Source organism: Salminus brasiliensis, chromosome 21 (genome assembly GCF_030463535.1).
Source record: "Salminus brasiliensis chromosome 21, fSalBra1.hap2, whole genome shotgun sequence".
NCBI lineage: Eukaryota > Metazoa > Chordata > Actinopteri > Characiformes > Bryconidae > Salminus > Salminus brasiliensis.
Window position 1 is genome coordinate 24,606,957 of NC_132898.1, and position 72,089 is coordinate 24,679,045.

Below are 72,089 nucleotides of genomic sequence, written 5' to 3' on the forward strand. Positions count from 1 at the left end.
TCTGTAAGGCTGGCCCTGTAGTGAATGTACAGCGCTTTACAGCTGAGGTCCACAGCGTTACACATATCACTAGCTCTCTTTTGCAGTCCTTTATGTCTTAGATCTACAAATCATCTTAAATGCCTGGTTGTGTGGTTCCTTCATATGAAGGAGAACCTCTTGTATCAGGTTCTTTAAACTAAATTGAGAAAAAATGTAATTATTAAAATGCCAAAAATGGTTCTACTACTGTTGTGAGAACCCTTTTAGCACTTACAATGAGTACAATATACAATTACAATTGCAATTGAGTACAATTGCCTACAGTCACACACTTCACTTATTCTTCAATAGATACAGAGAGAGAGAGAGAGGAAAATAGAGAGAGAGAGAGAGAGAGAGAGTAAACAGATCTCATGGGTAGAAAAGAGTCATGAAAATAAAGGGGGGGGGGGTGAGGGCTGATGAATTTCAAAGCCTCCCCCCTCCCTCCTCATCGTCATTGCCAAGATGAAGAGTGATTAGTGCTTAAGCCCAGATCACACACTCTGCCGGGATGGCAAATCTGTTTCCAATATCAGCACTTCCTGTGGAGGCAGGAAATCGGCCGGCACCCTGAGAATCTCAGCCAAGCTTGAGCACAGAAAAAAACCACATTACCATTTAACCATAAAAAAACACTATATGTCCAAATGTTTGTGGACATCCCTTCTAATTAATGCATTCAGCTACTTTAAGTTGACACAGATGTGAAAATGCACACACACACACACACACACACACACACACACACAAACACACACAAGCACATCTTGCCAACAGAATAAATAGGACTCTCTGGAGCAGACAAACATGAACCTATAGATACCATGCCTTACTATTGCCAGGAGTGGGCTAGAGGTGTATAAAGACCCCCATCATTGAGCTGTGGAGCAGTGGAACTGTGTTCTCTGGAATGATTGTGGTGCTTCATCCCGTACTTTTGGGATGAGTTAGGAGGTTGGGGATGAGGTGAGCTGTGACTTTGCTAATGCTCTTGTTGTTGAAAACAATCAAATCCTCACAGCAATGGTCCAAAATCAAACAGAAAGCCTTCTTCCCTGGACAGTAGAGACAGTTACTTCAACTAAAGCAGGATAAACTCTTTTTAATATCCTTGCTGTCAGAAGAAAACAACGAATGAGCTGGTGTCCCAATACTTTTGTCCGTACAGTGTATACTACATCAGCAGCAACAAGCAGCAAAAAAAAAAAAGACAAAAAAAAGACAAAAGCAAGATGCAGAGCTCCTTATATTTAGAAGCACTGTATTTAGACAGCTCTAGAGCCATGTGGGTTTTCTCAGCAACGTCCACATTCAGTCTGCAAGTCTGCAACTCTGCCAGAGATCTATACTGACCACTTGTGATAGCAGCAGTAGCCTCACATGAATCGCAGTTTGTACAGAAGTTCCTGTAGTTACTGAGTAATACACCTTAGTGTGCGATAAGCCTTGGAGTGTAAAGGGGTTAATTAACCTAATCTGAACAGGAAGTTAATGACCAGCTCATAACATCCGCTTATTAGGAAGTAGTGGCTCTTCTGGACAGTGCAGTGCATAGGCCAAGACTTTCTCTTCCTTTCTTTTCCTTCCTTTTATTTCGTTCATTTTCCTTCCTTTTATTTCCTTCATTTTCCTTCCTTTCATTTCATTTTCCTTTCTCTATTTTTCTTTATTTTCCTTTAATTTCCTTCCTCGCCTCCTTGTTTTCTTTCTTTTTCCTTCCTTCCTCTCCTCTTCCTTCCTTTCCCTTGTTCTTCCTCGTCCTTTCTTACTTTTCCCCCCTTTTCCCTTCCTTTTCCTTTTTCCCCCTTCCTCCCCCTCCCTCCCTTTTTATTCCTTTTGCTTCCTTTCTTTTCCTTCTTTTCTATTTCTTCCTTTTCCTTCCTTTTCCTTCATTTCCCTCCTTTCTTTTCCATCCTTCCTTCTTTCCTTTTCCTTCCATTTCCTTCTTTGGCTTAGAGCTGGTCAGTTTAGTTGGTCCGTCCGCCTGTCTGTCCGTACATTTACATTTAAGGCATTTAGCAGACACTCTTATCCAGAGCGACTTACAAAAGTGATTTTCTATTTACCCAAGAAAAACCTCAGCTAGTCTTTCCCTCCCTCCTTCCTTCCTTTTCGTTAGCTTGATGATGCAACCCATAGGCCAATGCCCAGAGCAGTTCATTTAGCTGCTTTATTCATTTTGCTGTTTATGAATTTAGCTGTTCTGTTTATTCCTTTTTTTATTTTGATCTTATTTTTGGTCAAGCCAGTTGAATAGTGTGTTTTCTGTTTATTTTTCTTTAGGGATCGTGAACTGTATTCTGAGCATGCTACCCTTTCCCCAAACCCCAGAGCGGATCCTTTATCTGTCAAGGCAACACAGTCGGCTGTGAACTGAGGATAATCTGTCCTTAAAGTGGTGTGATAGAGATGTTTGTGCAGCGTGTGCTCTTGTTGTTTTTGACCCACGTCCAGCGGAGCAGCCTGATTCTGTAAATTAAAACACTGGAGCTTTAGGTTTCGTGTGTGTATGTCTGTGAGTGAGTGTGTGTGTGTGTGTGAGGGATTCTGCTCAAGGCTACAGACCAGGCTCTATGCAGACCATGCATGCTGGAGCGATAAGCATGCATACACTCATGTACTCAGAATACACTCGCTTTATAAAATGTGCAAGCCCTCAAGGTGCTGTGGATGAGGAACAGATCAGTTTCTCCAAACCTTCTGTTGCAAACCAGTAATACACAACTCAGAGCCAAAACATTATGACCATGATGTCATGATGATCTCCTAACAGTGAAATATATGAAGATCTGGCCTGTTATTGAAGTGTGAGAGTCTGAGGAACTACCCGTGATGGCTAGACGATGGCTGGGTCAGAACATTTCCATAACATCTGGCAGGTATCTACTGTACCTACCAATGGAACATGTCTACATATCAGTTTCATTGCCTCTGATAGGACCATAAATGATTCTCTCTCTCTCTCTCTTTCTCTGTAGGTAGTTAACCTCAGGGTCGAGTCCCTGAGAAGCAGTAGAGATTTAAACCCCTCCCTCTTTAATCACTTAACTGCAGCATGTGTGTGTGTGTATGAGTGTGTGTGTGTGTGTGTGTGTGTGTGTGTGTGTGTGTGTGTGGTGTGCTGCTGTTTTCTCTGATTGTTCTGATTGTTTTCTCTCTTGCCTCTCTAGACTTTAGCTCCTGCTAAACTCATCAGTGCTTCCGTAGAAGCTGCTAATCACCCACACATCCGTCATCTATCACACACACACACACACACACACACACACACACACACACACACACACACAGACAGTAGTTTAGCTCTGCTGGAAGAGCTGAACTACTGTCTGTGTGTGTGTGTGTGTGTGTGTGTGTGTGTGTGTGATAGATGACGGATGTGTGGGTGATTAGCAGCTTCTACAGAAACACCAATGCGTTTACTCTGTAGGCAACACATTCCCTTACACTGAGAGGAATTCTTTAAAAGATTTCATTATTAATCATAGATTACATGTCTATGCCCCGCCCACTAATGTGTTCTTATATAGAAACCGTCGCCAGATTGTACAAGCTCTACAGAACACTAAACAAAGAGTGTGAAACAATATTCAGTAGTATTTTAACTTGCCATCCTTAAAGCAACATTATGCAGCATTTGTACCTTAAAACCGCAGCTTCCGAATAATGCTGATGCTCCTCAGCCTGTATCAGTGAGAGCGGCGCCTCTGTTATTCCCGCTCCGGGCCGGAATGCTGCTACTGCACTGTGGAACTCTCTCCAGACCTCTCTCCAGAACTGCGTAACGCTGCATATTTGTGTAAAATCCTGTAACATGACTCTACAGTCCACATACTTCTGTCACTTACAGTAACAGTTCTGGATCTCCCAGCTTGTCAGCGAATGCATGTGTACAGCTGTCCATGAGGGGCGCTCAAAGTCTGATTTGCATTTACTGCAGTGGAGTAAAAGTGAAGTACACTCCACAACTGTAGGGGGAGCCCTAATAAGAAAAAAATAAAGAACAATAAGAACAATATTTATTCTGCATTTGCGTGAAATGTCAGTCTGTAAGCTAGCTAACATTAGCATATTAGGACTGTATCTGGTCAGAAAAAGACGTCCACTTTGGGCTAAACTTGGACCAAATGAGACGGACTAAGCACAGGCCAATTTTCAATGTCTCTTTCTGGGCTAAATAAAGTCCATAGCAGACCAACCAGATTTAGCCCAAAAACCCACGGACATGTGACATCTGGTGCTGGGTCAGTAAGCATGTGAGTATGTGAGTATATGTGTGTGTGTGTGTATGCATGTGAGAGAGTGTGTGTGTGTGTATGCATGTGAGAGTATGTGTGTTTGCGTATGCATGCTAGACAGAGAGAGAGAAAGAGTGTGTGTGTGTGTATATATGCATGTGAGAGAGAGTGTGTATGCACATGAGTTTGTGTGTGTAACCAGAGCACACACACTGAGACTAAACATCAAAGGGTTAAAATGAGATCATCTGATATTAGTGTGTTTCAGCAGCGTGTATGCATGTGAGTGTGTGTGTGTGTGTGTGTGAGAGAGAGAGAGAGAGAGAGAGAGAGAGAAAGAGAGAGAGAGCATGCAAGGCTCAACTGGACAGGAGCTGACCCCTATGTCTGGGCAGCCGGCTGGTCTAGACTGTCACGGATGTTCAGCCAAGCTGTGCAACCTCTGTCCACCACACACACACTCACTGGCTCATACCCTACACACTCACACACACTCAAATACTTATTTAAGGAGTGAGAGAGAGAACTGAGTGTGTCTGATATTCGATCTGGCATCAGACCCAGTCTTTGTGTGTGTGTGTGTGTGTGTGTGTGTGTGTGTGTGTGTGTGTGTGTGTTTTCTTGGTTTTTACATTCTTTATGGAGGCCAAATGTTCAAATATAAAATTAATAATAAAAGTGTAGAATCTGATATTTAGCCATGGAAATGCAAAGGCTACCTCAGAATGGGATGTTTACCTAAAAACCTAACCCCCAAAATACAAAGTTAATCAACAGAATTAGACTTATACTTATAGAAAAAATGGAATATAGCTATATAATGTAATATTAGCCATAAACTACAAAGATAATCTACAAAATAGTATTTTTACCTACAGAAATGTTAAACTACAATATATACTATTTATCTACAGAACCAAGTCAGCTACACGATACAACATTTAGCCACTCAAACTCAAAAAGGGTGTAGCTGCAGAGTACTATTTCAGCTGTACAAATAGTCAAATGACGTCATATTGTGTTTTTAGAAACACAAAGTTCAACTACAGAATAAAATATGTAATCAGAAATATGTGTACTACATACTACATATAAATACCAAGTTTATCTATTCTAAAAAAAAAATTGAAAAAAGATTTGTTTAAGATTTGGACTCTTGCTTCTGAAATTCATCTCCAGAAATAGATATTTCATGGCAGCCCAGTTTTAGCTAAGTAACATTTACCTAAGACAAGAGTTATCTCACTATTTAAGAGAAAGTGGGTTTAGAAGAAAGGCTTAGGAAATCTGACCCCTTACTCTTTTTTGTGTTGGGGGGGTCCCGTAAACCACTGCTGCATTGTGTGGGAGCTGCTTTATAGTGTGTTTAAGAGTGTGTGAGCTGTGGACCATGTTCGTGTGTGTATGTTGGTCACTGGTCCAGACCAGGTCATTTGAGAGCTTAATTAAAGCTCTTCCGTGCCAAACGGTGTTTTCCCTGCCTCATTAAGCCACTGCACACTACTCCGGCCATTCGGAAAAAAACACACACAAACACACACACACACATTGAGCAGTGTTGGAGTCAGAGCTGTGTTTTGGTTCAGTAAGCTGACCATGAACCCAGAGAACAAGAGACAGTTAGATGGTTAATTCAGAAGCTAGATCAAAATGACAAGAATGTGATGCTGAAGTTTTACACACCTTCAGAGACAAACCGTTATTATACAGCTTTTATTTCCCTGTGCATATCAGTATTTAGCTACAGAATGCACCATAAAGTGCAAACGCTCAAAATGTACACAGAATAAACTATTTCACTACAGAAATATTTAGTTACTGAAATACTGAAGTTTAGCTACTAAATATCATATTTAGCTACTGGAAAACAGTTTGGCTATAGAAAATAATATTTAACTACAGAAACACAAATTGTTACATTTACAGCATTTAGCTGATGCTCTTATCCAGAGTGACTTACAGGGTTACTAATATTACAGAGGAGGGCCAATGTAGTGTTAGGAGTCTTGCCCAAGGACTCTTATTTGTGTAGCACAGCATAGTCCCCCAGACCGGGAATCGAACCACATGGTGTGGTAGCTCAGTGGCTGTTATCTGAGTTATCTGTTGCGTCAAACCAATAAGAGCAAATACTTGCTACAGAATAAAATATTTAACTACAAAAACATACAATACTTACAATATTTAATTACTAAAACAACATTTAGCTACAGAACTATAAAGTGTAACTACCGCATACAAAATGCAGCAACAGTAAAACAAAGTTTGCCTATAGAAAAGAATATTTAACTGCAGAAAAGTACTTTTGATTATATCTTATAAATACTTTGCTATAGTTTAGTTATAGAATACAAAATATAACTATGGAAATACAATCTGTTTCATAGAATGCAATATGCAGCTGTAGAAATACAAAATGTTTAAATACAAAATATTTGAGTTAATGAAAATGAAGATGAAAATAATATTTATTGATCAATTAATATATTTTTGTCACAGTGAATGCAAATAGTATTAGACAAATAATTTCAACACAAAACAATTTTTTATTAGACATTATTATTTATTTCATTTAAAAAGAGAACCTGCAACATGCAACTACCTGTGGGAAAAAGTTATTGCCCCTAGAGTCCGCTCGTCTTTGCACAACTGCTTTAATTCAGATAAACTGGTAGGATTGTAATCCTCGCTGCCAAATCACAGACTGACCCTCTCTGCTGTGACACTCAGCTCTAATTACGTGACACATAAATCCTGTATTGAAGTGTTCCTCTTTCTCCAGTGACGGTGTTGCTTTAGGGGATGTTGAGAAATGAATGTTACTTAAACTTGAGGCCAGTATTAACAGTAAACACACACCAGGAGGGGCAGCTGTGTGACTCCAGTGCAGAGCTGACTCTTCATGACTGTGTTTATATGTGGACAAACAAGGCAATAGACAAAAAGATGGATTACAGCTTTGCAGGTGCCCAGTTACTGAATAAGGACAAACGCCATATAAATTCCCCCCTTATTAATGCTGGAGAAGCAGGTGTCCACAAACTTTTGGACAGATAGTGTGTTGTGAAAAATGCTTTGGTTTTATCAGTTTGTTCTCACTTCGGACAAAGAGAACATGTCGGGGCCCCAAGTTGTCCAGCAGAATAAGACGCTGCCACTATGACCAGAGGGTCGCTAGTTTGAATCCCGGTCATGCTGCTAGCCATTGGCAGCCGTGGGCCCTAAACAAGTACAACTGGCCTTGCTCTCTCCAGGGTGGGTGGATGGCACTTTCTCCTCACATCACTACACGACTCTGCTGGCTGATGCAGCAGAGCTAGGTACACATGGCTTTCCTCCAAGCATGTTGGTTGCCTGGTGACGTTGCATCGGCGGCAGTTCAGAAAAAGAGGCGCTGGCTAGCTGCACATGTGCCCGGAGGAGGCGTGTGTGTCGATCTTCACACTCCTAGTGTCGGGAACGTTGCATGTGTTAGAGAGAGAACATGTATGGGTTGGGAAATTGCTGATCCAAATTGGGGAGAAAATGGGTAAAAAATTAGGAACAAAACTGAATAAATAAATAATAAGAAAAGAGGACATGTCCCGCAAAACGAGGTCTATTCCGAAATGTACTTAATTTAGAATCCTTGCTGCCAAATCAGGAACCTGCTCTGCTGTGACACTCAGCCCTACGTATGTGACACATGGAAAACATCCCATGTTAAACAGTTCCTCTTTCTCCAGTGACGGTGTTGCTTTAGGGGACGTTGAGGAAAATATATTTACTTAAACTTGAGCCTAGTATTAGCAGTAAACACACAGCCGGAGGGGAGTGCTGACTCTCCATGGAGTGCTGACTCTCCATGAATGTGTCAAACTAACCTGTAGTCTGCATCATTTATAGGTTCTCCTTTGTGCCCTGCTCCAGTATGCTCAGTACCCCAATGCAAAGGGTGGCCAGAATCAGCTCGAGTACTTTAGAGGGGAATCTCAGACGTCCCGTCCCGTCCAACATGGGCCAATGAGGTCTAGAGCACATAAGGCCTCCAGCATTGGGCTGTAGAAAAGCCGCTGCATTCTCAGGCATGATGGAGCTCCATCCAACACAACTGGGATCCAACATTAGTTAATATCCTTACTGATGCTCTCATGTGGCTGAATGCAACCAAAAACCTCCTCAGAGCAATGTTCCTAAATCTAGTGTAAAGTCTTCACAGAAAAGAAGGCTGTTACTCTGCCAGCGCTGGTTTTGAGCAGATGTTAGTATTGTTCCTCCACCCCTCCATCTGTAAAGCAGCTCAGGTGGAGCACAGTTAGAGTGCACACACAAAGGGCCAAACACCAGCCCCCGAAACTAAATACAGGGACAGGCACTGAAGCATATGGGCCTCCAACCTGCCAGCAGTACCTGTACAGCCCATCACCCAGTGCAATCTGCCGAGTGCTCAGAAGACCTAGCATACACCAGTGAATAGAAATGAGACTCTGAGCAGAACCAACATTTCCTGTGTGTCCCATCAAATCAAATGTATTAGCGTAATGCTTTTTACAACTGCTGATATAATCATAAAACATAAAAACCCTGGTGAACAAGCCAACGGCGACACAGAGACTCAAAGCTGAAGGAAGAAACCTAGGGAGGAAACAAGACTCACAAGGGGGGCCCATCCTCTTCTGGTAAAACTACAAGTAAGAATAATTAAAGTAGTGGTGGTTAATGGTGCTTACAGTAATATTAGTAGCAAATCCATGTAAATGTTAATTTAGTGGGCACTGGGTGGGTCTTGTCAGAGGGAGGTGGCAGTAGGTGGAGGGTGAGCGGCTGGTCTGAAGCGGGTAGCAGAAAAGCCTGGCGGTTCAAACTTGCATCAGCATCAGGCCAGAGAGGTGGGAAGTCATTAACATTAGGAGTACAGAGAATGTGAGCACTGCCTTTAGCCGCCGCAGATCTGACTGTAACAGCCTAACTAAAAGGAGAAGGCAGCACAGACATGAAGAGACCCTGAAACACTGGCAACAATCCAGCTAATGACGTTCTTCTCTATCAGCTGTGTGCTGTGTGTATCAGCTTCTCTATCAGTAGGTTTCTTCTACTGTTCATGACCAGCTTCATCATCATCATCATCTTCCTCTCTTTCCACTTCTTTCCTTTTGCTAACTCAAAAATCATCATCATCATCATCATCATCTTCATTATCATCATTGCTGTCATCATTATCTTCCTCTCCATCTACTCTATCTTTCCTTTTGCTAACTCAACCATCATCATCATCACCATCATCATCTTCATCATCTTCCTCTCCTACTTTGTTCCTTTTGCTAACTCAATCATCATCATCATCATCTTCATAATCTTTCTCTCCATCTACTTCTTTCCTTTTGCCAACTCAACCATCACCATCATCATCTTCATCATCTTCCTCTCCTACTCTCCTCCTTTTTCTAACTCAATCATCATCATCATCATCATCTTCATAATCTTTCTCTCCATCTACTTCTTTCCTTTTGCCAACTCAACCATCATCACCATCATCATCTTCATCATCTTCCTCTCTTACTTTGTTCCTTTTGCTAACTCAATCATCTTCATCTTTTTTTTACTAGCTCATAATCACCACCACCATCATCATCATCATCATCATCCTAGTAATTGTTATCTTCCTCTCCTTCTTCTTCTTCTGTTTTGCTAACTCAACCATCAGCATCAGCATCTTTCTCATCTTCTTTTTCATCATCATCATCTTCTTCTCCTGCTTCTTTTCTTTTGCTAACTTATGATCACCATCATCTTCATCATCAACATCATTATTGCCATCTTCCTCTCCTTCTACTTGTTTTGCACTGCAAACTCAACCATCATTATAATCATCTTCCTCATCTTCTTCTTTTGCATCATCATCATCATCATCATCATTATCTTCTTCTTCATCATCTTTCTCTCCTGCTTCTTTTCTTTTGCTTTATTTGTAATCACCCTCATCATCATCATCATCATCATCATTATTATCATTGCCATTATCTTCCTCTCCTTCTACTTATTGTTTTGCTAACTCACCAATCATCTTCATCATTATCATCATCATCCTCAACATCATCCTAATCTACCTATCTTTGCTAACTTATGATCACCATCATTATCTTTGTCATTGCTGTCGTCCTCTTCTTCTACTTCTTCTGTTTTGCTAACCCAACCTTCATCATCATCTTCCTCACCTGCTTCTTTCCCTTTGCTCCTTTTTTCTGCAGCTTCCCTTCTGCCAACTCTTCCTCTTCTTCTTCCACTTTATTCCATTCCTATCATTATCATCATCATCATCATTGTCATCCTCTTCCCCTTCTTTAACAAAGTCTTCATCATCATCTTCCTCTTCCTCATTCTTTTGCTAAAGCATTACCTGTATTCTTATTGTTTGCTATTTCCTTTTTGTTTTTATATTTTTATAATTCTTCATCTTCATCATCCTCTTCACCACCGCCAAGGGTTTCATAATGATCCTCATCTTCATCACCATGATCATTCTCTTAATCTTCATCTTCATCCTCTTCTTTTGTTTCCCTAACTCTTCACTATCATCCTCTTTCTTATCTTCCGTTTCACCACCTCCTCCATCTGAAATCCAGATGTTCTCCTCATTAAGTGCTGCTCTGCTGCTCTGAGTCCGATGCTTCTGTTATTAATTGTCAGTTCGGCTCAGTTTAACTCAGTTTAGTCGGATCTGATTAGTATGACTGTCTCTTTCTATCATTACCAAACCGTCAAACTCTACAACTCTGGGAACACGGGATCATTCTCAACTCCATCTCCACAGCTTCCCTCATTAAACCCCAATCAGACTTCTCCTCCTGGAACATCAGCCTGAGTCGGACAGCAGGTGAGCTGAGGTTAATGAGGGAGGTCAGGGCTTTTTACACACACTTTAGAGCGAGAGACAGTGTGAGACAGATCAGAGAAGGGGAGAGACAATGTGGGACAGAGGTGTCATGCTTTGAAGCTGATGAGACGCTCAGTGTGAGATGGGATTTGGTTGGTCAGTGTGATGAAGCTCACAGTGAGAAATCTGAGAGGTTCTGTTTCACCTCCACCGCTGCCCTCAGGCTGAACACCATGACCTCGGACCCCTGCCCCCCACGACCCCGTGGCCTGACACGGGTCTGGGATTAATTACAACTTGGGAGAGCTCAGCTGGAGAGAGACCAAGAGAAAGAGAGAGAGAGAGAAAAAAAGAAAGAGTGAGTACACGTATGGCCATGCCAGCTCTGCCTCTTCATTGTCCGTTGAATTGGAATTGTGGGTAATGAATAGCTCAACTTCCTCCTGGACTGGGCAGTGAGTGGCCACTCATTTGTTTGGCCCATTATCCAATGGAAAGAACACCAGAGAAACCTGGGAAGACCTCAGTAAGGTGGCACACACACACACACACAAACACACACCATTCCATTCTGGAAGAAGCTCTGGAGTCTAAGAGAAAATGCTGGATGGTGATTTTTACCATGGAGTGTTAGTTACCTACATATGTAATACATATGGGGCATAATATTATTACAGTTAGGTACTTGTATATGTATGTATGTATATATATATATATATATATATGTTTGGGTATATGGGTACACATATGTAATTCATTTGGGGCATATTATCACATGTGGGTACTTATACATATGGGGCATTAAATATATAGGGACCTTGCTAGTACATATAGGGACCTTGCTAGTACATATAGGGGCCTTGCTAGTACATATAGGTACATAAAACATATGGTGTATATTATAAGCCCATGTCCTGACAATGTATAAAAACAAACCCATGTGTGTGTGTTCTCTCTTAGCATGCAACAACTTAAGAGAGATGTCAGACAGACAGCCATGGTGCGGGGGTCTTGGAAAATTGCCCAATGAGAGTAAGTGTGTGTGTGTTAGTGTATAGAATACAAGTAAGACCCCGAGACGTTTTCCTGTGTGTGTTTTATTGTGTGCTCTCTTTTAGGGGTAAACACTAAAACCCATGTGGTGGTGTATCCGGTGTGTGATGGGTGCCAGGCGTCCCTCTCTGACAGTGCAGAGCTGGGGAAGGAGCCAGAAGCACTGCCTGAACTGACCCTCAACCGGCCGTACACTGGCCTCTCACAGGCCATACACACTACATCCGCCTGTACCAGGAGAGTGATAGTCGGACGTGTCGTGTGTTACTGTTTAAAGGTTGGGAGTGAATGCTTTCAGTAGGCCTGTCTGAGGATGTGTTGATATTCTGTGGTCATCGGTATGCTCTGTAAATGGTAACAGTGCACTTCACTTCACAGTTTTACATACTCATATTTTACTCTGAGAATAAGAATTGTTTACATTTTAAATGTTAAATTTAATCTTCTACTCAATAATCAACAGTCCATCAGTATTTTTTTTTTGATGATGATGAAATTTGCCACCCCGTCACGTTTTATTGTGAATATGGCTCCCATGTCTAAAATAAAAGGAAAACATTCATTAGGATTTTTGTTTTGCCTGAAGTGGAAAATAATGTATTTTTTTGGAGAATGAACATACACTTTATGGCCAAATGTTTGTGGACACCCCTTCTAATGAATGCATTCAGCTACTTTAAGTCGCACCAATTGCTGACGCAAATGCACACACAAATACAAAAAAGCTTTTCTAGTCTTTCTTAACTCTCAGGAGCAAATAAATATAAACCTATTGGCATCATGCCCAATGCCAGGCCTGGGCTAGAGGGTAATAAAGCATTGAGTTGTGGAGCAGAGGAACTGTGTTAGTGGTTGGTGCTCCATCCAGTTCTTTCGGAATGGGTTGGAGAATTGGGGATGATGATGAAGGGTGGTGATCATCCAACATCCTGATCTCACTAACGCTCTTGCCACTAAATGCAATCAAATCCTAACAGCAATGCTCCAAAATCTAGTAGAAAACCTTTTTCTCTGGACAGTAGAGACAGTTACTCCAACAAAAGCAGGATAGACTCTTTTTACTACCCTTGATTTCAGAGGAAACAATCAATAAACAGGTGTCCCAATACTTTTGTCCACATAGATTATTATTCATGTTGTGGATTTCTGTAAAAAATAGAATAGAATAGAATAGAATCACTCTTCGACATCCTGAGTGTGAACACCCTGCTTGTGGCTAGCACACTACGGAAGTGCTCGATTTGGGACACGGCTCGCGACACCGCCGGAATACAGCAGTTTGTGCAGAGCCTCTGTTCAGAGGGCAGCGGAGGCCAGGTGGAGAGGAAGTTGTTATCATCCCCCTTCCTTTTTTCTCTGTCTCTCTTTTCTGTTCCTCCCTCGCTCTCTTTATACCCTCTCTAAAGATAGAGCTGTGGTCTGACTCCCTCTCTCACTCCTTTGGCAGGAGTGCCGACGCTGGGCGAGGGTCCAGCTCAAAACAACAGCCTCCAAACACACACCCACACACAGAGCACAGAGCACAGGGCCAATGCAGAGGCCTACAAGTTCATTCCCGTTCTCCTCTCCTCTTTATTGTGTGCCTCATTCCAGCTGAAGCATGCAGGCTGTGAGCTGCGATTACAGCTTTTTCATTCCTTTAGGCCAGTTTCTCTGTTTATGCTGCACTGGAATCTGTCTGTGTCAACTCGTCCTACCTCGGTTAAGCCGTGAAATTAAAGTCAGCTCATACACAGTGACGTGCTGTAGCATTTCTGACTCAGAGTTCACTGAAACGAGTAGAGAAACTGTGTGGAAGATACAGATTGCAAGTTTATGATCCAGAACACATTAGCTAATTCTGATGGGAAGTCATCGTGTGGTGGTGTGGCGCAACAGATAACACCACTACCTGCCACTGAGTTACCACACCGTGTGGGAGACAGGGGTTCGATTCCCGGTCTGGGTGACTTTGCTGTGCTACACCAATAAGAGTCCTTGGGCAAGACTCCTAACACTACACTGAGTAGCCTGGAAGTCGCTCTGGTAAGAGCGTCAGCTAAATGCCATAAATGTAAATGTCATCACTACGAGCACCTGCGTCTTGGTTAGCATGAAGAAAACCCCTCTTTTTGCCATGTTACCATATTTTCTATTCCTTCGGGCCATAATTACCTTTAATAATCACTGCCAAACAACAACTCTAAACATCTAAGGCAGAGGCCATTAACAGGCTGACACAGACGCTCGCTGTCCTATTCAGATCTGGAGCCAAGACAAGACAACCATATTCACTATTAGTGTTGGACACCAATGGAATTTGGCCTCCACCATTAACCCATTTATGGGTTTAACCCATTAACCCATTTAACCCAACATTAACCCATTCAGCAGGTGAAGGGCCTTGCTTGCTGATTCCGGGTATTGAAACCACAACCCTGCAATCGATAGCCAGGTGCTCTAACCACACGGTGCTCTCCACCACTGCCCCAGAAACAGAGGAGTTCCCTGACCAATCCTAGCCACTAGACAACCAGGGACATAAGCTCAGGGCACTGCCAGGGGCCCCATTTTGGGCCCAACTACTCTTAGCTAACCATTCTTGGGACCACAGAAGAAGGGCTTAATGGCTTAGGGATGCACTAATTGGCTTCATATTCACGCCACCGAGGCTATGGGCCTCGTCTATGCCCTGAAAGCTAGGGCTGAGGGCTTATCCAACATCAGTACCATGGCTGCCACAGTGAATGCCAGGAACACAGCTATTTGTTAACATAGTGCTAACTGCATGCTGAAGTCGTCACACACTCGCATCAAACCCTTTTGAGTTAGATTATAAACAGACTTGTTTAAGTAGATTCCAGCATTATTTGGCATCTTACATCTATTAAATGGCCTCCTAGGTGTGGTTTGAAGCGAGTGCGATTTATGCATGCATAATTGCGGCCTCCGTGAGTTAGCTACCGTTAGCTAGCTGGTGCTACATTAGCCTAGAAGTTGTAGTGCAACACTAAAGAGCCAAACTGTTGCATAATTATTATGATACGCAACATGTGCACTTCCTGGTCCTGATTTAGCAGCACGGTAAATCAAAAAAGATACCGTAACCAGTCTAACGGGTCTGTGCAAATGCAGAACCAAGCGGTGCGGCCTTAACCATTTTTGCCCTGCCAAAGAGGCCAATTAATACATTTTTCAGGGCCCCTGTCAGTTACAGGCCCTTTTCCTCCGGATGTGGCGGCCCTGCATGGACCTATTAGGAACTATTTCATTTTGACAGTGTTTATTTTATCCAACTTTCTTAGCCTGTATGGTACAAGTTTAGCAGACCAGGAATCCCACAGACCAATCACATGCATTGTTAATATCACATGTGATGCTACTCAGCCAATCAGATTTGTGCATTATGAAGAGTGCTGCGACATGAGTGAGTGAAACAAATACAGAGGACAGGCAAGAATCGGCGGCCGGAGAAGAAAGCGAGACAGGGGAAAGTTAATTCACATAAAAAAACATGGACATGGACCTCAAAAACCAAGCTTTTGGTCAGGAATGGACTCGGACATGTTCATTCATCCTGAAGCAGTTCAAAACCAGTATGTATCATATGTTCCGAGAACGTGGTGCTTATTAAACTCTGTAATGTCAAGCAGCACTACAAGATGGTTTACTAAGAATGCTTAAAGAACCACCCCCCCCCCCCTTTTTTTTCTTTACGGTGCCACTTAAAAGTATTGGCACCCCCTGTAAGGATGACCTGAAGCTATCTTACAAAGCTATACCTCAGTTAAGGGGTTCTTCAAGGGTTCTTTAGTAAAGGCAGTGGTTCTATAAAGAAGAAATGTTGATGCTTTGCCTGGTAAAACGGTTTTAAGTAAAATGGTAAAATAATATTCATAGGTTCTTAAATAGGTTCTTCATAAGGTCTTAATAGAACGGGTTCAAGAGCACCACTTTTTCCAATAATATAGAGAACCCTTTTCGCTTAAAGTGTGGACTTGGTGTTGGTGCAAAATGTGTGTCAGTTTGTGTGTGGTTTTGAACAAGCTGAGACAGACAGACTGAAACTATGACACATCATACCAACTTCTTCACACTTCATCTTCAGGTGGCACGCGAGTCTACACACACACATACACACACACACACACATACTGTAGTTGGACTAAAGGTGTGTGCTGAGTGATGAAATGAAGGAGACGCTGAGCAGTAAAGACATGGAGCTGCTTAGCCAAATGCCATACCCTCTGGGGGAACGTAATGATTTTGGGATGTGAGCAAAAAATCCCCCAAAACACCAATATTTAATCTGCTGGTACAAGCCAGAATTCACAGGCCCATCAATGATGGCGAGCCGCTCTGGACCTGAAAAAAAGCAAAGCTGCCTCAAACCAAGATACTCCCACCCTCGTGCTTAACAGCTGGGTTGGGGTTTTTACGTTGCAGTGTTTGGTAAGTTAATACAACAAGTGTTATTTTGGATTCTGGATCTGTCCACAGAACATTTTTCCTATAGGCTTCTGTTTTTTCCCTGTTGTATACAGCAATGTCAGCGTCAGTGGAGAGTAGTGGCCTCCACTGTTCTTATTCAGAGGCTGCCTGATGGTGGGCTCTAAAACATTACACGAAAATTGTAAGAGGTTCACAAACTCTTTGGCGGCACTGTAGCCACAAGGCAGGTGTTTCTAAAAAAGTGTGGTGTGAGGGATGCAAAAAAAATAAAAAAATTATATGGACAAAAGTATTGGGACACCCGATTGTAAAGTAACTGTCTCTACTGTCCAGTGAAGACTTTCTATTAGATTTAGGAGCATTGCTTTAAAGATCTGATTGCATTAGCAACAAGTGTGATAGTAAGGTCAGGCTGTTGGATGATCACCACTCCACCTCATTCCCAACTCCCCAACTCATCCCAAAAGTGTAAGACGGAGCATCAATCACCATTCCAGAGAACACAGGTCCACTGCTCCACAGCTCGGTGCTGGGGGGCTTTACATCCCTCTATCCCACGCCTGGTGTTAGAAATGCATGGTGCCAATAGGTTCTATTCAATATTATTCTATAAATATTACAATATTAAGTCCTATTCTATTGGCAATGCTTTTCCACAGGGACTAGACAAGCTGTGTGTGTGCATTTGCACATCTGTGTTAGCAATTGGGTGTCACTTAAATAGCTGAATGCATTCATTAGAAGGGGTGTCCACAAACATTTGCACATGCAGTGAATGCAGGGTATCCATTTCAACTTGCACTGACAGACTGAGCTTCATTGTGGCATTGAACGGTCTTAAGGTATGAGGTCACACATTGGGCATGTGTGGGTGAAGGTCTGTGGGCTTGTTTTTATCGGTGCGTTTTGAGAAATTTGACTCTTCGGGTGCCCTAAAGCACAAAATCATTTCTCCATTCGGTTACCTGTGCAGGTAGGAGGGGCATGGCCCACTGAGTCACTCTTCAGTCCATTCTCCCTCCATTTATCCCTTGCTCTTTGTCTGAGCTACTACGAAGGGAGGTGACAGTGGGAAGGAGGACAAAAGAGCTGCCAGTCAAACACACCGCTGCTGGAAGGTGTGTTTCTGAGTGAGTAAGCGAGTGTGTGTGTGGTGTTTCAAAGGCAAGTAGTGGATTGTCACATGATTTAAAATAAAAGTGGCCTCATAACACAATGAAATAAGCTTCCAAATATTTGAATGGGAATATTTTGAATTGTATATGCCATGTTTGATTGAATACAAACTGTGAGAAATGTCAAATCTATACAAAGATCAGCTAAGACCTCTTTAGTTTTAGACTGGAGCTACAAAGCTAATGTAGCTAACAATTAATGGATGTATATATAAGCAATGTACAGTGATGAGAACCACCACTCAAAGGCAATTCCACCATCGTTTCAAATGTTCTGGAAAGAAATACTGATATTCTCCTGTCGGATTTGCTGGTAAAGAATACATAGTTTCATCCATAATGTCAAGCTGCCCTGGAGCAGAGAAAGCAAGGCATCCCCCATGATACTCCCACCCCCATGTTTAACAGATGGGATATGGTTTATATGATGGGTTCTTAAAAAGTAAGCAATGACATTCATTCAGAGTGGGGTTGGTGGGTTTGGTGGAAAACACTCGGTGGTGAATGGAAACAGATGCCTGAATCTCTTAAAGCTCCCTCACAGAAAGTTAATACACCAAATGGCTATGAATACCCTGCCTGAGGTCAGAGACGCTGTTCTACTACATTTTAAAATCATGGCGGAAGGAATACATGCAAAGCATTGTGAGAAAAAACTCACAGAGAAATTGTTTTGTCAGATTCAATATAAAACGTAAGACACATGGTGGTGGTAGGTTCACTAGTGGGTTTGGATATTGGGAATGTGTTAGATGGTAACTGAAAAGTCGGTTCTTGCAGTCAACATTTTTGGATGTGAGATAATTGGGCAGTGTGAAGACCTGAACCACAGGTTCAAATCATTATGTCCAGACTACTGGGTCCTGGACGAGCCCCCAATTCTGTTCAGGCTGTAACAAATGGTGAGAGTGGGCTATCTCCCAAACACTCTCCCAGACCAAACACCGGACACTGTATAGCTGTATGAACCAGTATAAATGTATTGCCAATCAGTGGAGGTGAGCATATGCTAGAGCAACAAACAAGACAACTGAGAAAGTGACTGAGAAAAACTAATACGCCTGATTGCGGATGGATGGGTTGTGCAGTACAGTAGCATCCCTCAAAAAAAAACACATTGGCAAATATTTTTAAAATAGTCCTCTGAACGCTGAAGAGGTTCTTCCACATGCTTCTCTGCTGCCTTTCTCCTTTTTTATGCTGCCCCTTTATTCTGTTACTCCAGCATTCCCATTAGCCTGTTACACACTGGTAGATGCAGCGATGTGTCAGGGGGATTTGGCGCTAAAGGCTTGGAGGGAAGGTAAAACAGAAAGGAGTGTGTATGGAGGGGTCAGTGACCGGTACCTGGGCATCAGCACCCCATTAGCGGCCTGCTGGGCGCTCTTTTGTGTGTGACTAGACTGGATGGATGAGGGACAATGGCTGTATAGGTCTCTCTCTCACCTCCATTACTGGCAGTGCCTGCGGATTTATTACAGACCGGGCAACCCAATTACAGACCTAAATAAATAGGATGTGAACAGGTCGATCCGTGAAGGCTAATTATTAATGTGTGTGCATGTGTGTGTATGGGAGAAAGCAGTGTGAGTGTTAGTGAAAGAGATGTGTGAGAGGACAGTGTGTGTGTGAGAGAGAAATAAAGAGATGTATGTAAGAAACCAATGATTGAATTCAGTTACATTACATTATGACTCGACTTGCCTTGCCTGACGTGCTATGACATTTAATTCAGTTCTCCTATTTCGGACTCAACTCAAACGATTCCTGACTCGATTTAAGTACAATCGATTCATTAACGTCAGTTCTAAGATTTGACTTGACTCAACCTGATTCCTGACTCAACTTCCCAATTCAACTTGATTCACAATCATCAATTAACTCTGGGAAATGTCATGTACCGTGACTTTCCACAAGGCATTTTCAGAAAGCTTCCTTATTCTCTGTTAGATGAGAATCCCCAACCAACATGCTCATGTGGAGCTCACATGGGTGGAACATGGGCTAGGGGCTTTAAGTTGGGCTTCCCAAATGGGCCCTGTCATTACAGCCCACCTTAATCTCACATGGGTTCCATCTAGGCCTTGTATGCAGTGTATAACCCAGCTGTGGCCCATGTTTCACCCCTACCCACTACCCATACAGGCCCCACATGGACACTGGACATGGACATCTGCTCATGACCAATCCACCTGTATGAAACACTTGGGTGACTATAATCCTCCAGCTGATTTATATACATATCAATGATATTTGGATTCCGGGAAAGTGTGAATGTCGTCTGAGTGCAGTAATTCTAATTGGTTCTGAAATCCACGTGTTCATTATCCAGCAGAAGCAGCTTATGTTAGACAGACCGATGAGCACTGACCTTTAGTTCAGTCTACAGGTCAGAAATACACACACAGTGCTGTTTTAGCTACAGGCTGGTGGTTTACAGCAGATCTTCTCAAACTAGTAAAACTCTTACACTTCCACAAAGCTCCTGTCTCAACACTGACCTTTAGTTAAGCTCAGAGATCAGCCAGACAAACGTCTGAGCTGTATTCCTGTGACAGTTTGGAGAAACGTGTTGGATATGTCAGCTGGAGAAGGCGTCATCCATGCGGGATGAGTCAGATGGAATTAGCGGCTATGACTTCTGACATTTAGGCTTTGACCTGTTTGTCAGTTTGACTGTTTTTCTGAACTGAACTGAGATCAGATTAGCTGTTTCACTGAAAACATCTGAGATTAGGGCTCTGCGCTGAAGAGAACTGATCGCCGGTCAGTTCAGTAAGGAGATATGTCACTTGGACGTGACCTTTACAACTCCTGACATGTAGGCTTAGCCTTCAGGTCACCTCAGGAGTGAAATGAAAACAAACGGAGAGGAGATGAGAGGAGACAGGCTGATATTACCATCAAACATCTGCAGACGCGTTGTAGAAACCTTTCCTCTGACCTGCTGCTGAAAAAATTATATTTACCCCAAATGTAGTCGATCAAACGAGTCATGTTCAGTGTCCAAAGTTGGCTTTCTACTAGATTTTGGAGAACTGCTGTGAGGATTTGATTGCATTCAGTGACAGAGCAACAGCCTCATCCTCAACCACCCAACCTCATGCCCAACTCCCTAACTCATCCCAAAAGTACTGGATGGAGCGTCAACCATCATTCCAGAGAACACAGTTCTCACACTGCTCCACAGCTCAATGCTGGCGTTATACCCCTCTATCCCACGCCTGGTATTAGGCATGGTGCCAAAAGGGTCATGTTTATTTGCTCTAGAGAGTCCTATTGTATTGGCAGTACCTCCCTACAGGAAGTAGACAAGCTGTGTGTGTGTTTCTGTGCATCTGCACATTTGTGTCAGCAATGGGTGCAACTTAAAGGAGCTGAATGCATTCAATGGAAAGGGTGTCCACAAACATTTGGCCACATATATATGTGAAACTGATGTTGTATTTACTAATGGAGCGTCACTGTGGGTTCCTGACATTGCAGCCATTCTGGGTTTTGGCTCGTCAACGCGATCATGGTTCTGAGTGTCGGACTGAGGAGAAACAGAACCGGCTCTCTATTTAGGGAACTTTCCTCTGCCTCATCTACAAGCTATTCATCATTAATGGAAGACAAATACGTTCTGCAGAGAGAGAGAGAGAGAGAGAGAGAGAGAGAGAGAGAGACAACACACACAGTCTCACTCTCCTTTATTAAAGTACTGTCTGTTTATTTTCTGTAAACCTATGTAGTTATACTACATGTCCAAATGTTTGTGGACACCTCTTCTAATGAAAACATTCAGCCACTTTAAGTTGCTGACACAGATGTGCAAATGCAAACACACACTGTTACAGTCCCTGTAGAGAAGTACTGCCAATAGACCAGATAAACATGAACGTATTGGCACTATGCCTAACGCCAGGCATGGGCTAGAGGGGTATAAATCTCCCCAGCATTGAGCTGTGGAGCAGTGGAAGAACTGTGTTTTCTGGAATGATGGTTGAAGCTCCAGCCATTACTTTTGGAAAGATTTGGGGAGTTGGGGGTGAGGTAGGGTGGTGATCATCCAACATCCTGGTAAAAGTCTTTTGTGGGCGATTTAAAAAAAGCCCTTTAAAGTGAAATTTACATTTATATTTCATGCTCTTATCCAGAGCGACTTACAAAGGTGATTTACTATTTACCCAAGAAAACCCTCAGCTAGTTTGAATAGACTAAAAATTCTAAGATCCCTCTGAGTTTAGACACTACTAAACAAAGGTCAGTAAGGAGACCACTCTGCTATTTGCCCAAGTACTCTCGGAAGAGGCGGGTCTTCAGTCTGCGTTTGAAGACAGTGAGTTACTCTGCTGTTCGGACACCCAGGAGAAGCTCTTCCACCACTTTGGTGCCAGGACAGAAAAAAGTCTGGACGCATGTCTTCTGTGGATTTTGAGGGATGGCGGGTCGAGCCGAGCCGTACTTGAAGCTCGAAAGGCTCTTGGTGCGGATCAGCTTTTGTCCATTGCCATCAAGTATGGAGGAGCTGGTCCAGTCTTGGCTTTGTAGGCCAGAGTCAGGGTTTTGAATCTGAAGAGGGCAGCAGCTACAAGAAGCCAGTGAAGAGAGAACGCAGCAGTGGAGTGAAATTGCCAAGCAGCCGACTCTCTTCCTGCTTCTATCTGGTCTGTCTCTCTCATGAAAAATAAATTCTGGAGGCAGGAAATGAGCATCTCAGACGCTCGTAAAAGGTGAGAGATAAATGAGGAGAGCAGGAGAGGAGAGCGATGAAGAAAAGAGACAGATCCACTCACGCCGGCTGATCACTCTCACACACAGATCCCACTCTGAGATCGACCTCTTCTAAAGAAGTGAATGAGCATATCGTAGCTATCATGCAAAAACCTTGGATCAATTATTCATTTTTGCTGGTTTTATTTTTGGGCAGAATGTGAATCTGGCAGTTGTCCTTTACATTGTATCAGAATGTTTATGATGAATGGACCAATAGAAATGCTCCATTTTGGGGATACAGGTTTTTTCTGTGACAACGATACATATTGCATCATATTTAAGGCAGCATTACGGCTCATTTATACTCCCTTTACGTACAAAATTGAATATGTCCATTTCAGACGTTGCAACAATCACTGCCCACATCTGTAGATGCTGCCCGCATCAGATTCAAAACCCTGATGCTGGCCTAAAAAGACAAGAATGGGCCAATCCCCGGCCAATGGTCAAAGTACGGCTTCAAGTACGGCTCAGCTCGACCCGCCATCCTTTAAGATCCATGGAAGTCAAGCATCCAGGCTTTTTTCTGTCCTTTCACCGAAGTAGTGGAATGAACTTCCCCTGGGTGTCCTGGGTGTCCGAATGTTGGCATGGATATTAAGTAATATAGCCACTAGAGGTTTGGAGTCAAGAGTTTCTGACAGCTACAGACACGTAGACAGTGGAGAAGGTTGTGAAAACCGTACTTACTACGAAAAGATGGAAAAGGCAGTGATGTAAGCGGCTGTAAACAAAAAGGCTTTATAAAAAAAAAAGGTCCACCGTGAGTTTCTTTTCTTCTTTGTCGTGTCCATATGGCAGTGCACTATTGCCTACACCAAAAAATTCAAGATTTTACACAAGTACGCAACGTTACACAGTTCTGAAGAGAGGTTCTCGTGCAGCTCCACCAAAGTTCCAAAGCTCAGTAGCAGCGTTCCGGCCCGGAGCGGGAATGACGGAGACGTTACTCTCCCTGTTACAGTCAGGAGAGCATCAACATGATTCTAAAGCTGCTATTTTAACGATACAAATGTACATAATGTTGCTTTAATTTGTTATTAAGAATGCCCTAAGCAACTCTTCTGTTTCCTGGTGTTTTGGCCTCTGTTCGAGATTTCTCTCTGCATTGTTGCTGCATATATGCAGACCAGTCAGAATGCCCATGCTAACCCCTGTCCACCATCAAAAGCATCACGCGTCAGAACTGGCCTTCAGACCAATGAAAGAAGGTGGCCTGGTACAATCTTGAGCCAGGTACCACAGGACCCCTTTAGAGGTCTTGAGAAGTCCATGCCTCAATGGGTCATAATGTTTTGGCCCATCTTTGTATTTATAGCAGCTTTGGTTCTGACTGGCCTTTTTGAAAGCTGCACTAAAATATGATGTTGCTTCTGGGTGAAAAGCAGTCTGGCTCCCTTGGGTCTTCATCCTCCTCCTCCTCTTCCTCTGCTGGTTCTCATGCTCATCTGGCTCTGTCTCAGCACTGTGCCCTTTCCCAGCGGTCTGAGGGTAAACACTTGAGGATCTGCTTTTAAACATGGCCGTGGAGGAGAAACACACATCCATACACACACACACACACACACACACACACACACACACACTCCAACCAGAGCCAGATGTTGGGGCCTGGGATCTGTTCCCCACAGGAAGTGGCATTAGCCTGAGCTCCTGTGCTAATCACAAGCTTTCTGGCCTTCCAGCTGCTGGTGGGAGAGCAAAGACTTGATACTGTACTCCCCTCTTCTCTACAACTATGCTGAGTCTGCTGAGTCAGCTTATGGCATAAGCCATAAGGCAGCTAGCAAGATGTTTTATCGTACTTTAGAAAAAAAGGCTAAAAATAACATCCATTATAATGTACAACAGCGCTGAGCAAGTAGAAATGCTACTTAAAAGTGATTATTTGTTCATTAAACAGTGAAATCAAATGTGCATTTATTGCATGTGTATAATTATTTCATTAAAAAGAACAGAATAGCATTATTTTATGTTAGCATATTTTAAATAACCTCCAGATCAAATATTTTCTCTTTGGAAATGACATACTTGCTCACAAATATATACACAAATAAATACAAGCCAATATAAAATGTCCTTGTCTAGTTATTATGGTTGCACATTGCAAAGCACATCCTAGCAACCACCTGGATACCAGAGAAACCTAGAAACACCAGTGCAACCACTAATCAACAACATAGCTAGTACCTAGCCACCCTAAAGCAATCACTCAGCAACCATTTAACCACTTAATAAAATATCGATCAGCTAGGATACCACAACAACCACCTAGTAAAACCTGGGATCAAAAACGAGTAAACTTGTACAATCTTAAGCTGCACAAATGTTCTCAAGAAAACAGCTCAGACCTGTCGAGAAGAAAGCTCTAAATGTAGTAATCTCTCTAGAAAAGGCAACTACAGGTGGACACATCTCATTCACATCTCTTTCGTTTTTTTAAGAGGCCTCTGCTGTGTGTATTGTGGAGATGATGATGGGTTATCATGAAGTAATGAGGTGGGACAGCACAGTGTGCCACCTCTTGTACACTGAAGCATCTGAAGGTGGATAATAACACTGTCAAAAACACATTAGCCCACATTGATGCCAGTGTAAGAACCCTGATCTAGGATCAGGCCCACCTCTACACATCTAACTGGCCAGAAGGAATAAATATCTGACCCAAGATCAGCACTGAGACATGGTGCGGATTAGCAGTTCTCTTTGTGAGATGGTGTTCAATCCTCTTGAGCAGCCTCTTATCTTGATGACTGCCTTCCAGCTATTGCCAGGACAATAGAGCAGAGTGTACTCCAGACAGCAGAATGAACAGAGAATAAGGGAAACCCATTGAGTCCTAGAGCCCTCGCTGCACTACCTGACGAATTGGTCTGAAGATTGGACAAGCAGTGTTCAGTACGGCACATGGTCTTTGGGGCTGTGGCATACAATCTAAAAAATGTATGTCTTTATTAATGACCTTATTGCATTGGAACCCAGGTTCCATTAGCGGTTGCATAACTAGAAATGGTTACTAAGTCATCCTGGTTAGTTTTAGACAGTTGAAGATTTCTTATAAACTGTCACCAAGTTAGCCTAGTTTTAGTCAGTTGAGGCCTTCGCATACTTACATATACTGTAACATACTGCTTACTGCAGTACCCAGTCAGGCTTTAGCATATCTGGAAACACCAGCAGCCTAGTTAGATTTAATCAGGAGACATTTTAGTATAAGTTTTAGTTAGGTTTAGTCAGGTAAAGCTTTAGCATAATTAGAAATAGTCACCAGTCTATAGTATTAGTAATTTGAAGCTCTAGCATAGGTAAAAGCAGTCGCTAACTAAACCTAATTTTAGTCAGTTAAAGTTTTAGCGAACATCATTCATTGCATTTGCCTAGTTAGTTTCATTCAGCTTTAGCACAACTATCACCAAGTTAGGCTTAATTAAACTTTAGCATAATTAGAAATAGTCACCAGCTTAGCCTAGTTAACCAGTTGAAGGTTTATTATAATTAGAAGCCTATAGTCATTTGAAGCTCTAGTATAAGATTGAAGCAGTTGATAACCTAACCTAGTCTAAAATAGTCACCAAGTTAACCTAGTTAGTTGTAGTTCGCTGAAGCTTTAGAATGGCTATAAACAGTCAGTTAGTTTAGTGAGATAATGTTTTGGTGAACATAGTACACTTCATTAGCCTAGTTGAACTCCATTCAGCTTTAGCATAACTAGTAACCAAGTTAGGCTTAGTCACATAAAGCATAATTAGAAATACTCACCAGGTTAGCCTAGTTAGTCAGGTGAAGCTTTAGCCTAATTAGAAACCTACAGTCTTAGTCAGGTGAAGCTCTACTATAGGTAGAAGCAGTTGTTAAACCTAGTTTTAGTCAGTTGAAGTTTTAGAGAACATAGCACACCTAGTTTCACGTTATTCAGCTTTAGCATAGCTAGTCACCAAGTTAGACAAAGTCAGGTGAAACTTCAGCATAACTAGAAACAGTCACCAGGTGGGAAGCCTATAGTCATTTGAAGCTTTAGTATAAGATTAATGCAGTTGCTAACCTAACCTAGTCTAAAATAGTCACCAAGTTAACCTAGTTAGTTGTAGTTGAAGCTTTAGCTTTAGCATAGCTAGTTAGTTTAGTCAGTGATTTTTTTTTGTGAACATAGTACACTTCATTAGCCTAGTTTAACTCCATTCAGCTTTAGCATAACTAGTCACTAAATTAGCCAAGTCAGGCTTAGTCACGTGAAGCATACCTAGAAATAGTCACCAGGTTAGCCTAGTTAGTCAGGTAAAGCTTCAGCATACATAAAAATAATCACCAGGTTAGTCTAGTTAGTCAGGTAAAGCTTCAGCATACATAAAATTAGTCACCAGGTTAGCCTAGTTAGTCAGGTAAAGCTTCAGCACACATAAAAATAGTCACCAGGTTAGCCTAGTTAGTCAGGTAAAGCTTCAGCATACATAAAAATAGTCACCAGGTTAGCCTAGTTAGTCAGGTAAAGCTTCAGCATACATAAAAATAGTCACCAGGTTAGCCTAGTTAGTCAGGTAAAGCTTCAGCATACATAAAAATAGTTACCAGGTTAGCCTAGTTAGTCAGGTAAAGCTTCAGCATACATAAAAATAATCACCAGGTTAGTCTAGTTAGTCAGGTAAAGCTTCAGCATACATAAAAATAGTCACCAGGTTAGCCTAGTTAGTCAGGTAAAGCTTCAGCATACATAAAAATAGTTACCAGGTTAGCCTAGTTAGTCGAGTAAAGCTTCAGCATACATAAAAATAGATACCAGGTTAGTCTAGTTAGTCAGGTAAAGCTTCAGCATACATAAAAATAGTTACCAGGTTAGTCTAGTTAGTCAGGTAATGCTTCAGCATACATAAAAATAGTCACCAGGTTAGCCTAGTTAGTCAGGTAAAGCTTCAGCATACATAAAAATAGTCACCAGGTTAGTCTAGTTAGTCAGGTAAAGCTTCAGCATACATAAAAATAGTCACCAGGTTAGCCTAGTCAGTCAGGTAAAGCTTCAGCATACATAAAAATAGTCACCAGGTTAGCCTAGTTAGTCGGGTAAAGCTTTAGCATACATAAAAATAGTCACCAGGTTAGTCTAGTTAGTCAGCTAAAGCTTCAGCATACATAAAAATAGTTACCAGGTTAGCCTAGTTAGTCAGGTAAAGCTTCAGCATACATAAAAATAATCACCAGGTTAGCCTAGTTAGTCAGGTAAAGCTTCAGCATACATAAAAATAGTCACCAGGTTAGCCTAGTTAGTCGGGTAAAGCTTCAGCATACATAAAAATAATCACCAGGTTAGCCTAGTTAGTCGGGTAAAGCTTCAGCATACATAAAAATAATCACCAGGTTAGCCTAGTTAGTCGGGTAAAGCTTCAGCATACATAAAAATAATCACCAGGTTAGCCTAGTTAGTCAGGTAAAGCTTCAGCATACATAAGAATAGTCACCAGGTTAGCCTAGTTAGTCAGGTAAAGCTTCAGCATACATAAAAATAGTCACCAGGTTAGCCTAGTTAGTCGGGTAAAGCTTCAGCATAATTAGAAACCGTCACCAGGTTAGCCTAGTTAGTCGGGTAAAGCTTCAGCATACATAAAAATAGTCACCAGGTTAGCCTAGTTAGTCAGGTAAAGCTTCAGCATACATAAAAATAATCACCAGGTTAGCCTAGTTAGTCGGGTAAAGCTTCAGCATACATAAAAATAGTCACCAGGTTAGCCTAGTTAGTCAGGTAAAGCTTCAGCATACATAAAAATAGTCACCAGGTTAGCCTAGTTAGTCGGGTAAAGCTTCAGCATACATAAAAATAATCACCAGGTTAGCCTAGTTAGTCGGGTAAAGCTTCAGCATACATAAAAATAATCACCAGGTTAGTCTAGTTAGTCGGGTAAAGCTTCAGCATACATAAAAATAATCACCAGGTTAGCCTAGTCAGTCGGGTAAAGCTTCAGCATACATAAAAATAGTCACCAGGTTAGTCTAGTTAGTCGGGTAAAGCTTCAGCATACATAAAAATAGTCACCAGGTTAGTCTAGTTAGTCGGGTAAAGCTTCAGCATACATAAAAATAGTCACCAGGTTAGTCTAGTTAGTCGGGTAAAGCTTCAGCATACATAAAAATAGTCACCAGGTTAGTCTAGTTAGTCGGGTAAAGCTTCAGCATACATAAAAATAGTCACCAGGTTAGCCTAGTTAGTCAGGTAAAGCTTCAGCATACATAAAAATAGTCACCAGGTTAGTCTAGTTAGTCGGGTAAAGCTTCAGCATACATAAAAATAGTCACCAGGTTAGCCTAGTTAGTCAGGTAAAGCTTCAGCATACATAAAAATAGTCACCAGGTTAGTCTAGTTAGTCGGGTAAAGCTTCAGCATACATAAAAATAGTCACCAGGTTAGTCTAGTTAGTCGGGTAAAGCTTCAGCATACATAAAAATAGTTACCAGGTTAGCCTAGTTAGTCGGGTAAAGCTTCAGCATACATAAAAATAGTCACCAGGTTAGTCTAGTTAGTCGGGTAAAGCTTCAGCATACATAAAAATAGTCACCAGGTTAGTCTAGTTAGTCGGGTAAAGCTTCAGCACACATAAAAATAGTCACCAGGTTAGCCTAGTTAGTCAGGTAAAGCTTCAGCATACATAAAAATAGTCACCAGGTTAGCCTAGTTAGTCGGGTAAAGCTTCAGCATACATAAAAATGGTCACCAGGTTAGTCTAGTTAGTCGGGTAAAGCTTCAGCATACATAAAAATAGTCACCAGGTTAGCCTAGTTAGTCGGGTAAAGCTTCAGCATACATAAAAATGGTCACCAGGTTAGCCTAGTTAGTCAGGTAAAGCTTCAGCATACATAAAAATAGTCACCAGGTTAGCCTAGTTAGTCGGGTAAAGCTTCAGCATACATAAAAATGGTCACCAGGTTAGTCTAGTTAGTCGGGTAAAGCTTCAGCATACATAAAAATGGTCACCAGGTTAGCCTAGTTAGTCGGGTAAAGCCTCAGCATACATAAAAATAATCACCAGGTTAGTCTAGTTAGCTTTGTTTAGCTAAATCTTTAGCATATCCAGAAACAGTCACCAAGTTAACCTAATTAGTTGTAGGCCGCTGAAGCTTTAGCATTGCTGTAAACAGCTTAAGCTAGAAAGAGTCACTAAGCTAGCCTAGTTATTTATTTTTGTGAGTGGACGCTTTAGCAGACAAAGGAGCATCAATGGAGGTGTTTGTGTTTCAGAGACAAGTCAAACATGTCTCCTTCAGCACCATGTTTGTTACATTTGGCGGAAAAGAAGAATTTCACCTTTTAAGCCGATATAACATGAATCCTGCTTAAATACAATTTGAAATCCATTTTTCCAGCTAAAAATAACTTCTCGCACTGTAACATAAAAATGAAACGTCAGCAGTGTTGACTAATCGACTCTGTGTATTAGTCATGATTGCAGGCCGCCGTGAACACTGGATATGGGACATCGCTCCTGTGTGAAACACTATTTCCAGGCTGACACAGAAGGAGAAACCCGCTCATACACGTACAGGTTTCCTAAGATTTCACTGTTTTGGACTTTCCTCATATAACAGTATGAAGGGGAGGACTGGTATACTGGCATTTTGTGAACAGGGCCTGATAAGTAATAATAAATGGCTGTGCTCCTTCCACGGAAGCATTACACACACACTGAACGGTGGGGCAGGGAATGAGTTGCTGGCATTTCCAGTATGAATAATAAGAGCCAGCAGCTCCACTCCCCCGCACAGGCTCTGAGCGCCCTCTTCTGGTGACATTGATGAAGTGCAGCTAGTCAGACTGGCAGTTCAAGCTAAACCAGTGGTTTTCAGACACAACAGTAAATGGAAGTTCGCCAATAGTACTTTCAAGGCCCGAAGTCGAAAATACAAACTTCAGAGGTGGAATTGAAGGCAGCTTTACACAGGTACATCACGTTTTTATTATTATTAAAGAGCCTGTTCGTGCATGGTACCCTGCCCCTGATTAAAGACAGCCAAGGCCTGTTATAGAAGGAGCACAGGAGAGAGCGGACGCAAGCCTAGACGCTTGGGTTTCTCGCGACACAGTCTAAAGATGTGTGTTGGTGAGCACTAAAACAGTGTTTTTATATTTGAGACTAAATAAGACGCAATAAAACAGACATTTCTTTTAGAATAGTGCCCTAAAATAAATTATAGCACCTGTTAAATACGGATAGCGGACTTGGGGAAATAATAAAGTGGTATTGGCGCCATCTAGAGGCCAGGGTGTGTAATGCAGATGAGTTTTTCCTGTTGCTGCCATGAAAATATCCCAAAATCAAGTTAATGAATTTGAGACTATTATATATATATATATATATATATATATATATATATATTATATAAAATGTTAATTTGAGAAAAATATCATCTTTTTTTAACCCTTATAGAAAAACCCATGTCATTTATTTTCCCCTCATGCCCTTTCAGGGGCTTCGTAGGTTTTTGTGTGCTAATGGGAAGCTGCAAACTACACATTATATAAAAATACCAACATGGCCAACAACAGAAGAATTAACAGTACCATAGCAGAGCTAAAAAAAAACAAACAACAAAAACAAACCTTCAGCTCTCGACCAGGACCCACATAATCACGTCTATTAGAGATTACTGGACACGTCCACACAATCCGAAGGAATTGCTGATTCAGGCCTATACAAGCACCATGCTAATTCTTTTCATATAGACTTCCATTACATGGTAGCCTTGCTAAAGTAATTACGCAAACTTTGGATGGCAAACGTACTGGCTGACGGACTACGCTTAAACATCTGTAAATTCTTTTTTCTATCATCTATCATTTCCATCCTTGTTAGCTACATTAGCCTTGCCTTACATTAGCAAACAGCAGCCTTAGCTGAATACAGAGTCAAATTAATGTAATTCCAGGCCAAAATATTCCGATAAATGATCTGAGGACGACAGTTAATCAAAACGGCAACAAATACAGATATAAAGAAACTACATTTTATTACATCTCAAGCTATAATCAGAAATAAATCAAACTATAAGACAGAAAACACACATCTCACAGAACAGACACATATAAGACAAACTAATTCTGCACGTTGATACAAAAAGGACAAATAAATAGAAAATCTGTACGTATAAAAAACGGTTTTAACAGTGGATCTCAGACACGATTTGGCTTAATGAAAACTACTACACAGGAAACAGCAGAGCGATCAGACTCAGAGTTTCTCAGAGATGTAAGCAGATGTTGTGAGATTACTATTAACAGACTCTCAAACGTACAGAGTGGACATTACAAAACTAACACACACACACAACTATAAAAGATCACTCCAGCATTAGGTCCAACCTCATCTCTTAGACAGTCACTTCCCTGTAAGTAAACCAGTTAGACTCTTATAGAGGTCAACGGGACAGTGCTGCTGTAGCTAAGTACAGAAAAACGTGTTGGATTTGTCAGTGGTAATCAACCAGAATTCAGCCCATATGCTCATAGAAACTGGGTTGGAAATCCTGGAGTGCTCCTTTAACCACCATGAACTGTAATAGCAGCTTGCTTCCACATATGATGAGTAAAGACTGGGCGGGTCTTTGCCCTCTAGTCAGATTCCCTAAAAAACAATCAGAGGAAGTGCAGTTCATGCAGGGTGTCTGTTTCTCGTCATGTATTGTTGTGCCATTTACTGCAGTACTGGTATCATAGAAGGCTGTAATATGCAAAAAAGTGTCCTGACTCAGCCTGAAGGGAGTTCCTGAGGGGGGGTTTGATGGCAAAAGGCAATTTTTATGGTCAAGCCGATCTTGAACAGTGTCACGTTACGGAGCTACTACTGTGTTTAATGCAATAATGCATAAGCACAGGGTCACCATCATGCTAAAACCTTGTATATCCAAAATGCCAACTTTACAGGAGGAAAAAAAAAACTTTTTTTTTTTTACGGAAGTCAATGCAGCAAGTTTTTATTCTATTGTCAATTTGGAGCATTTCTATTGGTCCATTCATCAGGAAATTTGACAATAAGGATGACAAATTCCATATTCACATTCTATGAATTACTGGGCAAAACATGGCAATAATGGAAATACAAGTTTTTTTTGCGACAGCAACGTTACGTTGCACTGTTATAATTGCAATAGACAGAGGCATGCAATGATATGCAAATGCTATTGCATGTGTGGGTTCAAATTACATGTTTTAAGTTAATTCAACAAACCCTCTACAAGATGTTTTTGCACATTTTAGACACAACTTCTAGTTACCTGCTGAATTTAACAGATAGTTCAACATGAAACATGCCATGTCTATATATGCTACATTTTATGTTTTACTTAGCAAACAAGCGCTAATTGTACAGAGCACTGTTCAGAAGTGTGCTCACTGCAGAGAACCTGCTCGCTAATTTACACCCGGAACAGCATGTCATTCTGCCAGGGGTGTCCAAACCTTTGCATACAGCTCAAGTCCCAATACTAGAATTTTGCCCATATTACACAGCCCTAACATGCAGCAACCAACCCCAGCTCCTTCACAGTTCCAGTTGGAATTAAGGGTCACTCCAGGAAGCCATCCAGTGTGGTCAAGCTAGGGGCCAGTTTGTTTGGAGCTGGTCTGGACACCTTCTTCCGTTTGGCCTTCATGACGAGGGGTCTGATCTCAGCCAGGGGAGACTGAGGCACACTGGAGTCAAGAGAAGTTAACGTGATTCATTCATAACAGTTTGTAATAATAGCATTTTAGCAGGCAGTAATAAGGACAGGGGGAGTGTATCAGCTAGAAATAAGAGAGACATCATGTGGTTATTTAAATGCAAATACACTTATATTTTAATGTCAATAAATAGAAAACAAGATCATAAAATATAATGGAAAAGCCATGTTTTTTGTCATATCTCCAGCAATAAATGCATTTTCTAAGATTTAATTCATCCAGGTTGCTGGCGGCATCACATATCTGGACAGAAATTAAAGGACACTTGACCCAAAAATGGTAAAATGGCTAATAGTCTCATTTCTGTCTGTGCCAACTGGTTCTTAGTTCATTTTCAGCAACATTAACACTTGTGAATTAATTTTTCATTTTAATAAATTTTTGAATTAACAGTTAAGATATTGGATAAACGTGATTCCTATTAGAAGTATGTACATTTCACTACTAAGTTTAAGCTGTGCCCTGAAATTACATGAAAGAGTGAATAACATGTATTCATATGCATGTACAATATTAATTCAACCCTCAAAAACAAATATCAGAAGGATACAGGCTGGATGAATTTGGTTCGTCCTCCAAGCCCATCGTAGCCTGTTCTTACCTAATAGACAAGGACAAAGTTAGTTAGAACCGCATAAAAGCAGCCTGTAAAAATACTATACTGTATGCATGTGTTTATTATGATATGAACCCATATTCACCAAATACATGAGTGGTCTCTATCTATCAGGTTTCTTTCAATTACAAATCAATAGAAACCTTTAGAACTTTCTTTTCTAATGTTATATAGAGTTTTAAAGGTAGACACTGACTGCTGACATACAGACTTTTCCATTTTCATGAGAGACTTTCACAATACTGTATGTACTACAGTGTATATATGGTAGAGTACACAGAACTGTGTGTGTGTGTGTGTGTGTGTGAGAAGTAATCTCACAGAGCCAGGTTTGTTGTGTGGGTCGAGCATGCTGCCAAACATCTTCTTCCTAAAGAGCAGCGAGTTGCGGAACATGGGCTCCGTGGAAGCCTCCTCCTCTTTGGTATGAGAGTTCTGAAAGAGTGAACACACACACAAATGCACCTATATCTAGAATTCTGAGATCTAGTACCTATATATCAGAACACAGGAGCAGCTCTGCAGTGTGAGGAACCAGTCTTCTCCCTGTAGCACTAACATACCTTACTCACGAATATGTTTTCACTCTGTTTGGATGAAGATCTGTGGAACAAAACAGGGACAATCAATATACACGTCATCTGTTTATTAAGATTTAATCATTTCATTAATTAAAAGGGGGGAAAACACTCACGGCGCCGGATCCAGGCGCATCTTCTTTGCAGGCACTGCAACTGGCTTTTTCTCCACCTGCTCAGGAGTGCTGATGTCAAAGGTCACGTTAAGGTCGATGTCCTGACCGTCTGTAGGCTGGTGCAGGCGTGGGGGCTTCAGCTCAAGAGGAGCAGGACTAGAAGACGCAGTCAATAAATTATGATTATTCTGTGTACCAATAATTAAAATGAAAAAACAATGTCTATAATTATAATTATTATAACACAATTATATATTAACACAATCATCACAATTTCATTATTTTATTAAGTTTTATTTATATTACCACTTGTGCTTACTGGTTAAAAAATTAGCCTTAACCTTTTATTATTATGAATTATTATTTAATTTCATTCTGTGTTATTCTGTAAAGCACTGTCAGTTATTATTAATAGTTTGTTGTTATTATTAATAGCTTGTAAACGTCTGTATTAATAAAGTCAGATGCAACAGACTTCAGCACCAAAGCTGACCTCTCAAACACGAGTCGGCTGATGGCCTCATTGGTACGGGTGGGCGTGCTCAGGGTCTTCTGCAAAATCTCTACCTTTTTCTTCAGACTCTGCAGACAGATCACAAACGATCCACAATCATTTAAAAAACAAAAGCACAAAAAAAAAAAAAAAAAAAAAAACATAATTCAGTTGCAAGGTTTTTACATCAATTGTAGAAGACTGTAGAACGTTCTTCGGCTATGTAAATGAAACCTGCTATATACTGCAAAAGACCTGAACACAGAACTGCTGTCTAAAATGTTCTACTACCTCAGCAGCTGTTCTTTACATTGTGAGACCATCTCATATAATACAAGGATCCATATGATCCACAATTACCTGGATTAAAACCTCATTACATAATACAGAAAAGCCCACTTAAACGTTTAGACGAGAAGGACTCGGATAGAGCGACTGCTGTTGGACGCAGAATTTAGTTTATGTGGTTTTGGATCTGCTAGTTGTCTTTGCTTCGCTATAAGACAACCCAGAGCAGCTGCTGTTGACGAACTGCTGAGCTACCGACAGTGCTGACGATGAAAACTCGTGTCTGAGAGAGCGAAGTCGAGCGACCAGTGTTGGGAGTAACAGAAAGGTGAAATGAGGGATCAGTGTTTGAACTGAAAGCTAGCTATCCAGCACTAGGCTTAGATAAGTTATCTAAAGGTGCACGTATTTAAATTTTATCTTGCAGGCTAAACAGCGCAGCACCGCCTAGACTGTGTTCTAGCTAACTGATGCTGAAAATACACAGGTTAGAGGATAAAGGCTCATATCTGAGAGCACAGAGTCATGTGAATGATCTTACGAGTTTTTGCGACACATTTAGTAGACGGGTTCATTGAGATTTGCCTGCTTTTAATTTTAATCAAACTCACTTAACTACAGTGGGCTTTTTTTTTAAAGCATGACATCACATCATCAGTGAGCTCTCACAGCGGCCACACCCTGTTGCACATGGAGGGGATGAGCTTATTTGGACATGCAGACACAAATCAGAAGTTTGACACGTCATCATTTTTTAATTATCGTCCACATTGTGAGAGTCAACATTTTTAAATAATGTGGGATAGAGTATTACAGTTATGCCGACCAACCCTCTATTACTACAGAATGTAGATCATCGATGCAATGCCAAAACCTTGTATCTCCATTTTAAAAACTTTACCACGTTTTGAGATAATGTGAAATCTGGCAGTGGTTTCAAAATTCGATGACGAACGGACCAACAGACATGCTCCAAAATTACTTGGAATAAGATCTCTTTACACTGATTGCCAGTAGATTTCATATACAAGGTTTTGCATGATGATATATTTCACATATGTTGTTAATAAATAGATTAAATGTGAATTTCTCACCGTGATTTCTTTGTCTGCATTGGTGAGATCATTCTGAAGAGCCTTCATTTCATCCTTTGTTCTGTTCATCTCTAATGTGGCTTTCTGCAACTGCAGAGCCAAACACATGCACACGCGCGCGCACACACACACACACACACACACACACACACACACACACACACACACACAGTAAATTGACAAGTATTACAGCACAACTAAAACCTGGATGGGATTAGTTTAACATGAGGAGATGGGGTAATGTAATTATTACCAGAGTCTCATAGTAATTTTAGTCCTGTCCAAATGTGCCATGTCAGTCATTTTTAAGGACTGCACACTCCAGTGTCAGTAAATATACTGGCGTCTATTACCTTCTGTAAAACGAGCTGTAAGAATAACCTCAGGTTATCTTAAATCCTGTGTGAGTAAATTATTTTGTGGTTTCCCCCAGTATAGAGGTGCTTGAGGAGTCATTTGGTTCTGTTGTGCATGACACAGATACCAAACCTCAGTTAAATCCAAAAGACAAGCCAAATGACTCCTCTGAGATATGACACTTCTGGCAGCTTTAGGTAAGTCATTGTGTAGTATAGCCTATAGCCTACATACATTATTACGTTATTAACAAGTAGCTACTAATTATTCAAAAATTCTATACTAAAATTCCATTACTTCTATAAGTGGATTATAAAATTGTTAATGTTTTTTTGGAGGTGACTGCAGCATGTCAGTCATTCATGCAGAGACGACTTATTGCATGCAAATTAGTCAGAAATTTCATATGTCAAGTAGCAAAATTACATTAATCCACCTCCCCACGTAAAACTAATTCAGTCCGACTACGGCTTACGCCTAACAGGTGTGTTTTGACAGTAATTAACAGAGCTTGACTGAGATCAGTGTGTTGATAATTAATACTGTGAATTGTAATGTACCAGAACATGTCATTCATGTCTGTAAAAAGCTTTTATGTATATTATAATTGAGTATAAAATCTAAAATAAGTTATAATATATACATTTTAGTGGTAAATGTACATTAAATGTACAGAAGTTGCTGTTCTGGCATGTACCTTATTATTAGAGGAGAACAGTTCTCTTTTCAGCTTCTCACACATGTCACTGGAGGACCTGAGGCTTCCTTTCAGATTGTCGTACTCTCTAAAAGACAAGGGGGGCAGGGAGATAGAGAGAGAGAGCACAAGCATAAAAAAGGGGAAGATGCTACTGTAGCAAAACACTACTGAATCTGAAAGGTCTTTCTAAGTGAAGGGGAAGTTAAGCTGGATGCAAGCCATGAAAGCAACAATCTGAACATTTACTAAGACCAAGAGTGAGCAGAATAATCATGCCTATTGCCTAACTAGCAGCCAGGGGTGCTACAATTGGTGGACAAAATCTGAATAACAGTTGACAGACGGATCAATTCCAGATCCAACCATTAGTTGTTGCCTCCCTCCTGGTAGCTCTCATCACTGGAAAAACATCTGAAATACATCACAGCATCAACAAAGAAGAGGTGAGAAAAGGGTTTTTTTACTTTTTGAGAGAGACGCAGTAAATAGACAGCTGTTCTACAGCAGACTGGCCGACACCCATGTCTGAAATCATGGCCTCCACCTCTGCACGCTGGCCCTGCAGGACAGCATTCAGACTGCAGGACAAAACACACAAACAGAGCATGGTTTAAAATAAACAAATGAATTAAATTAAATACCCCCCCCCCCATTCTGAGTTCTTTTCCCCAATTTAGCAAATCCCAATTCCCACCCTCTAGCTAGGACCCCCCTTTCATACGGTACCACAAGCACTGGGAGGTTGAAAGCTAGCACGTGCTTCCTCAGAGCCATGTGAAGTGCCACATCTGTTCAAATGATTAAACGACACTTCTAGACATGCCCAAAAATATTTCTCTATTTTGGCCAATGTAAATGAATGGGAGCAAGTCAAGTATCCTTGCACTGTGTTAGAAGGATGCTCCTACACCTAGACTCAAACATTGTTGTGTAATTATCAGAGCTTATGGTGCTACACAGTCAGGTACCTCTCGTAGGTTTTCATTTTAACTTTGAGTCTTTTGGCCTCCTCCTTAGCCGCATCGCTCTCCCGCTGCTGGCTCTCCAGATACTGCATCTGCTTCTACACAATTAAATGGATGGAATTAGAATCACTGCACTCATGTTATATTACTGTCATTCCAGCATGTGGAAGATAGGAAAAGGTCGCTGGCATCATGCAGGAAAAGTGTGGATTAAGTGTATAAATTAATAACAAAAGACTGTAAACTGCTCTGGGCGAAAGGGATTCTTCTTCTGGATTCTTTGACCCTACACTCAGAAACACTCAAACAGAAATGGCGATGTGTGCAACAAAACCATATAATCAATATGGTTACTGATATCAATATCAAAATAAATATAAAGTCACACACACACACACACACACACACACACACTTACTCGAAGGGTAGTACAGAGCATTTCTTTCTCTCCTATCTCTCTCCTCACTCTCTCCAGGTCAGCCCTCTGTCTTTCGATCGTCTCCTTCAGACTTTCAGCTGCTTTCTGCTTTTCTCGCCAGCCTCTCTCTGAAACACACACAGACATACACTGATGTATCTCAGCAGTGTGTCTTACCACGACAAGTGTGAACCTCTCTTATAAACCGGATATTCCTGGTTGGTGGAAAATTTCCGGTCAAACGGGGATGCTGAGGTGTTTATACACTCCAGCTGCACTGCTGTGTCTGATCTGCTAATAGTAATACCAGTGCACCTCCATGTCAGTGTCTCTGCAGTGCTGAGCATGACCCACCACCCAAATAATAGATGTTCTGTGGTGGTCAGTCCTGTGGGGTGCTGACTATTGAAGAACAGGGTGAAAGGAGGCTAACAAAAAAGGATGCAGAAAAACATATATATCCTATATGGTAAGAGGAGCTGCTGTAATATTATCATTCCAGACCAATGTTTGTGTGTGTGTGTGTGTACGTGTACAGGGTACAGGGTACAACAGGTGTTTATCTTACCCTTTTCACAAAAAGCTGCTTTCATTCTGTCCAGCTCGTTCTGAAAGATGATTTAAATACATACTGTATCACCAATTAAACACTGATTTATCAAGAATTATTTGTATAGATCTTAGCTGTAAAACGGGCTACAGTTAGACACACTTTTCATAATTTTTACACCGAACAGAAATGAAAGCTATTTTCCCCATATCAGAAATCTGCAAAGCTGACTGTAAGCTTTTGAAATACCTGTAAGCTTTCTGGATCGGCCGGAGAGCCTTCATCTTCTGGTGCGATATCAAAAAACAGCTTATTGATGATGTGTCTCGTGCTGACCTAAAGATTAGAGCGGCATTAAAAACACATATCAGTAGTGATAACAAGGACTGATCCACTACATGACTGCATGAATCTAAACTAGCTAATAAGAAATAAATGAAGCCCTCATGCTGAGAGTCCCTCACCTGTTTCCTGCATTGTGGACAGGTTTTAGTGGGAGCAGACTGGAACCACTGCAGGAGACTTTCACAGAAGAAAAACACAACGGTTCATTATATGATATGTGGACTTGTTTGTTACCTGGTTTTAAGGATGCTGGTTCCTTACCATGCATAGTGGAATGTGTGGCCACAGTGAATCGCAGCCACATCTGTTGTGTGGTCAAAGAAATCCGAGCAGATGGTACAGTAAGCCCGAATGGGCATTGTGGTCAAGATCTGTGGGGGGAAGAAAAAAAAAGTAGGTAGCTAAATACAAACTAGGTGATCACCACACAGCCTCACCCCAACAGTATATCAATCATTCCAGATAACACAGTTCTCACACTGCACCACAGCTCAATGCTGGGGGGCTTTATACCCCTCTAGCCCACGCCTGGCATTAAGCAGCATGGTGTCATACTTGTCTGCTCCAGAGAGTCCTATTATATTGGCAATGCTTCTCTACAAGGCAACTACACAATATATGTGTGTGCGTGTGTGTGTGTGCGCATTTGCAAATCTGTGGCAGCAATGGGTGCAACTTAAAGTATCTGAATGCCTTCATTAGAAGGGGTGTCCATAAACATTTGGACATATAGCACTAGTTTATGATGACAGGACCTACTGCAGCTGCTTCAGCAGGCTTTACTGCGAAATAACGCTCCGTTACACTCATTTATTAGAGAACCTAAAGCCATGAAGACTTTATGCGTGGCTAGGTCTATTACTCAGGAGTCGTAGGAGTAATAGTAGGAGTAGTAGTAGTAGTAGTAGGAGGAGGAGGAGTAATAGTAGTAGGAGGAGGAGGAGTAGGAGTAATAGTAGTAGTAGGAGGAGGAGTAGAAGTAATAGTAGTAGGAGGAGGAGTACGAGTAATAGTAGTAGTAGGAGTACAAGTAATAGTAGTAGTAGTAGTAGTAGTAGTAGGAGGAGTAGGAGTAATAGTAGTAGTAGGAGTAGTAGGAGGAGTAGGAGTAATAGTAGTAGTAGGAGGAGTAGGAGTAATAGTAGTAGTAGGAGTAGTAGGAGTAGTAGTAGTAGGAGTAATAGTAGGAGGAGTAGGAGTAATAGTAGGAGGAGTAGGAGTAGTCGTAGTAAGAGTAGGAGTAATAGTAGGAGTAGTAGGAGGAGGAGTAATAGTAGTAATAGTAAGAGTAGGAGTAATAGTAGGAGGAGTAGTAGTAGGAGGAGTAATAGTAGTAGTAGTAGTAGGAGGAGTAATAGTAGTAGTAATAGTAGGAGTAGTAGTAGGAGGAGTAATAGTAGTAGTAGTAGGAGGAGGAGTAATAGTAGTAGTAAAAGGAGTAGTAGTAGGAGGAGGAGTAATAGTAGTAGTAATAGTAGGAGGAGTAGGAGTAATAGTAGTAGTAGTAGTAGTAGGAGTAGTAGTAGGAGTAATAGTAGTAGTAGGAGTAATAGGAGGAGGAGTAATAGTAGTAGTAGTAGGAGTAATAGTTGTAGTAGGAGGAGGAGGAGGAGTACGAGTAATAGTAGTAGTAGGAGTAGTAGTAGGAGGAGTAGGAGTAGTAGTAGGAGGAGTAGGAGTAATAGTAGGAGGAGTAGGAGTAGTAGTAGTAAGAGTAGGAGTAGTAGTAGGAGTAGTAGGAGGAGTAATAGTAGTAGGAGGAGTAATAGTAGTAGTAGTAGGAGGAGTAATAGTAGTAGTAGTAGGAGGAGTAATAGTAGTAGTAGTAGTAGGAGGAGTAGTAGGAGTAGTAATAGTAGGAGTAGTAGTAGGAGGAGTAATAGTAGTAGTAGTAGGAGGAGGAGTAGTAGTAGTAGTAGGAGGAGTAGTAGGAGTAGTACTAGTAGGAGTAATAGTAGGAGTAGTAGTAGGAGGAGTAATAGTAGGAGTAGTAGGAGGAGTAATAGTAGTAGTAGTAGGAGGAGTAGTAGGAGTAGTAATAGTAGGAGGAGTAATAGTAGTAGTAGTAGGAGTAGTAGTAGTAGTAGGAGGAGTAATAGTAGTAGTAGTAGTAGGAGTAGTAGTAGTAGGAGGAGTAATAGTAGTAGTAGTAGGAGGAGGAGGAGTAGTAGGAGTAGTACTAGTAGGAGTACTAGTAGGAGGAGGAGTAATAGTAGTAATAGTAGGAGGAGGAGTAATAGTAGTAGTAATAGTAGGAGGAGGAGGAGTAATAGTAGTAGTAATACTAGGAGGAGGAGGAGTAGTAGTAGGAGTAATAGTAGTGGTAGGAGGAGTAATAGTAGTAGTAGTAATAGTAGTAGTAGTAGTAGTAATAGTAGTAGTAGTAGGAGTAGTAGTAGTAGGAGTAGTAGTAGTAGGAGTAGGAGTAATAGTAGTAGTAGTAATAGTAGTAGTAGTAGGAGTAGTAGTAGTAGGAGTAGGAGTAATAGTAGTAGTAATACTAGGAGGAGGAGGAGTAGTAGTAGTAATAGTAGGAGGAGGAGGAGTAGTAGTAGTAATAGTAGGAGGAGGAGGAGTAGTAGTAGGAGTAATAGTAGTAGTAGTAGGAGTAATAGTAGTAGTAGTAGTAATAGTAGTAGTAGTAATAGTAGTAGTAGTAGGAGTAGTAGTAGTAGTAATACTAGGAGGAGGAGGAGTAGTAGTAGTAATAGTAGGAGGAGGAGGAGTAGTAGTAGTAATAGTAGGAGGAGGAGGAGTAGTAGTAGTAATAGTAGGAGGAGGAGTAATAGTAGTAGTAGGAGTAGGAGGAGGAGGAGGAGGAGTAGAAGAAGAATCGACACAACCCCGACCTTTAAGCAGTGTGTTGATGAGGGATGGGTGCTGATACCGCAGCTGTGTGCCGTTAGCTGCAGTCTGCTGTAAATCAGCTAGCTAGTGCTAACACACACACACACACACACACACACACACACGTTACAGTGCCGCTAATCAGAATGCTGCTTACCTAAGCTTTGCTGTGTGGCTCGGAGATGCAGTACAAACACGCTTTACTGCAACTACTTCTCCATTTGTGTGGGATGTTGTTGTTGTTGTTGTTGTTTCTTTAGCTGAATCGTTTCCGTACCGCGCTCAGTTCAAACGTACGTACCGGCTCCGCCCCTGCTAATACCTCATCAACCAGCGACTTACCAAGAGCTACAAAATAAAAGTACACACACACACACACACACACACACACACACACACACACACACACACAAAGATAATGTCATTTCAAATGTATTTCAAATGAATGAATGAATTAATATATATATATATATATATATATATATATATATATATATATACATACATTAATATAAAACCCTATATATATATATATATATATATATATATATATATATATATATATATATATATATATATATACCCTTCTTAACACATTGTTCACATATCTTGCATGTCTTAAATTGACCTATAGCTTTCTACTATATATTTATAGGCCCTTTACCCTCTCTGCTCCCCGGGCGCTGGAGTTGGCTGCCCACCGCTCTGGGTGTGTGTGTGTACTCACGGCCCCTAACACATGTGTGTGTGTGAGTGTGTGTTCACTACCAGATGGGTTAAATGCGGAGGACACATTTCGCTGTACAGTGTACACAGTGACAAATACGAGTACCTTCACCTTTACCTTTTATTGTATAATTCTATAAAGCGGACTGTATTCAGAATATTGCTAGCTGGTGATTAACATCATTCCTAACATATTGTGGCCATTCATGTTTCAAAATATTAAAATGTTTTTTTTTTATCTTAAAATGTTGCTTTAAGCTACACACAAGAATGTATTTCAATATGTTTTATTGAATGCTTAAAAATTTTGGAAACACCAGACAAAGTTCGTAAATTACAAATAATACAAGTACAAAAACTGTAATACCATGATATGTTATCAATGTAATACTAATATATATTTATTATCAATAAATACAGTACTTTATTGATAATCTGCCATCAATGACAGTTTGCTCGCTTATTCCCTGCAGAGGGCACAAGGGGTCATTTTAGCACGTTCCCAGAGGTGGAGGTGGGGAAATTTCCTTAAAAACTCAATTTCCCAGGATGCACAGCGACGCCCACTCTGCCGAGATGACCTCTGTGACAGATCTGTGAGTTGCTGTTCTGAAATGAAGCTGGATTCGGACAGGTAGGAAATCGCCTCACTGTGACCGCTTTTCTGGTGGAATATGGATGGAAAGTGTAGTTTATTTGTGTTAAAGTAGATATAACGCGCCGCTGAGCTCAGATCGCTGCTTAGTTCGCTAACTAGCTTAGCATAGAGCGCAGATCACAGGTTGTAGAGGAGGGCTTCATCGAGTCTGAGCTCCTTTACACAGAGGACTACACACCTGACACTGACTGCAGCACTTTTACACTGGTAGAAGTAAGTCTGACAGTCTGAAGTTGGGGTAGTGACCACTGGACGTGTGTGTGTGTGTGTGTGTGTGTGTGTGTGTGTGAGAGAGTGTGAGTGAGTGGAGTAGGCAGTTTGACCCTTAATGATAAAGTCAACACAATATTGACCTGTGCTGATCTGTAGCAAAACAAGATCTTACAGCTTTTACAAAGATGTGCTTTGCCCTTTTCCCTTAGGTCCACCTGTGTGTGTGTGTGTGTGTGTGTGTGTGTGTGTGTGTGTGTGTGTGTGTTGGTTCAAGCCTCAACAGTCATAATGCAGTTATAGATGATCCATATTCAGCACTGTGCAGAAGTTAACTTCTCTCAGCAGTAAGAGAGCTTTACTGTAGAAAACCCAGCTCACACTACAGCTGATGCTGCTAAACATAAATACAGTAAAAAGAAAGGAGTTGTAGATCTTGGGAGCAAGTCTGAAGAACAAAGCTTGGCTCCAGATTTCTTCAGGACGCCCCTCAGCCAGCGCAGCATGGATGAGTTCAATTCCATCAGCAGCAGCTCACCTGATTTACCATCATTAAGCACTGATTTACTAAACCAGGTGTTGGATTATGACTAGAAATAATACTAGACTCCAATGAGGAGAGCTTTGGAGATGTTTAAATGAGCACAGTGATGTAAAATCACAATTTTCTGTATGAATGCTATAAGTGTTTACTCTAATAAAGGAGTCAACCCAAAATATATAATATACTAAATCATTTTATCTGCAAACATTTTCACTGATACTCTCCTTGTAGCGTTTGGATAAAACAAGCGATTAGTCAAACAAAAGCCATGTTATGTTGAGGAATTCCACTTTAGCTTTTCCAAACCTGGCTGTTGCGCCCCATACTGGTTAAAAATTCAGTTCCGCCTCGCCTGTAACTTCACCTCAAGTCGGTATTAGGCAGAGGTCTAAACCTTGACGCTTCCATTACGAAGCAGAAACGCCTCTGACTGGCTCTGTTTTACCCAGCTCTGCCTCTGCATGCTTCTTATTGACCCACTTACTAAGTCTAAGTAAAACAGAGAGTTTCAGTGAGTTTTATAAAGGTTCAGATATTATGGTCTGTTTTCATGTTCCACTGTGAAATAGCTCCCCACTGCTTTATTTATCTTCTAAGAACGACCATACTGCTGCTGGCCAGGCAACAGTGTCTGTTAATGGTGCTCTGAGGACACCAGATGGCGCTCTGAACACCGTGGGTTAAAACAAAGACCCGGAACTGGATTATGATTAAAATAGCCCATACCAGATCCATTAAAATATGCATAGTTTGGCCCCAATCCTGATTGGGACATCCCGACATCCCGATTTTTTCACAATGGCTAATATTTGGCCTGCTACAAAGAAATGTTACCAGGGGAAAGACTGTAAAAAGTACCCAGCACCAGAAAAATGACCCAACAAACTGAATCCATGCTTGGATAGAAAACCCTACAGTTGTAAAGTGTAGCTTGGCATCTTAAATAAAATATTTCATATTTCTCATTGTGTGATTGTTTTAAAGTATTATAGGATACTGGACAGTTCTGTGCACACTGAGGCTTCACCTCTTTCTCTCTTTTCCCCCTGGGGTCAGTTGCTAGGATGGCGGCAGATGTCCACAACAAAGGAGTGACCTGGGACGCTCCAAATGGCAGCCTGGTACCCGTGGACCGTCTTCGCAGTGACCGCTCAGACAGTCCGACTCCAGGGCTGGTTCAAGGGACAGAGCCAGGTGAGTTGCCATGTTATGAGCACACAGCATTCAGTTCAACTTTATCATTATACTGTGCAGTGCAACTAACAATCACTGAAGGGTGCAGAAATAGATAGGGGAACTGTTCTATAAATTAGCATTAAAAACATAATTCATAATAAAAAAATAACTAAAGTAGTAAATCAGTGCATATAATATTTTTTTCTTTATTTATTATAGTCATTTTCACACTTACTTTTTTTTTACACAATGTGAATCTGGCAGTTGTTCTTTTACATTCTGTCAAACTTTTCATGATAATTGGACCAATAGAAACGTTCCATCCAGCCAGCCATGCCATTTTGCTTAGCAATTTAACCCACCCCTTCATAGCCCTTCCCTCAGCCCTAGCAATGCTCCAGACACTAGGACTACAAGGGTAAAGACTTAACACGTCTCCTCCCATACATGTAAAGCCAGCCTTTGCCTCCTGTCAAAAAGACGCAGATTCAGCGTTGTCGGGCAGTCCACACGCTCGGACGAAAGTGTCTGGTCCCCAGCTCCACCAAGACAAGGCAACCATGTTCATCACACTTTAACCAGTCCGTTCAACACACACATACATACACACTAGTGATGAAATAAACACAGTGAGTGTTTGACCAGAGCGGTGGGCAGCCACTGCTGCAGTGCCTGCGGAACAGTGAGGGTGAGGGGCCTTGCTCAAGGGCCCAACAGTGGCAGCTTGCTGAGCACAGGTATCAAACCCACAATCCCGTCATTAATAGCCCGGAGCTCTAACCGCTGAGCCACCACCCAACAGACCAGCTGACAGACGCCTGTGCACGCCGCTGATGCATTGCTCGGGTTCAAACTCACAACCTCTGGAGACTGCAAGCCCTGAACATGCAAGGGGGGGAGGGGTTAACTTCAGTACACAAATCAAGACTAAATATATCACATTGGTTGTGGTCCGTTAGTAACCTCAGAATACGCTGTTTTGCATTATTATCAGATCACGCTTGCTGCTTGTAGTCAAGCTTGACCTGCGTTCTCCAGCTGCGATTCCTGATTCCTTTAGAGTGACTTGCATGTTCAGAAAAGCAGCAGATGTTTATGAGGTGTTGGAACATGAGACTCTGATCTTCAGAGCTCAGTTTCTTTTTCTCTCCTACTTTCCTCATTCCAGACTACACCCTGTGCAGCAATATCCGGAGTGTGTTTCCTCTGTCCTAACATAGTGACTCATACAGGGCAGGATGGGTGAATGATTAGTTGTGCGGTGGTTTGTTTCAGTCTGCAGGTGTTGCTTTACTGAAGGTGGGGCTTCGCTCACTCATGCACTTTCTTTAAGTGGTAATGATTAATGTGAAATAAGTGCATCCGATTAAGGCAGGGTGTGTAAAGAAAGGTCGATAGACGCTGACCACCAAGTTGTTTTACTCTAAGCTGCAGGAATGAAAGACGTTGCCAGTCTTAAAAATCCTATATTTTCATCATGAAGCTAGATGACTTCTTGTCCTTATTAGAGCTGCTATTAAAAACATTACAAGCTCTCTGGACAAAATGTTCTTCTTGAACGTTTAAGGGGGTAGTAACGACAGGCTTCTGCAGATGGCGTTGCACGAGAATGATCAGGCTATAAATACCTGCAGGGTGTGTGACAGGATTCGGAGATTGAGAAGAGTTGGTGCAGTGCAGTGAGAGACTCGTTGGATGTGTGGAAAATGGGTCACAAAGCAGATGTTGATGATTGGCAAAAAGGAGTAATTGCATTTGGGCATGCCAAAGACAATAGTGTAAAAGAAGTAGCTGAATCTGCAGGTGTATCGAAGCGTACGGTCAAACGGGTCTACCAGCAGTGGCAGACATCCCAGACTACAGGAAATTCAAAACATTTCATATAAAAATATTATTTTTAGTTTAGATTGAAGGAAGGAATTTTAAGGAAATTGCAAAATGTATGTGGGGGGGGGGGGGGGGGGATACACTTTTAATGCATGTAGCAGCTTCCAAAAATATAACACATACAAAAAAATATTTATTTGTAAATGTTTAGTTCAATATAAAAGCTGTAAAAGAATACAAATAAAACAAAAATCATCAGAGATCATTTCAAAACCTGATCAAAGTACATTTGTCAGATAATACTAAATTCCGTTAGCATCCCTATGGAATTTTATCTAAGCTAATGCTGGTGCATATGAACTTTTTTCTGGCTGTTCTAGATTAAACAAGTACCTCTGGAGCTTGTTAAAGATGCTGCTATTTTTTTTATTTGAAGCTTCTAACAGACATTAGCATCTATGGAAATGTGTCTGTAGCACTTTTACTGTGTTTCATTCAGTAAAGAGTTCTGGCACAGAGCCAGTGACATATCTAGAACCCCCAGAAGGTTAGAGTGATGCCTTTGTCTCCATTATAAAGTGGCTGTTTGATTTGTTAGTCTCTAGTTATGTTGTAGGTTCATCTGAAATGTAAGGCCTTCAGTCCAGCTCCTGAAAGCTTGACCAATTGGGGAGCTCACAGGGCTAAATCTGCCTAGATACCGTACACAAAAATATGATAATCCTGATTGGACAGCTTTATATAGGGCTTTACAGTTTCTATGGTTTAATAGTGAAATAATAGCATTGCTACATTACATGAACTAAAAAAAAAAAAAAAAAAGCTGGTAAATAATTTTCCCTGAAATCATTAGGCCACCAGAGACGGTCCACTGCTGTTATCAGGCTGATTGAATATGGACTTGTTAGTGGAGATGAAACGGCTGCTTTTCGTGTAACTGCCAAACCACAGAACAGTGGACTGACCCAGATAGCGCAGTACTCAAGAACTCAGGAACTGGCTGACTGGCTCTTCCAGGGAAAACCCTACTGGGGTTAAGTGACCATAATATGCAACTTCTCCTCAACCTTCTAGTTCATTTTCACTTCAGTTTTGTGTCCCAGATCTGGTGAGAGTGTGGAACAGCAGACGTTGGCTTTAAACGTTTTGGTTCTGATATGAAAACTTGCATGAACTTCCTGAAACGCTTCAGGCAGCTGGTTTTGAAAGTGACTGCTGTGGTCTGTTACGGTTCAGTAAGAAGAAGTGAGACAGTCTACACCAATATGAAAAAAAGAAAAGGGTGAAATATGGCTTTAGTTGCTTTTCTCTGACCGTGATTGTCTTCACTGGACAGAAACTTATGAAAGGTTTAATGTTCATGTTGTTTTAAACTTTAAAGGAACAATTCTTATCAGCAGAGGTTGTTTATATGGCTGTTCAAGTTGTGACAGGCTTTATTTTCCAGACATTCGACCAGGTAATCCTGCAGGTAATTCTGCTGAACACCTCTTAAAAGAAATGGCGGCTTTGGGTTAAAGCGCAATTATATTTGTATCCTATTTTATCTTGTTAATCTTTTTTTTTATTCTTATTTCTCTGCCAAATGTTTGCTGCATGACTTTTCCAGCAGTTAAGCAAGATATACACCTTTACAACTGCCCATTTTGCTCTGTTTGTGTGATTTGAGCTTGTATACAGTTGGTTTAATTCCGCACACTATCATTTTTCACTTGGAAATGAATGAGGTGCAAAAGATTGCATGCCTTAATGTCACGATGATGCAAATACACCAGTAACACCCAACCAACCACATGCAAATACGATAGCTACCACCCGAGACACCGTAGCAAACACCTACCAAACCAATGCAACCACTTAGCCTAGCAAAACCATAGCAAGCACCTGGAATATCAGAACAACTACAGAGCAACCACTTAGCAACCCCATAGCAACGCAAAGACAAAGACAAACATATTCACCATTTGTTTTAAACACAGATGGAAATTTGCCTCCACCTTTTACCCATCTGTGCAGTAAACACGCAAACACAGTGGAGTGCTCAGTGGGCAGCTTTGCTCAGGATTGAGGGCCTTGCTCAAGGCCCAACAGTGGCAAGCCCAGGTATCGAACCCACAACCCTGACCTCAATAGCACAGTGCTCTAACCGCTGAGCCACCACTGCCCCATCTTGGGTCGCCATATCAAACATCTAGCAAAACCACTTCACAACTATCTTACAACTCCATTGCAACAACCTGGTACACCATAGTGACCACCTAGCAAGTTAGCAGGTCTATTAGAGATTGCGGAACTCCTCCACACAGAGTGTGTGGTGATTTAGGGGTGTTAGCACCATGCTAATGGATGTAAGTATGCCTCCATTAATTTTAAGATAGATAGATTGCTGACAAAGATGTGCAAATGCACACTCTTGTCTACAGCTTGTCTAGTCCCTGTACAGCTGTATTGCCTGTAGGACTCTTTGGAGCAGAAAAACATGAACCTGTTGACACCATACCTAATGTCATGCATGAGCTAGAGGGGTATAAAGCCCCCCAGCACCGAGCTGTGGAGCAGTGGAACTGTGTTCTCTGGTATGATGGTTGGTGCTGCATCCAGTACTTTTGGAGACTTTGCCAGTTGAAAGTTTGTGTTTGTGTGTCCTCAGGTGCAGGTCAGGAGCACGCCATGTTCGTCCACGCTCAGTCTTTTGAAGACCTGACCGCCGACAGTGAGAGTAACCCGGACTCTGAGCTAACGGAGGGTAGCCAGTCTGCTCTGGGGGAGTCACAAGAAGTAGCAGAGAAGGAGGAGGAAGAGGAGCAAAAAGAAGGTGCAGACCATGCAGAGGTGCAGAAAGGGCAGGAGGAGGGGGAAAAGCAGCAGGAGGTGCAGAGTGGCGTGCGTCTGAAGGAGGAGGACGTCACCAGTGAAGCTTGGCGAAGACACAGGAAGCACGTATTTGTCCTGAGTGAGGCAGGAAAGCCGATCTACACTCGCTACGGCACTGAGGAGGCCCTGTCCACCACCATGGGGGTCATGATGGCCCTTGTCTCCTTCGTGGAGGCAGAGAAGAACATCATCCGGGCCATTCATGCAGGTGATCTGCTGACTTTCATTGGCTAGTATTGATTTTATTATTGATTGTTTTGGTGTTATGATGCTTCATACATATTTAAAGTGATGCATTTTAGTGAACTGGCTATGATATCAGGACTCACCAGTTGGAATAAGGGCTGGGATATAGCACATAAAAAGCTGTGTAATGCCCTTATTTAACCCCTTTCTGGTACCCTCACTGACCCTGGTGGGCATCCATATGTGGGGCCAAAGTGAAACCCCAGTATAAAACTTTATGGTTCCCAGTTGAGCAACCCATACAGGCCCCATGTGACATGTTAGCTGGGCTGTAGATGTTTATGAGTCTGGGAACTGATTTAAAACTCTCATAACAGTTAGGAATCAGCCAAGGAGACCAGAAGATCTCCAAAAAACCTTAAATGTCATCATGGGACCTTCAGGGAGCTCTTGGCACAGATTATGTTAAAGTACAACATCTGCCCTTAGAAAAAGACTGAACATATCTGATTTGTGCGGGAGGTGTGCAGGGAGGAAACCCTTACTGTGGAGCTGTGGAGCAGTGGAACTGTGCTCTCTGGAATGATGGTGCTCCTTCCAGTATAGTTAAGGATGAGGTGGCGTGGTGATCATCCAACATCCTAACTTTACTAACACTTTTGTTGATGCATGTAGTAGAAAGCTTTCCATGGACAGTACAGTTACTCCAGAAAAAGAAGCTATTAGTGAGGTGTCCCAATACTTTTGTCTATACACTGTATATTTGATGTAATGTGAAAATGCAATGTCACCTTTTCAAATGGCCAAACTACTTCTGTAATCACCTGTTCTGGTCCTCTAGATGGCTGTCGAGTGGTATTCCTCCACAAGAGCCCATTGGTCCTGGTGGGCGTGTCTCGGTCAAGCCAGTCGGACCGCGAGCTGTCCCGTGAGCTTCAGTATGTCTACTATCAAATTGTCAGTCTGCTGACGCTGACGCAGCTCAATCACGTCTTCCAGCACAAGCAGAACTATGACCTGCGGCGACTGCTGGCCGGCTCCGAGCACCTGACCGACAGCCTGCTGCGTTTGCTGGACCGCGACCCAGGGCTACTGCTGAACGCCGTCATGAGCCTCCCTCTGGCCAGCTCAGCCCGGGATGTGGTCTCCACCAGCCTTCAGGCAGCTAAGGCCAAGAGCCTGGTCTTTTCCATCCTGCTGGCCGGGAATCGCCTGGTCACTCTGGTCAGGAAGAAAGACCAGTACCTCCACCACATGGACCTGCATTTGCTCTTCAACCTGGTCGGCTCGTCCTCGTCCTTTAGGGAAGGAGAAGGCTGGACGCCCATCTGCCTCCCCAAGTTTAACACGGCTGGCTTTTTCCACGCCCACATCTCCTATCTGGAGCCCAAGTCTGACCTCTGTCTGATCTTGGTGTCCACGGATCGGGAGGATTTCTTTAACCTGTCTGATTGCAAGCGCCGCTTTCTGGAGAGGCTGCGCCGGCGCAGTGCCTATCAGGCCTTGCAGGAGGCCTTGCGCACCCCCACATACCCTGTTTCACAAGTGGGCATCCCTGAGCTCTGGCACTTTGTGTATAAGTCCAAAAGTTCGGGGCTTTACACCAGGTGAGAGTTCAAGTAGCATTCTAATACACCACTTTACACTTTACAAAACTAACAAAAGTTTTTCTGTTAAGAATAATGTAAAGTTTTAATAATGTTTTTTATTTATGTTTATATTTTTTGTTTATTAGATCCAGTTTTTTTTAATTGTTGTTTTTTTTTCCTGAATAGCCCAGAGCTGCCTGTGCCATACCAAAGGGAGGAGGAGCATGAGAGGCTGATAGGACTGTACCGTTACCTCCATGGCTGCCTGCACCACCCAACCCGGCCCCTCCGCTCAGTGTACCGCTGTGGAGACACAGAAAACCTGTTTGCCTGGGTAAGCACAAGGACCTCAGAGGGACCCTTCAACTGCAACTGCTTATTATGAAGTTATTAATCAGAAGAGTTGTTATTGACTATTATACAATCATTATTTATAAATTACTTCGCACTGAACTAAGAACGATATTTTCAATGAATTAGTCAGTTTCTAATATGAATTATTTTGTAACAAATTTGAATTATTCATTATCAGCTATAATGTATTCAGTAGCTTCTATAAATTATTTTTAGAATTTGCTATAAATTACTCAGCATCAATTATAGAGCTTTCATAATTCAGTATCTAGTATGAATTATTTAGCAACTAATATATATATATATATATATATATATATATATATATATATATATATATATATATATATATATATTATGAATTGTTCACTAACTAATATGAAATATTCAGAATTTGCTATAAGATACTCAGTATCCACTATGAATAATTTGGTATTTACTATGAATTCTTTATCCGCTATGAATTATTCAGTATCTAGGATTAATTATTTAGCAACTATTATGAAATGTTTAGTTTCTACAATGATATAACCAGTATATACTATGACCTATTCAATAGCCACTATGGATTATGTAGTAACTACTATGAATTATTTAGTATCATTTATGTTTATGTTCATATTTGATGCCTGTTCTTAGTCTACTCACACTGAATTTAGTCAAATAATTGTTGTTGTTGATGTTTGCTTAATTCTGGGATTTTCTTCTCTGATCTTCTCTACTGATCCTGCAGGCCACCAGCGGCTTTGAGCTCTACCTCTGTTTCAGCCCTCTGGGTACGAAAGCACTGGCCATGTCCGCCGTCAACAAACTGCTGAAGTGGATCAGGAAAGAGGAGGATCGCCTGTTCATTCTAAACCCAGTAACATACTGACCCTGCACTGGACACTCTACATCTGGACCAGGAACGACCACAGGAAGATGTCCTGATCAAGCCCAAAACCCTAACCCACTGAAACTGTGCTAGACCCACTTACCGGCCCGTCTGGACCAGCACGACCAGCAGAAACTTCACCAGGCTTTTCTTAACCTGTTCACACTGGACGCACAGTTTCGCACCGGAGGGGCTGAGATCAACTGTAGGAGGTTTGGCTGAATTGTCTGAACCCCAAATGTTTGAGCACAAACACTAACAAATGTTTTTAAAGGGGCTACATATAATATCCTCTCTAAACCTCATAGCTGCATGACACCATTTGAAAGGAGGAGGTTGGGTTTACAATGTGTGAGCATTGCAGAATAAATGGACCAATAGAAATGCTCTGAAATTAATCTGAATTCATGTCTCAAAATTAATGTACTCGAATGAAATCTGCTCAACTAGCTTTTCTTCTAAAATGAAGAGTATAAATAGCAAATGTGCTTACTTTGCTCCAGTAACAGTCTCTACTATTCTAGAGAACACAGTTCCACTGCTCCACAGCTCAATGCTGGGGGGTATTTATACCCCTCTATCCCACACTCGGCATTGGGCAGGGTGACCTGAGCTAAAGACCTCATATCTGCTCAAAAGCATCTATTTAATGCTTTTCAGTAGAGATTAGAGAAGCGGCGTGTACAGTTAAATGCCTGTGTCCTTTGGCTTGGCAGATGTTTTCCGGGGGTGGTCTTAAACCTTTTATCATCATCATCTTTAGATGCTATTCAAAATCTTTACTTGTAGCTCCTTTAAGACACTTTACCATCTTTTTCAAGCATGTACCTGGCTCTATAACGTATGGTCACCTACTTGGAGCTTAGTACCAGTATGAAGGCAACTGTACTGCCAGCAGGTACAGTTTAATTTACTGTTTTTACTGTTTTGAGAGCTATGTAGCCTGTTTTCTGAAATACCAGGGAGATGTTTAAGCCCCCCTACGCTTAAGCCAGCTATCATCTAGCACACACAGTGAATGTATAGTATTACAGCATTTTCAGCAATCAGGAAGTTTTATAGGATATTGGTCACCATCCATTGTGGCTAATGGCACATCAGTGAAATGGGGAAATTGTATAATACAATCAAAGGTGGGGCCTTGTAGCCAATCTGCCCTGAGAACACCACCGATGATGAGCTGTATAGCCAAAAACCTCCATTTCCAACATCTACTGATTGTGGCTTTAATGGTTATTCACAGCAAAACATGCCCTGCTGCATGAAGATAGCTAAACCCAATAACTAGGCTTTGCCTTTTTGTTCTTTTGAAGTGTCTTAGACCTGCCACTGTTTTGACCTAATGTAACATATCAGAAAATTAATAATAAATATTACTAATAACGTCTTATATTAACTGAGCCACGGTTGTAGAGCAACGTTTATAGATTCAGGAAGGTGAAATTCAGCTGAGATTACATTCTAAGTCTCACGAGGTGAATTCCAGGCCTCATTTCTCAATTCTCATTTTGGTTTTGATAGCAAAGTTAGGGATGGTGCTAGCAAAGATGCACGTTCAGCAACAACAGCTTTGGTGAGGTCGGGATGTTGGATAATCACCAGCTGTGGTGATCATCACTTTCTCAACCATTAAATAGTGGTACGCAAGTTTAGGTTCCACTAGAGTGCAATTTCTGAGCCTTGGCCATACACATTTCTGTGTTTACCCTCAACAAACAGGCCTGATTTAGCTAGCTAGCTAATCACACAGTTAGCCAGCCAAAGGATAGAGTGTTGAACTAGGGATCAACTCTAAGATAAGCTGGACAACATTGGAGTACACCATGTGTGCAGTTAGGTTTAGGAAAAGCTCAAATTTACACAAACCTTTGCTAGGTTATGAAGCCAGTGTAGCTAATTAAGCAAGCTAGTGCTACATGGTTTAGCTGCACTAGCCTTGTAGTGCTAGCTCCAGTGCAAAGCTAAATAAGCAAATGTCGCTTACCAAAACTGGCTTGGCTTGACTATATTTGGGATAAGGACTGCAGACCTCACACTGTTGTTGGAACCGCGATGATAAATTTCATGATTAAATAGCGTTTCCTCAGAAATACGTTGAGTTTGTTATTACAGGAAGGCTAGCGCTAGCTAGCATACCTCCACAGAGATCACACTAGGCCTTTCTTCCTCTCTGTCTTTCTTTGCATTTCATCTTTTGGTTCGATGCACATAATGTCTTATTCGTAGCTATACTGTAAAACTAATCCTTCTGAGAAATATATGTTTAATTTCTGTTGTATTTGATTAGTGATGGAGGCTAATTCGCTAATTCTCATTCTCGCTCTGTTTGCTGTATTTTAACTGAAGTCTTGTTGTAGATTTAATAAAAGTTAGTGGTTCCTACAACCAGTCTCAGGGGACCGAGTACTGCATAGTTTTGATGGTGTCGGGGCTCTAAAGGTTGGCATGAGTGGCTCATAAAAAGCTTCCGTTGCAGTATAAGCTTTGCAGTACAGTAAAGGTTCTCCAGAATTGGAGCCGAGAACTAATGACTCTAACCATTGACCTATTGACCTTGTGGATGGTTTGTTTGTCTTTTTTTTTTAACATTCCTTAGAGGTGTTGGACTTGTCCGTCTTCTCTCTGACAAAACGAATCCAAACTCCTGTCTTTGACTAAGGAACATGTTCTATGTCGATGTTTTGTACATAATTGTCCTCAAGCTCTGCCTTTTTAAAGTGATTGGCAATAAATCAAGTATACACCCTTACACCAATAGTGGTTCATCAGCTAAGACACTTTTTCTACCGCTAATTGGGCTGCAAAGCTAATGTAGCTGATAAGTTAATACCCCACCAATTAGCATGGTGCTAACTTCATGCCTAGATCATCAAACGCTTGCCTTGAACCGTTTTGACCCATGTTGTTGTACCATGACAAAGGTCCTGGCTGATGAATTACATGTAAGGAAGGACATCCAGTATTTGTGCAAATTAGTTTTTTTCATGGAACTATCACTTTAATATCATGCTTAAAACACACATTCCACGCAATGAAGGGTTGTAGAGATTTCGCTGTGCCCTAGGCTCTGTCTGTCTACAGTCTTGACTTTCGTATCATAGGACGATCCGTATGACGGAGCTGGAAAACAGAAGGATGAGCAGTGAATCCTCTTGTATGACTGACTGATATTAAATCTTGTAATGATGTATAATATAAATTAACATATATTCAATAAAAGCCTATTTAAATATACAGTGTTGTCTGTAAATCAGTTCCTCACCAAGCAGCCATTACTTTACAACCGCTGATGTGAACTGAAGGAAAGTGTATACCATTGATCTGCTTCCAGCGGCACCTGTTATGGGGTGGATATATTAGGCAGCAAGTGAACAGTCAGTTCTCAGAGGTGATGGCGGTGCTGAATCTGATCCACTTTGACAAAACCCAAATGTATAATGACAAAACATCAGGCAGGTCTTGTGAGGTGTGCCCAGTATGCATTGGTCAGTACTTACCCAAAGTGCTACAAAAAGGAGAACCGGTGAACCGGCGACAGGACCATGGACAGCTAGGACTCATTGATGCAATCCATGCCTTAAATGGTTAGATTTGTTGTGGTGGCACAAGGGGGACCTACTCAAAATTAGGCACAAATATTGGTACAAATGGGCAAGCATCAAGCAAGATGATCTGATCTGATCCACTGTGACAGGAACCAAACCGTGATGTTCTAGATGTCTGGATCAGAAATGTCCAGGATGTCCAGGACATCCGGCAGGCATTGTGAGATGTTTCCAGTATGCAGTGGTTAGTGCCTTCAGAGAAGGACAACCAGTGAACCAGCGACACTGTCATGGGTGTCCAAGACTCACTGATGTGGAGGCCCCACAGATCTAAGTTACAGGACTTAAAGTATCTGCTACTAGCATTAATCTTGGCGCCGGACACAAGAAGACACCTTCAGAGGTGTTGTGGGTCCATGCCTTTTAAGCAGGTGGTTTTAAGGGTATGAATATACATTTTCAAGGTTGTGCACATGCACATGAAAACCTGCGGGGTGCGCTCTAAGTGCACAGATGCACTTTTTTTTTTGTATAATTCTGAATCACTCTCTAGGGGTGGAGTTCATGCAGATTCTGCTCCACTCTGGACTTTGAGCACTCACTTCAACACTGCCCAGTGATACCAGCCTTAAGGAATCCTAACAGTCTGTTGTTAAACAACAGGATATCTGAGCTAGTGGATATCTGCTTGTGTCCATGAAGAGGCTCGGGGAGAGTCTGGAGATGTGAAGAAGAACAGTGAGTAGAGGGGGAAAAAAAAGAACTCTACATAGTGTTCACCTCAGCCAGGTAAGACACTCCTGCTAAATCTGTCCCCATCACAACACTTCTTCTTCCATCTCACTTGTTGATGCTGTACAGTTTATGAAAACAGCATTTTGAACAAATTTGAGGAGCTTTTTGAGTCTGAAGCTTGCATGGCGGCCTATGCTACCGAAATCTCCGGTCTCAGTAGAAGCTGGTTAGATGCTCAGACTGTTGATAAACAGTGAGTTCCTTTGTGTCTAGTAAGAAATCCAGCTTTTCTAATCACATATCAAGGTTTTTGCCAGCTGTTCCAGATAAAGCAGAGTCTTAGACTGTAGTCTTTGGTCTTTGTGAAACACCAGACCCAGTCTGAACATCTTCATGAAGTTCTCTGGATGATCATTTCACTTGCCATTAACTTAAAAGAAGTAATTAAGTACTGAATAGCATTTTAGAACGTTTTCATGAACGGTTTCATCACATTTCAAGAACCTTTTAGGCCTAAAAGGCCTAAAATAAACCTTCTCTTACTGTAAAGGTTCTTAGATCTCCATGGAACCAAAAGTGATTCTTCTATGGCATTCCACTTCTTTTTTGATCCTTCTGGTCTAAAATCAAATGCTAAAGGTCTGAAGCCAGAGGTGTAAACGGCAGTAAAGCTGCCCAGATGTTGAACCAACACAACACCCAGAAATGACTGAAATGTGACTGATTTCTCACAAAAGTGTTTAAGTAGAAGTAAAAATGTTGGAATCTGAAATTATTTAGGTGCAAACTGCTGGGAATGCATCTTCAGTATGTTAAAAGTGGCGACTACCCACATCTGGAAACGGCCTGTTCAATCAAAGTGTTCAGGAACGTGTGGACCTACTGGTTGAGTTATTAATAACACATTTATATGTAAACAATGCAGCGTGTGACAAAGACTACAATGAAACACACTTAGAAAGTCAGCTCCTGTTCTTGTGTTTGCAGATCCTTTATCAGTTCGACCTTCAGTTCGAGCTCCTTACTTTACCTAAACAGAAATGTTAGATGTTAGACATTTGCTGGATGTCACAGTTTTACTTCCAAATATATGTACATATTCTGTATGTTGTATATGTATATTTAAATATCATAGCCTGGACACGTAATATCCTATGGAACACATTGTATATATGGGATGTATATTTGTAGTTGGTGGGTAAATCCATATATGTACAATATAGATTGAGCATATAAGTAAATAGCAATTATACTATATATATATATATATATATATATATATATATATATATATAAACATTGTGTCCTAAAGTCATGATGAATGGACCAATAAAAATGCTCCAAAATCACATGGAAAAAACAATTGAAATATACTCATATTTCAAGTCTCATATTTCAAATATATTTGTGACAAATATATCGTTACTGTTGGACAAAAACCTTGTATCTCCATTTATGATGTTTTTGACATTCCTACGTAATGCAAATCTGGACATAGATTTTATGAAGAATTGACCAATAGTAATTCTACAAAATGGCTTTTAAAAATGTTTTTACATTGACTTCTAAAGGGAGAAAGATTACAATTTTGCATATGCAAGTTTTTTGTCTGATAGTGATGAAATTGTGTATATAAAGAAATTCCATATACTCTAATATATGTCAAATGCTTAAAATCTATATAAAAACAAATCTATTAGAAAATGAACATAATGGTTCAGAAATGCATATAATAAGATTCAGGAAGGGACCTTGTGAAAAAGTTCACATAGTGACACTATTAGTTTGAGTTAACGTGGATTTCTAAAAGTAGGGGTGGGCGATATGGTTAAAATATTATTTATCAGACCATTTTCATGCTACTTATATTGAAAGTGATATTTTGATATGCAGACAAAATGCACAGATGGCGACAGATGTGCTATTCAAATACTAGTCCATCCTCAGTCCAGTGATTTTCTTTTAATATGTGCTACCTCATCCAATTAAACAGGGCTAATTACACTTATTGTAATTACAGACACCTCTGGCTCATGACACATAACTCTGGCTCATAATAATATTATGGCCTAGAGGATCCCACTCTCTACACTACTAGACAGTTGATCCCAATATGAATTGAGTTCATAATCGTGCCATGTCTACTACATATTACACACCAGCAGGTAGGTAATGAATAAGCGCTCACTGAAGTTTAACCAGTGGACATTCTTAAACACTGAAAGTTGTGCTAGGCCTGAAGGAGGCCCCTTGCTTTTTTGTTGCAGGCTTGTATGTGTAGCGGTTGTCGTCGTAGTACATGGCAATGATTATAGAAAGTTTAAACATGAATGGGTCAGAAAGACGAATTCACACAAACACAGCAAGTCAACATTGACTAGCAGGGACTGGAGAATCCTGGAACTGTGATGGTTAGAAATGTAGGTCAGTATGTGTTGACCAGACATGATGCCCAAATGCAGGGTGCTAAAACATTGTATCTCCATGTAACCCACCCACTACTGACATTCAGAATCTATAAATAAAATAAAATGTATATAAAGTCATTCAGAGTGGGATTGGTGTAAAAACTCACCCTGTCAGAATTGCTCACAGTGGTGGTGAATGAAACCAGATGCCTGAACCTCTAAAAGCTCCCACAGAGAGAGATGTTACACCAAATGATTATGATTGCACTACCTGATGCCTGAGAGTCTTGATTTACCGGAGTTTTGAGACATTTCTGGGTCTAAAATCACATCTCAGCGAAATGGTGGTGGGATACATGCAGGGTGTTGTGCAGCAGAAATAGTCCCCAAAGGAAATGTATTTGCTCAGATATGGCACAATTTCAAATCATCAACATTTTCGACAATTTTTAATTTTCCATTTTTGACTCTGACAGTTTCTCTTTACTTTGTGATCAAATGTAATGGTGAATGGACCAATAGAAATGCTCCAAAATCACTTGAAAAACAATTTTGTAACATTGACTTCCATTGGAAGTTTTTTCTTCTCCTGTAAAAATTGCAGAGCTTTGTCCAATTTGTTTTAGCAGCCATGTCTCCCACACTTTACCAGACTGGAAACACTGGAAAAGTAAACAAAAGCAGCACGTCTGACACTGCTTTTCCTAACGAATCAGTGGAAACTCGATTGAAATGCTTGGATTGATTAACCTCGAGCATAAAACTGGTCATGAAGCACCATTAGTATGTAAGGTCATGTTTCACGAGCCATTAGCTAACACTCCTGTGATGCTAGTGTAGCAGAGACACGGCTGGAATAACACCACTACACTGCTTTTGTTGCCTTCTGTGCTATGTTTCAATCTCAGGACAACAACACAGCCTTCTTAACAAAGCTATGTTTGAAAAAGCACATGTGGATTTGTTCAGGTGACCAAAAGTGACGGTCTCTGAGCACCGAAAGGCAGGCAGGTTCATTGAGGTGACCAAAAGTGACCACTCCATTTGCTTCACAGGTCGTTGTTCAATCGGCATTAGGCACGTAGTGTTTGTGAGGAGAATGCAAAGCAGAGAGGCCCTCTGGTTCCACGGGTTAATTAGCTACATGCATAGTGCGTGGGGTCTTGCGTATATTTATTTATTTATTTATTTTTTATCTCTTTATTTATTTAAAGCACCTTCCTAATCCCAGTTCACTTGGGACATTGGTTGGACTCCTTTAAACCAATAATAACAAAATGCTAAATTGCTGATTGATGATTCTTACAGCTAAATTACGTAAGTTTGTGGACACTTTAGAACTAGTGTGAGGGTCAACGTTTTGGACAAGAATACAGTTATTATTTGGTTCTTTGTTCACTTTACCAAACACATCTAACTAAAAGTATTGGGACACTATCCCCATTCATTGTTTCTGCCAAAATCAAGGGTATTGTAAAGTTATTGGTAAAGTTTAGAATTAATCCTGCTTTTGTTGGAGTAACTGTCTCTACTGTCCTGGGAAGAAGGCTTTCTCCTAGATTCTGGAGCATTGCTGTGAGGATTTGATTGCATTAAGCAACAAGAGTGTTAGTGAGGTCAGGATGTTGGATGATCTCCAGCCCACCACATCTCCAAAAGTATTGGATGGAGCACCAATCATCACTCCAGAGAACATTTACATTACATTTACGGCATTTAGCAGATGCTCTTATCCAGAGCGACTTACAAAAGTGCTATTTACCCAAGAAAGACCTCATCTAGTTTAAATAGACTAATAGTTCAAAGATACCTCTAAGCTTTAGACATTACTAAGCACAAGTCAATAAGGTTACCATAGTACTCTGCCATTCGCCCAAGTATTCTCGGAAGAGGAGGGTCTTCAGTCAGCGTTTGAAGACAGCGAGCAACTCTGCCGTTCGGACACCATGGTGAGGTTCGTTCCACCACTTCTGTGCCAGGACAGAAAAAAGCCTGGACACTTGTCTTCCACGGATTTTGAGGGATGGCGGGTCGAGCCGAGCCATACTTGAAGCTCGAAGGGCTCTTGGTGCGGATTTTGACCATTGCCATCAAGTACGGAGGGGCTGGTCCTGTCTGGGCTTTGTAGGCCAGAGTCAGGGTTTTGAATTTGATGAGGCCAGCAGTTACAGGAAGCCAGTGAAGCAGCAGAGGAGTGACATGGCTGAATTTATGAATGTTGAAGATGACCCGTGCCGCTGCATTCTGGATAAGTTGCAGGGGCCTGATGGTGCACAGAGGGAGACCAGCCAGAAGAGAGTTGCAGTAGTCAAGTCTGGAAGTGACGAGAGACTGAACGAGCACCTAGGTGGCCTCTCTAGAGAGGAAGGGTCGAATTCTCCAGATAAGAACACAGTTCCACTGCTCCACTGCTGCACAGCATAATGCTGGGGGCGTAATACCTCTCTAGCCCATGCCTGGTATTAGGCATAGTGCCGATATGTTTGTGTGTATATGCTCCAGAGAGTTCTATTCCATTTGCAATTCTTCTCTACAGGGACTAGACAAGCTGTCTGCTGTGGATGCATTTGCACATCTGTGTCAGCAATGGGCAGTCCAGACTATTAACTAATGAATCTGGATACAATCTAGATCCCAAAATTCGAATTTGGGCTGGCAGTCTGAACACAGCCTGTTAGTAGCTGAACGCATTCCTTAGAAAGGATGTCCACAAACATTTGAACCTAGAAGTGTGTGTGCTTGTAGAGCTCTGGAAAATAAATAAGAGACCACAGTACATTATCAGATTCTCTGGTTTTACTATTATAGGCAATGTGTTCAGGATAATTAATATTTGTGTTGTATTTCATAAACAATGGACAACATTTCCCCTAAATTCTAAATATAAATATTAGCTATTTAGAGCATTTATTTGCAGAAATGACAACTGCTCAAAAACAGCTGCTTAAATAATGCAAAATTATTATAATAATTATAATGAAATCTGTTTTAAAATATTATTTAAATTTAAACAACACAGTAGTAATATTTGAACTTTGAGAGAATTTGAAAATCGCTATGGTGAAATAACCTTGACTGCCAATCTTTCATGACTTGGCAGGCTCTCCACTAGTCTTTCTTATTGCTGTTGGGTGACTTTATGTCGTTCATAGTCTGCAAATTCAGGTAACTCAGCTTTGTTTGATGAAATTCAATTTAGAGATGCATATTTAAGAAAAAAATAGCAGTCTCTCCTCTTTTTTTTTTCCAGAGCTGTATGTGTTCTAGAGCGCCCTCCATCATTTCCACAACACATGTAGGCCTACTGGTGCAGAGAACAGCTATAGACTGAACGAGCTGGTGTCCCAATACTTTGTCCATAGAATGTAGCCCATAGGCTGCTTCAAAGTGATAAGAGAGCATAACTCAAACAGAAAGTTTGTGGGTGTTTTTGACCTCCCGTTAAAGCCATTTACTAAGTCCAGCATCCCCTCCTCTCTTGTTTACAGTGGATGAAAACAGACTTCCATTTTCATCTCAAGGTATCTCAACAGTCCTGTCTTACTCATTCAGACCAAAACACCAGCTTTTTAATGCTGCTGAGCTGGCTCCCTTCAGGCTGTTGAGTGGCGTAAACGTAAATAAAGACCTCAGTAATTCATTTCTTATGAGTCATTACTGTGTATTTGCAGAAGGTCAGAGAGAGTGTTGGTGTAGGATTACATTCATATCCTGTTTTTAGAGACTGTGCACTCATAAAACAGAGCATTTCCACTGTAGGTTCATTTCTAACCTGCCGCAATGGAAGAGTCAGTGACATGGCTGGCAGAAACGGTAGAAATTACACAAACATCTGAAGGAAAGGTGGAATTCCACACTCCAGGCTCGGGAGTGTTCTGTTACCTTCTGAAAACCTTCCTCGCTGCTCTAGGCTGGGAATAATGTCTGGTTGCTAATTCGGACCATGCCTTCAGCATATGATGAATGGGAGGTGGCTGTAAGAGAGGGAAGGGATCTCAAAGAACTTTGGGCTAGAGTCAGGTGACTTCTGCTTATGGTAGGAAGCCAGTCCCCCCATTCTGATATGTGGAGCCAAGAATGAGAGATATGACACAAAAGGTTAAACGTGAGGAGAACGGTAGCAAAGACATTGTCATAGACTGGTGAACGAGGTAGACATGGTATTTATAGAACGTTAGCTTGGGCTTCAGGCATGTTCCTCCTCCCCAAGTTTGATTCTTCCATAAAACCACTTTGCTAGTTCCGACAATGCCTTTAGCATATGATAGTTGGGAGGTGGCTGTAAGAGAGGGGAGAGAAAACTGAGATTTTTGGACTGGAGTTCTGATGACTTGCTTTGTGGCTGGAAGCCAGTCCTCCCTCCGATATGTGGAGCCTTTTTTGGACAAAAAAAAGTTCAAAGGAAGGAGAGAGGGCGGAGGAGGGTTGTGCAGATTCCTGGTGGTATTTAAAGGATGTTAGGCCTTAGGATGTTTAGGTTATTTTATTACACCACCTAATGACAACTTGAGGACACAGCGGTAAAAAAAAAAGGATTGGAACTGAATCCGGCTTAAACTACGTCTGGATCCACCGTCCACAGGATCGGATCGGGGCATCCCTACCAGTCTATCATTGTAGTAGATGTATTTGTGTCTAGTTTTCTCTGACTGCTTTTGTTTTTCTTTGACCTCTCCTATCTTCTCAGAGATCCCATGCTGCTACTCAGGATGTCTGACCTAAAAGTGCTGTGCTGGAGGTAACCATAAGACAACTGGTGCTTCCTGCCTGTGGTTCGACATGGTCCACTGGACCTCTCCTCTAGTGACATGCATCTGGATCCAAGCTATTGCAGTGGTCACTTCAGACACTTGTCCTTCCACCACTCTTGCTTCTGTCAACTTCTCTGTCCCTTACCCCATGCCATTCTTCATGACCAGGAATCCCATCCAGAACATTGTGATCAATGCTGTGTACCATGAAATCTACGTGGCATCTCAGAACCTCATTGAGGCAGTGAACTTCACTCTGGGTAAAGTGTGGCAGTTGCGCACTGGACCTGTGGGCAGTCCGGAGTGCAAGTTGTGCAATCTGTGTGACATTGAGAAAGACCCGTTTCCCGAGGATACGGACAATGAAGTCTTGCTCTTAGACACATACCTTATGTACCTATATTCCTGTGGAAGTTCTCAGTATGGCGTGTGCTACTTTCACCAGCTCAATGAGAATAGTCAACCCCCCGGGCCCTCTAAGTGCCTGTTCCGGAAGGAATTCAACTCTCCTGCCTTCTGTCCAGACTGCATTGCTAGCCCTTTGGGCACCAAGGTTAGCATGGTGGAAGAAGGCCACCATGTGTACTTCTACGTGGCTGCCACAGTCAACGACAGCGTGACGCAGCGCTACGGCCGCAAGTCTGTGTCAGTCCGCCGGCCTTTAGCAACCGAGGATGGGTTCCACCCAGACTTTCAGGGCCTGACCGTGCTGCCCAAGCTTCGGCGGGCATACAGCATTGATTATGTCTACAGCTTCTTCACGGCAGACTTCGTCTACTTTCTGTCAGTCCAGAGAGAGAAGGCTGACCAGGATTCTTCTCCATACCAGACAAGGTTAGGCCGACTTCCACGACACGAGTGGGAAACACGGAGGTAAGGATGAGCGATATGGAAAAAATGTGACATCACAAAACTGGGCGCCCTTGACATACACACAGCCTCTGTACCTAATCAAACAGACCTGTTTGAGTATCTTCAGGCAGTCCTCTAACTCTAGGTTAGAGATTATGTTTAATGCAAGCAATGCTGCACAGTGGAACAGTGCTCCATCACTCCTGACTAAGCTACACCTTCATGCAAGTGCTTGGCAATCATATGCCATCATGAAGCAATGTTGAGTCGACATGCTAACGCTACAGACTTTGATACACACATTATTGCCACAGTGTGTCTTAGCACTACTTACCCCTTACAGCAGTATTTCAAGCTAGGAGACAAAACCTTAGCATACCTAAGATTACTCCCCCTGGCGGCACATATACAGGGTGGGCCATTTATATGGATACACTTAAAATGGGAATGGTTGGTGATATTAACTTCCTGTTTGTGGCACATTAGTATATGGGAGGGGGGAAACTTGTCAAGATGGGTGGTGACCATGGCGGCCATTTTGAAGTCAGCCATTTTGGATCCAACTTTAGTTTTTTCAATGGGAAGAGGGTCATGTGACACATCAAACTTATTGAGAATTTCACAAGAAAAACAATGGTGTGCTTTTATGCTGTGAAGATACAAGATGTGCAGCACCTGAAACTACGGATACTGGAAGCCTGTGCTAGCATTTCTTCTGCAGTGTTGCTATCAGTGTGTGAAGAGTGGGAGAAGAGGGTTGCATTGACAATCCAACACAATGGGCAGCACTTTGAACACATTTTATAAGTGGTCAGAAACTTGTAAATAACTCATGAAAGAATAAAGTTACAAACCAAGCACACCGTTGTTTTTCTTGTGAAATTCTCAATAAGTTTGATGTGTCACATGACCGTCATCCCATTGAAAAAACTAAAGTTGGACCCAAAATGGCTGACTTCAAAATGGCCACCATGGTCACCACATGTCTTAAAAGGTTTTCCCCCTCCCATATACTAATGTGCCACAAACAGGAAGTTAATATCACCAACCATTCCCATTTTATTTAGGTGTATCCATATAAATGGCCCACCCTGTACTTGTTAGTGTGTGCGTTTCAACAAGGTTCGTCAATCAGTCAGTTGCTCACTCAGCCAGTAAACAAAATTGCCAGTAAATTATGACAGTGCTATAACTGACATACTGAGAGTACCTTTTATATAACCACTAATTAAGAACAGTACCGATAACTTATCATTATATTGCCTACCTTTCCTCTGAGGTACCGAGAGGTTGTCCTGGAGTGCCGTTTCGAGCCCAAAAGAAGGCGAAGGAGCAACTCCAACGAGGCCTTTAAGGACATCGTCTACAATGTGGTTCAGGCAGCTCATTTTGGCAAGGCCGGCCGAGACCTGGCCGACGAACTGGGGGCCGAGGAAGAGGACGACATCCTGTACGGCGTTTTTGCCGTCACAGACGATTCGGGGGTTCCAGAGCATGACTCCGCACTCTGCGCCTTTCCCATGGACTCAGTGAACTCCGTCATAGACGAAGGTGTGGAGGACTGCTGTAAGTCTGGACCTGAGCAGCTCTCGAGGGGCCTGTGCCACTTCCAGCCGTGCGAAAGCTGCCCACATGAGGTCAGTGCACAGCATGTATCATATACTTACTGGATTACTTGAGTGGAATGTTATTGTGACTTCTGTCATTTCCAAACGACCTCCTAAATGACACGTTTTCGAGAGAAGGGAAGAACGGTACTGGACACAGTCTTCGCAGAAAGCATTTTGTGTGGTTTTGGCTGCCTATTATGAAACCTTAAGGTTCTTACAGTTGAAGAATCTCCAGAGTACACAGGGAGGAAACAGCTTTTTAGATGAACCACAATTTATGTGGGGAAAAACAAGACTGAGAGAAATTGAGAAAAGAAGGTTTCTCAGGACTAGAAACCACCAGGCAGAAACATTTTTTCATGCTTCATTCAGTTAATTATAGGAAATATTTATGGGCGAAACCATAGGATTGGACCTGAAGTGCCAACTCTGTGGTCTAAACTACTGTTATTATACAGATGTCTTGCCTTGCTTATTTTGTGCAGCTCAAAACCTTAAAAAAAACAGGCACTTCCAGCCTGATGAAGTGGTCTAAAGTGAGAGGAGTGTGTGCTTTGTGCATCTGCTTGTGGAATGTGGTGTCAGTGGATGACTGATGACGGATTCATTTTTGTAATATCTGGGAGACCGTTGTGTATATATATCCATGGTTGGAGATGTCTAAAGAAGAACAGGAAATGATGGTTTCTACAGCCTCGCTGTCATGTGTCTGAGCGATTGTTAGACTACATAAACCACCTGCTTTGAGGCAGTTCACTCATATAGGCCTATACTCAAATTAATAGGCACAGGCTATTCTGGATCAGGTACCAAAACATATTAGATGCAAAAAAGCTAAAGCAGGGGGAGATACAGAGTAAGGTACTGCCAGGTATCTGAAAGACTGTGTAAATATGCAATCAGGGAGGGCGATATGAGGGGCAATGACATGGTGAGTTCAGGTTCATGGCTGATAGATGTTTCCAGCATGTCTAATCACGGTCTTATCCAGAGCTCTTTCATCTGATTCATCCTTCGCAAGTAGGAGAACTTATTGGAGTTGGTATTGGTAATGATTATTGGTATTAATCTTGCCCAGCCAGGGAATTGAACCCTAGTCTGCCATGTTGAGGGCAGTGTCGTTAGCCTCTAATCACCTTATTTTGCCACGCCCACTTTCAAGAGTTTGTTTCTTCTGTATTTGTGAGTCATTTCGTATCAAATAGTATATTATAGTTGTATCATATATTCAAAGTGAATGTGGTCTGAGGTTGGCTACTGCTGTGGACACTGATCCCAGGTAGTGAGCATATATTGGTCCGCTAGCTTGGACTGTTTGCCAGACCACCCAGACAATTGTTTTTCACCTTCTCAAACAGATTTGCAGAAGAAAAGTTGCTGCAACTGATTGTTGTTGTTTTTTTTGCTACACTAATTAATAAAGGATAAGGAAAAATACGTCAATTGGACTGTTGATGGAAAACGAAAAGTGGCATTCGGCCCTTTCCTCATCATTTCGTCATCATCTCTTCCCAAGTTGCCTTCCAATATTCAAGAACGCATTGACCAAGAATGGTTACAATTCCTGCATGTGTTCTTTCTCCACTGTAAAAAACGAGGATGCATTGGTTGGTGCATTTTAAGCAAACACCTGGTTCTGCTTTTAAAAATGAGAAGTGTGGTGGGTGATAAAGCTGTCAAACCGTAGTTCATTTAATACAAACAGCGATGATTTATTCTGTTATATCGTGAGACCTGTATACCCTCCTGTGGTAGCCATTGCTAAGCTGCTTGGCTTTGGAAAATAGTGACTGGTGGGCTCATGGGCTCAACAGCTGGGCTCATTGTATTGTGCAATAGCAAGAACATAGCACATCTCAATAGGTGTCCTCCGTCCTTGTGCTCTCTGTTAATCAGTCAATCTGCCAAGAAGCCGTATCTCGAAAAGTGCAGCAACAGTGCAGTGGCCGTCCTTTTGAAGGCTGATGCTGCCCTCCACGTGAAAGCACAGCTATGAGCAGGAAAGTTTCAGTTTCCTGAATAGTAACGTCCAGCGTTAGTGAGGTCAGCGTTGTTAATGTGCACTGCTGTAAAGCACCAAGCAGACCGTTAATGTGGTACACTGAGCACTCTTTGAAGAGATGGAAAGAAAGGGTTGGTGGAAAAACGACGCAATCATTATGCAGAGTGGTTTTACAGGAATAGCGCCTGTGTAGTGGTCAGACTGCTGGGTGCTTTTGTGGGGTCTGTTAGCTATTATAAAAATGACCTAGTACACAGGTTGGGACTGAGAGTGGTAGAAGGTTTGAGTAAACTAGTATTGCAGGATTTCATCTTTGCAGGATTGAGGTTAGGCTAGGCGGTACAGTATGCCCACAGTCTCCGAGATCTTACACCTCTTTCTTTTTCTCTGCAGAGAGCTCAGACATTTGTTTATGAAGATTAGTGTGAACATGCTTGCCATATATTCAGTTTCTTGGCGCAGTACTTTAGAAGAACCACTTTTGGTTCAATGAAGAACCATGTTTGTATGAGCGATGTATTAATGTGAGAATGTTTCAATTGGTAAAGAAACCAAACGAAGGTTCTTCAGTCTTGTCTCGAGAGAGTGTGGCTCTTGGTGGTCACTAGGGCAAAACTGCTCAGGTAGCTGAGGACGTCATGGGAAAGTTCAACAGTATTTTTAAGGTTCTAAAAAAGGTTAGCCTGTTACGTTACCATAGTAATGGTTCAGGAATGTTCTGAAAACGTGTGACGAAATAATGGTTCGCATCACAACGTTAGTCAGTTTTGGTTTTTTTAACACAACATTCCCAGTTATGGCGACTGGTAATTGTCCTTTCAAATTGGGGTAAATAAATTATATATATATACATAATCACACTGATAAATAATATTTAATGAAATGCTTCCCTTGAGAATAAGAGCATAAGAGCATTTATTTAAACATCAAATCAAATATTTTAGAATTTACACTGATAATAAAAAAGTTTCAATGATAAATGTGACTTTTTGAAGGATGCCTACCAGATGTGTAAAGCCTGGGATACCATAGCAACCACCTGGGATACCATAGTAACCACCTAGCAACACTATAGGAACCATCTAGCAACACAATGAAGAATGAAGAATGTTTCTAATCGAGATGTGTGAGCCTGAAAAGCCTTTAAACTGGTAAAGACCCTTTATATTAAGGGAAGGTTCTTTAGACCTGTAAAAGGTTCTTCACACTCTAATACCTCTATTACAAACTTTTGGCTCTTAATGGAACCAATAGTGTTCTATCCATGGTTCTGATCCAACGAATATTTTGAAGCACCTACTTCTGGTCATGTGAAGCAAACATGCCAGTTTGTGCATGACCAGGCATTTAATCACAGCATCTGGCCAAATACGCCTCGCTTTCTAAACTGTTTAGCAACACGCTGGATGACATCACTGTAATTTTCCACAGAGGAACGTGGCAGTGCAGTTCTGAATGAACAGATGTATCAGCAATAGGTGCAACTTCAGTAGCTGAATACATTCATTAGAAGGGGTGTCCAAGGGCCCTGAGGGGTCCAGCAGTATGAGGCGCTGTCACTATAACCACAAGATCACTAGTTCAAACACCGGTCATGCTGCAAGCCATCAGCAGGCGAAGCCTTGCTCTCTCCAGGGTGGGTAGATGGCCATTTCTTCCCACATCACTCCAATGCAATGCTGGCTGGCACTGGCGTCTTCTGGCTGATGCATCAGAGCCCGTTGATGTTAGGGGTTAACTACATGCCTAAATCATCACACACTCAATAAATCAGTGAAACATTCAACGAATCAATCAGTGAATCAGTCAGTCAGTCATATAAGCATTGATTGTTGCATGTGCATTAGCAGAGCATGGAGCACAATGCCAGCTGCAGAGACCAGCCCACACTGGTGGCCCAGCCATACTACAGAGTGGACCTTTTCAACAGGCAGATGAGGGATACACTGCTGACCTCCCTGCTGGTGACCAGGATTGAGAACAAGACGCTGGCTCATATAGGCACAGCGGACGGCAGGCTGCTGCAGGTAGGTCCATACGAAGTGGAGCGCTCTAGAACAGGAGACGTTTAATATGCAAGACATGAGCATTCCTTAACCTCTTTTCCTGCATATGAAAGGAGAGGTAAATAGCTTTGGAGGATCTGGCATGTTGTGTATTATAGAATATAAAATACTGGACAACCTAGAACACACCATAGAACACCTAAAACACACCGTATTGTGTAGTCTAGAACATAGAACTGAACATTTGATCAATGTTAATATGCTGGTACACCACAGCGTGCAGTTTGCTTATGGTAGTCTGTATCTACCATGTATCTGCACGTCTGAAAAATGCATGTTAGGGTCTCGATAACAAAAGTACAGAGGAGGGGCTTAGTCAGGAGTGGGCGGGGTTGAATTTTGTCGACTTTGCCACCAATAGAAGCATCTATTGGTGATCTTATTTGGAAGATCACCACCCACCAGGCAAACACATCCCTTGGCAAACTCCCTTGCAACCATAACAACCGCCTAGCAACCACATAAGAACATATAACATCATGTTCCACATCATAACACCCATCT

At 41.7% G+C, this 72,089-nt stretch overlaps 3 protein-coding genes across 3 annotated transcripts in view; 2 read left to right on the top strand and 1 right to left on the bottom strand.

Moving 5' to 3' along the window:
• Nucleotides 1-31,532: 31,532 nt before the first annotated feature.
• traip (TRAF-interacting protein) lies at nt 31,533-42,885 on the bottom strand. The gene is made up of 16 exons (XM_072665919.1): nt 42,756-42,885; nt 40,013-40,122; nt 39,871-39,928; nt 39,656-39,742; nt 39,425-39,464; nt 38,857-38,984; nt 38,442-38,536; nt 37,938-38,051; nt 37,471-37,558; nt 36,417-36,506; nt 35,035-35,123; nt 34,542-34,697; nt 34,411-34,450; nt 34,169-34,282; nt 33,782-33,832; nt 31,533-33,191 (listed from the first exon to the last, which is right to left on the bottom strand). Exons 2-16 carry the CDS (start codon nt 40,108-40,110, stop codon nt 33,075-33,077), a joined length of 1,365 nt encoding a protein of 454 aa, XP_072522020.1. The 5' UTR covers nt 40,111-40,122; nt 42,756-42,885; the 3' UTR covers nt 31,533-33,074.
• Nucleotides 42,886-43,897: 1,012 nt separating this feature from the next.
• mon1a (MON1 secretory trafficking family member A) lies at nt 43,898-56,850 on the top strand. Its single transcript, XM_072666277.1, has 6 exons — nt 43,898-43,958; nt 45,793-45,930; nt 50,390-50,821; nt 51,641-52,406; nt 52,575-52,722; nt 53,476-56,850. The coding sequence occupies exons 2-6, from the start codon at nt 45,801-45,803 to the stop codon at nt 53,614-53,616; spliced, it is 1,617 nt and encodes a 538-aa protein (XP_072522378.1). The 5' UTR covers nt 43,898-43,958; nt 45,793-45,800; the 3' UTR covers nt 53,617-56,850.
• An 8,233-nt stretch (nt 56,851-65,083) lies between these two features.
• mst1rb (macrophage stimulating 1 receptor b) overlaps nt 65,084-72,089 on the top strand; it is a 22,670-nt gene continuing 15,664 nt past the window's right edge. The window contains exons 1-3 of the mRNA XM_072665768.1: nt 65,084-65,928; nt 67,187-67,544; nt 71,370-71,546. Coding sequence (XP_072521869.1) covers nt 65,084-65,928; nt 67,187-67,544; nt 71,370-71,546 — 1,380 coding nt within the window. The remainder of the gene's footprint in view (nt 65,929-67,186; nt 67,545-71,369; nt 71,547-72,089) is intronic.

Excerpts from the sequence above, each read along its gene's own strand:
- traip (XM_072665919.1), bottom strand. The coding sequence starts at position 40,110 with ATGCCCATTCGGGCTTACTGTACCATCTGCTCGGATTTCTTTGACCAC. Across the intron at positions 39,743-39,870 it reads GTCCACAATGCAGGAAACAG|GTCAGCACGAGACACATCAT; the intron begins GTGAGGGACTCT and ends TCTAATCTTTAG. Across the intron at positions 33,192-33,781 it reads GAACCAAATTCATCCAGCCT|TCTCCCCTGGCTGAGATCAG; the intron begins GTATCCTTCTGA and ends AGTGTGCCTCAG.
- mon1a (XM_072666277.1), top strand. The coding sequence starts at position 45,801 with ATGGCGGCAGATGTCCACAACAAAGGAGTGACCTGGGACGCTCCAAAT. Across the intron at positions 50,822-51,640 it reads CATCCGGGCCATTCATGCAG|ATGGCTGTCGAGTGGTATTC; the intron begins GTGATCTGCTGA and ends CTGGTCCTCTAG. Across the intron at positions 52,407-52,574 it reads AGTTCGGGGCTTTACACCAG|CCCAGAGCTGCCTGTGCCAT; the intron begins GTGAGAGTTCAA and ends TTTCCTGAATAG.